Source organism: Pinus tabuliformis, chromosome Q (assembly GCF_031772625.1).
Source record: "Pinus tabuliformis cultivar Carrire ecotype Pingquan chromosome Q, CPIR1, whole genome shotgun sequence".
Classification (NCBI taxonomy): Eukaryota; Viridiplantae; Streptophyta; class Pinopsida; order Pinales; family Pinaceae; genus Pinus; species Pinus tabuliformis.
The window spans coordinates 654,758,564-654,830,652 of record NC_142296.1 but is presented as its reverse complement, the minus strand read 5'-3'; the positions used below and the strand labels follow the sequence as shown (position 1 = coordinate 654,830,652).

The 72,089-nt window shown below is 36.9% G+C and overlaps 1 protein-coding gene and 1 pseudogene across 9 annotated transcripts; both read right to left on the bottom strand.

Annotated features, from left to right (window-relative positions):
* Positions 1-42,469: 42,469 nt before the first annotated feature.
* LOC149221213 (putative WD repeat-containing protein C2A9.03) lies at positions 42,470-65,314 on the bottom strand. Of its 9 annotated transcripts, none has more exons than XM_089385045.1 (8): positions 64,885-65,313; positions 47,794-47,925; positions 44,367-44,483; positions 44,136-44,188; positions 43,845-43,936; positions 43,620-43,725; positions 43,421-43,507; positions 42,470-42,959 (listed from the first exon to the last, which is right to left on the bottom strand). In XM_089385045.1, the coding sequence occupies exons 4-8, from the start codon at positions 44,142-44,144 to the stop codon at positions 42,852-42,854; spliced, it is 402 nt and encodes a 133-aa protein (XP_089241171.1). In that variant the 5' UTR covers positions 44,145-44,188; positions 44,367-44,483; positions 47,794-47,925; positions 64,885-65,313; the 3' UTR covers positions 42,470-42,851. The 9 variants fall into 9 exon arrangements, with proteins under 9 accessions (XP_089241171.1, XP_089241170.1, XP_089241173.1 ...); XM_089385044.1 differs by having other exon boundaries at positions 47,809-47,925; XM_089385047.1 differs by lacking the exon at positions 47,794-47,925 and adding an exon at positions 47,325-47,440.
* On the bottom strand, positions 56,020-56,864 carry LOC149221214 (UDP-sulfoquinovose synthase, chloroplastic pseudogene; annotated as a pseudogene).
* Positions 65,315-72,089: the final 6,775 nt, after the last annotated feature.

Here is a 72,089-nt window from a genome sequence, read left to right as displayed (position 1 = left end):
GGTGCATCCACATCCAACAGCCACTCTGGAGGCTCCATTCCTTTTAAGGCATAAGTAAACTTTGACATTCCCATATTTGAGGGCCAAATAGATGCAAATGATGTAGATAAATGGTTAAATCTACTAGAAGGTTATTTTTATGTTCATGATTTTTCCAGCTGAGAAAATATTACTTTTTCTCTTCTCAAAGCGGCCCCCCATGTCAAGGAATGGTGGGAAACCTACTGTGAGCAGAAGGATGAAAGTACGACCTCACTTTTTTTAGCCGCAAACACTTGGAATTTGTTTTGGGATGCCATCAATGAGAAGTACTACCTTGTTGGGAGCTATGAGGATAAATACATAAAGTGGACAATGCTGCAGCAGGGAAGGGACCAAGATGTGTCGGAGGTTACCAATGTTTTTCATACCCTTCGCACGAAGTTGGGTATTAAGGATTCTGAGTAACATTTGGTACTCAAGTACCGTGGCTGCCTACACAGGTACATCTAGGATGAGATGGAGTTCCTGGACATCTCCTCGCTCAGAATGACATACCAATACATCGTCAAGATCGAGCAAAAGTTTAAACAGAAGAATCGAAACTTTGGATCTGCGAATCCGAAGCAAGGGAAAGGTGCCCCCAAACCACAGAACAAAGGACAAAGCCAAGGCAGGGTGGCCTAGGACAAATCACTAAAGTCGTAAGAAAGGAACAACACTGTGAAGCCAAAGAAGGACACGAGAAAGTGGTGTGAGTTCCATAAGAGCTCCACTCACAACATAAGTGAGTGTCGGGCCAAGCAATCACTGGTGTCCGAGCTGAAGGCTTCAGAATCAGATGCATGTTCCGGCTTTGAGTTAGAACCTGATAAGGGGAATGACAAAGGGAAGCATATTATCGATGCGGAGCCCAACACTACCTTTGCCACCATGAAGATCCAGAAGGAGGAACTTGAAGATCCAAAGGAGGAGTGCCTCTTCCACTCCCAGATGTGGGTAAAGGGTTCCCCGCTACAGTTCATTGTCAACAACGGGAGCCAAAAGAACCTCAGTTCGGTAAAAGTCATGAAGCAGCTGGGCTTACCGACCATAACACACCCACAACCGTACACCATATGGTGGCTTCACCAAGGACAAGATCTTCGCGTGAGCAAACAATGTTGCTTTCCATACAGCATCAAGCCCTTCACGGAAGAGGTATTATGTGATGTTGCCCCCCTTGATGTTTGTGATGTATTATAAGGCTAACCATACTTGTGGAAGTGACATGATGTGTATCCGTCAAGGCCTCACGCTTTTATTGTTACTTTGGGAAATAAGTTGTACAACATATCGGAGGTAGCACTGCCTACTGCCATCTCTTTGTTTACTACAAAAAAATACAGTAAGCTTACTTCCAAAATCGGGAAATTTGTTTTCCTGATGATACGCCCTAATGGAAAGAGGAATACGGAAGCCAAGACCTCCAGACAGGGCCCCTCCGCATGACAACAATAGATGGACAAGGTCGTCGAGGAGTACGAGGACATCTTCAGCTCCCCTGAACGGGTGCCTATGCATTGTCAGGTCAAGAACTCCATCGATCTGACCCTAGGTGCGTCGTTGCCCAATGGACCAATCTATCGACGCTTTGTTCTATTAGAACAACGATATCAAGAGGCAAATTCAGGAGCTGATGTAGAAAGGTCACATTTGGCTGATTTCATCACCTCGTGGGAGCTCGATCATGTTGCTACAGAAGAAGGATGGGAGTTGGAGACTCCGCATTGACTATCGGGCGTTGAACAAGATCAATGTCCGGAATAGGTACCTGATCCCATGGATTGATGATCTTATGGACCAACTCAAGGGGGGAAATATTTCAGCAAGATCGACTTGAAGTCCGGATATCACCAGGTACCAATTGAACCCTCCGATATGTGGAAGACTGCCTTCAAAGCCAAGGAGGGCCTTTTCGAATGGTTTGTTATGCCTTTCGCATTGACAAATGCTTCTGCAACCTTCATGAGGTTGATGGATGACATATTGGGGCCATTCACCAACTCATTTGTAGTGGTATAGTTGGATGACATCCTGATCTTCATCCAGAGTTGGGAAGAGCACCTCCACCATATTCGACAGGTTCTCCAAACACTGTGGCGACACAAGTTGTGTGCCAATTTGGAGAAATGCACTTTTCGCAATGACCCAGGTTCAATATCTGGGATACATTATTGATGAACGGGGGTGCATGTGGATCCAGCCAAGATCTAAGTCATTCGGGATTGGCTAGCCCCGACCACTCTGATAGAGCTCTGCAACTTTCTAGGTCTTGCGAATTTCTACTGTAGGTTCATGTTGGGATTATCTCATATCACTTGGCCCTTAAGTCAAGTCACCAAGGGAGGAGCGAAAGCAAAATTATTTTGGTTTGAATCTCAACAAAAGGCATTCGCAGAGTTGAAACATCGCCTCTACTCTGCACCAATACTCACTTTACCAAACTTGCAACAACCATTTGAGATCGAGATAGATGCCTCTAACTATGCTATTGGGGCAGTCCCTACTCAACATGGGCATCCAATGGCATATCACAATGAGACACTTTCAGACACAGTCCAAAAGTATCCGACTTATGACAAAGAAATGTATTCCATTGTGCAGGCCTATCAAGAATGGAAGCATTACATTTTGGGGAAGGAAATGGTCATCCACATAGACCACCAACCCCTGCAGTTCATATAGATGCATGGGAAGTTACAGAATGATCTCCAAAAGAAGTTTTCCACATACTTGCAACAGTTCCATTTGAATATCAAGTATAAGAAGGGCAGCACCAATAATGTTGCAGACTGCCTCAGTCAACAACTGATCATGGAGTTAATCACCGTGCTCAACTCTTGTGGACACGAGACTTCTGATTGACCACTTCTCTACAAAAAGTGACCTAGAATTTGGCCACACATACCAGACACTCTTGGAGGGTCAACAAGTTCCAGATTTTCACCTTCAGGATGCCTTGTTGTGCCACCTAGGACACCTTTGTGTTCCTTCAAGTGAGCATTCCAATATTATTTGGGAAGCGTACTATAGTCGGGCCGCTGGGCATTTTGGGGTTGAGAAAACGGTGGTAGTACTGTAGAAGTATTTTTATTAGATGAATCTTTGACAAGATGTCAGGAAGTACATCAGATCCTGCGTTACATTCGCCATTTCCAAATTGACTATCAAGAAGCAAGGCCTCTATGCTCTGTTGCCTACCCCTAGTCGACCTTGGGAATCCATCTCCATGGATTACATGTTGGGCCTTCCTTCTACTAAGCATGGAAATGATTGTGTTTTTGTGGTTGTCGACAGATTCTCGAAGATGGCCATTATGGCAGCCTACAAGAATAATATCAAGGTAGAAGCTAATGCTAAACTATTTTTTGAACGAGTGTGGGTACAGTTTAGGATCCCACAGCCTATCTTAGATCAGGACAACAGGTTCCTTAGTACATTTTGGTCCAGTCTCTAGTCGATGCTAGACACCAATCTCACTAAGTCCACAACTTTCCATCCCCAAACTAATGGCCAAACAAAGGTCGCCAACAGGATAATCGTACACATTATGCACATGTACAACTCGAAGCATCCATGCACATGGGATGAGACCCTCCCCTTTGTCCAAAACAACTATAACTGGGCTCTCCACAACTCAAATTGCCACAACCCTTTACAGGTGGGCTTGGGATTCCATCCACTATGTCTCATTGATGTGGCCATACCATTTGCCGCTACTCAGGAAGATTCGGCTCATGTCCAGTTGGATGCCGAAAAGGAAAAAAATTCATTGCGCACATCCTACGTATCCGCCAATAAGCCCATGACATTTTGGAGAAATCAAATGCCAAGTACAAGCAACGACATGATCAACATCGGGTGCCACACAAGTTTTAGGTGGCCGACAAAGTCTGGTTGCATTTGCAGAAGGAACGCCTTACCGGAGCCTATTGAAAATTTAGACTACTTTGATATGGTCCTTTCACCATTACCAAGGCTGTGGGAGACAACGCATTTGAGCTCAAAATTCCCCCATTCCTTGGCCTACACCTAGTGTTGAATGTGGACCACCTTCGACCATACTTCCCACCATTGTTGGACACATCATACATTGTAGAACAACTCACACCTACAGAGTTAAATCCAAAATGCATGGAACAAAAAATAATTGATCGAATCATGGATCCGTAGATCAAGAACACCCAACAGCAAAGGATCCAACTATATCAAGTTGTCAAAGCATGCCAACTCCTTCACCAGGGCAAGTGGCTTAGCAGGGACCAAGTTCAACAAAAGTTTCGTCATCTCATGGAGGAAGTCAACGCAATGGGGACCATTGCTTCTAAGGGGGGAGGAATGATCCAAGTGGATATTGGTGGCCACTCGCCTATTCCACTTGGACCCCCATCATTGTTTCTTTCAGTTTTTCAGTTTCGTTTGTAGAATAATTTACTATTTTTGGTAGTTTTTCGGGTCCTGAAATTTCAGAGTTGTTTTGAGTCCCTAAATGACGTTTTTTTGGGAAAATTGGGACCAACATAGGTCCTAGACCAATTTTTTTCATTCAAAAGTTGTATTCCTTGGATAAATCTTTCTAATGAGGTATTGTGCATGTCAAACGAAGATCGTATGCCAAAATTACCACCCCGGGAAGTTGATGTACCAATTTACCCAAACAGGGCCCATAGTTTGGCGCTTCATATCCTAAGGTTAGGATTTTGGATGTTTAGGATTTTCCATTGTTTCTTAATAATAAATATGCCTTTGAGACTCATTGTAACACAGTTCAGAGGCATGTAGCCGCCACATCTCTTCTCAGAGATAAGCTACCAACGCTTGAGCTAGTCTTATTTCCATTCTATTTGTAAGCATATTTCAGTATTTGATATTAATGAAATGAAGTGTTATTCCTACTATATCTTTGTATTTATGGTTATATCTGTAATTTGTTGCGTTCCTGTTTAAATCCGGATCAGGAAGACCCCTTCTTGCTTGCATTGAATCAATTGAGAAATCAAATCTATTACAAATAATCCGCTTCAAGTTTGAAGCTCCCTGTAATACTGGTCAATTCTCTCTCAAGGCTTGCCCCAAACTTAGGAAAATAAGGCCTGCTAGGAAGCTCCTATTTCCTAGCGCAAATTATTAAAAATGTAGCAAGAAAGTCTCAATTTTGGTTTTTGCCTTAATAAAATTGAGGAAATTCGAAATTCCACATCAACATACAACTTGGAGGAGTTAACTGAGGTGATATGGCTCTTGTCACTCAATTAAGAACACTCAATTCGAGTTAATGAGTTGAAGTTCAATTTGCTTGTGTTGATTTCTAAAAAATAGGAGTCTAGCACACTTAATTCGAGTTAAGGGCATGAAGTTCAGTTGTATGTAGTGATTTATAAATTTTAGGAGCATGGGTTGAGTTAATTTCATTTGTAATCAGTTACACTAGTTCTAACTGTTAAAAGAACTAGTTGGTGGCCAATTAAGTAATTTGACATCAGTCTAACTGAGAGATCATCTAGTTAACTGATCAATCGACTAATAATTAGCTCATGCATGCAAAGAATACTATTTTCCCAGTTGTGGTGGAGTTTCCAAGGTAGTTAACCAACAATTGTAAATTGGTTGAGTGTACAGGTGTTGCATGAGGTCAGGTGATCAACCCTGAGGAATTGCACAAGAATTTTGGAGGAAATTCCTTATTAATGGGGTCCCATTGCCTCAAGAATTGCGCAAGGAAATAGGTTCAAGTTGGGATGAATTGGTTAAGTACTAGCCAGATCAATCATCCATTAGGCGATAATATAATTTATTTTGTAGGTTGAGCTTTGGCATTGAGCTGATAATTGTAATAAATTCTCTTACTCACTTGATTAATCAACACAGGCTGAAGGGGTTTTGAGCAGTTGGTGTCCCTTAGATAAATCTTTGTTCATTTGTGTTAATTATTCTTTCATGTTTATGATTTGTGTTCTCTATTTTGAATTGAATTCCACAGAGCAATAGAGTAGGTTTGAGTCTTGTGATTTAGTAAATTTCATGAGAAATTTCAAATCTACACAATAACTTCTACACAAATCCTCCCTAAAGAAAGAGAACTTGCGCAAATCCCAAGAGAAATTGCTCTACCTTGATCCTCAACCCTGTAAACCAAAACCCGTGTTGTACAATATTGAATTACAATTGTGCCTTCGTCCAATCTCAATAGGCAATTCAAATTGCATGACCTATTAGGGCTAAATTTAGTAGTTGCAACTAGTTAATTGAGAGTTAGTTGAGTTAACAACTTAACAAAAGTCAAACTACTCAACTAAAGTCAAGAAATCACGTCTATCTCTATTCTAGAACTAGAGATCAGTTAACTGACACACACTAGAGTTTAACTCCATTAGATAGCTAAATTTTAGCTATCAACTAGTACACAACTCACTAAAAGCCATCTAACTCGAATTAACTGACAACTTATTGATAGGCCATATCACACATGTTAACTAAAAGATAACTCAAGTAACTATGATGTTGAATTTAAATTTGCATCTTTGACTAAGGCACAAGTCAAAGAATCCATTCCTTGCTACAATTTCAACACTCCCTCTTGGTGAGGAAGAGCTTCTTAGAAGAACCTCATCCACCTAGATCTGTCTTCAACTCCACCAAGTTCTCTGTTGTTGCAACTTCTCCCTCTGAACTAGAAAGAGCCTTGTACCCTGTGTATCTAGATGTTTGCCTCTTTGTGCTAGGATACCAACTCTCTTTTGAGCTCCCTTAACCAAATCCTCTGCTCACTTGGCTCAAACTTTCCCTATAATGGAATTCTTTGGCTGAGTGGCTTCCTCTACTCTCCTTAGTCAATGATCCTCCTCATCGTCATCCTATTTGTCAGCCCAACTGCCAACTAGCTTAGACTAAAACTAATATATTGATTGAGGCTCCTTCTTGAGAGATCTATCTTTCTCTCACTCAACCACCACTTCTCTACTCTGATAACTCTTTACCTTGTTTCTCAAGGATGCACATGAATTAACCTCCACTTTGTAGAGGCTCTCGATCTTGACCCCAATCTGCTTAACTTGTCATGAAGCAGAATGCTTGAGGTAGGCCTTCCCTTTGTTGAATACAACATCATACCCTTTGTCTTCAATGGATGCTACTAAGACAAGGTTTTTCTTTAATCCTAAAACATACATCAAATTCTTAAGGTGGAGAAGGGAACCATAATCCCTCTTAAATCTCACTATACCAACTCCTTTGGTCAAGCATCTATCATCATCTCCAAACTCAATATGGAATTACATGTATTTCTCCTCCAAATTTCTAAAGAACTCTTTATCCCCTATCGTGCAAAATGAAGACCCTAAGTCAATGTACCACACAGTACCTCAAATTGAGCTTGTCATGCAAGATATCAAAGAGAAATCCAATTCGAACTGAGAAGAAAGTGCTTCTCCTCCTATTGATGTTGTATCATGCTTGCTAGATTTCTTGTCTGGACATTTTGTAGCATAATGTCAAAACTCATGACAATAAAAACACTTGATCTTGCTAAGATCATTCTTTTCCTTTCCACCATTCTGACTAGACTCAATTTTGCCATGGGACTTCTTGCCCTTGGCTTTCTTCCCTTTGCCAGCTAAAGAAAATTCCTCCTCATCTTCTGTCCCAGATGACACTCCACCCCTTGTGTTCATCCTTATCTCTTCCTGCACAAGATCTGACCACAATATCTCCTAATTAGGAAGCTTATCTCTACCATTCATTGCATCCTGGAAACTATGCCAATATTTGTGAAGCCCAAGAAGAGTAAGGCTCACAAGATCTGTTGGTGGAACTATCTCTCCAACACCTCCAAGTTCATCCCTCACTTGAGCAAACCTGGATAGATATGTAACAATGGACTCATTCTTGCCCATTCGAATGTTCCTCAATTTGTCCTTCAAAGCAAGTTTTCTGGCATCATTACTACTTTCAATTATATAAGTAAGGACCTTCCACATCTAGAATTCTATATCCTCCCCATGCAAATTTGTAACAATATGGTCTCTAACTCCTTCTAGGATCATCCTCCTAGCCTTGGCAATGTCATTCTCCCATTAAGTCAGTTGTTGTGCATCTGATGCACGATGTTTAGGAACATTAGTCTTGATGTATTCCAAAGCACCATTATCATCTAACACAACCTCCATTATGTCCTTCCATGCACAAAAGTTCAAAGTCCCTTCTAGGTCATTCTCTGTCCTCAAACCATAGGATGGCATGATTCCTGCACTTGTAGAATTCCTGCACTAACTGATCTTCTCTCGTATGCGCTTTGAATCTAATCAAGGCACTCAGTCTCTATCTTGTTTTTAGCTCTAATACCATGTAGAAAGTCCTTGAAACCTTGCAATTTCTAATGAGAGTAAATTGATCACAAAAGACACAAGATTTCTCTACCAAAAATTTGCAAAAAGAAAACAATGAATAGAAACACAATCACACATAGAGCACATAATATATCTGGGGGACCCAACTTGGAAAAACCCCTGCTTGCTTATATTGAATCAACTAAGCAATCTAATCTATTACAAAGAATCTTCTTCAAGACTGAAGCTCCCTGCAATACTGATAAACTCCCTCTCAATGCTTTCCCAACATTTAGGAAAATAAGTCCCACTAGGAAGTTCTTATTTCCTAGCACAAATTCTCCCTAAGAAGTAGGAGGATTCCCTATTTCCTTGCGCAAATCTCAAGAGAAATTGATCTGCCTTGATCCTCAAGCTTGTACACCAAAATCTGTGTTATATAATAATGAATTACAATTGTGCCTTCATCCAATATTAATAGGAAATTCAAATTGCATGACCTACTAGGGCTAAATTTAGTAGTTGCAACTAGTTAACTGAGAGTCAGTTGAGTTAACAAAAGTCAAACTACTCAACTAAACTCATGAACTCAATTGTATCTCTATTCTAGAACTGGAGATCAGTTAACTGATAGACACTAGAGTTTAACTCCACTAGATAGGTAAATTTTAATTATCAACTAGTACACAACTCATTGAAAGCCATCTAACTCAAATTACCTGACAATAACTCAATGATAGGCCACATCACACATGTTAATTGTAAGCTAACTCAAGTAAATATGAGATTGAATTCGAATTGGCATCTTTGACTAAGGCACAAGTCAAAGAAGCCATTTCTTGCTACAATTTCAACAACTTTCCCCTTTAAAAATTCTTTGTCCTTAAAGCATAGGAAGGAAAGCAACTTTTGAAAACATGAACCATCTTCTTGTAACCTCATCTACTTGATAAGTTTTGATGATGTGAAGTGATGGGGCCTTCGAAGCTTTGAATAATATTGTCACATAGAAAAAGTATCAATCCATCCAACATGCATTCCTTTTGGTATTTTTTGATGATAATATTTTGAATTTTGCTCTTCATTGTAGTTGAATTCAAGGCACATATATCCTCAAATGCATCAATATATAATTACACCATCAATTCTAGTTAGGTACTTTGGGTATTGGTATGTTGATTCTTTAACACCACAAATTCAATTATTTAAGTGTTAATAGACTACTCTGACAAGTTTATTTTTATTAATTTTTGAATTAGTCTTGTCATGATTGATAAGAATCATCGTGATGACATCTGATATTTTTTCATTTATTGGTGTGTTAATATCCTTTGATTGAAATATGACTTTATTAGTGGTGATCAATGGTATATTAACCATTATTAAGTTCATATATGTCACTTTATCACATTTGTTTCTTATTGTTAAATTTTGGAACTTCTTCCACTGATAAGGCTTCATTAGTAATGCCACTCTAATTTCTAGTTTTGATCCTTTCCATTGAAGTCTCTCTTCATTTTCAATTTTGGAGGATTTTCTATTGATAAAACTTCATTGATGTCAACCTTATGTTTTTCCGTGTCAATCAAGTTGACGCCAATACAATTATCCATGGTTGGAGTTTCTTGTTGTGCCTTCCTCTTAGTATTCAATTTTTTCATTTCTAGAAGTAGAGTTTTATTATGATTTCTCAAATTACAAAATTTCTTCATCTTTGGATGATAATTTTTAATTGATATTTTGAGACTCCTTTTTATGAATGTTTTTTATATCATTATTTGTTGTTGACAAAAATTATAAATTTCTATATCTTGCATCTCCAATTTTGTAGGATTTCTTCATCTTTGTTAATAAGAATTATATTTAAATTTATTTTTTTTCTATTAATTGTATGTGATTTTGTTATTCGTTCTAATTTGAGTTCAATGATAGAACAAAATACTTTAAATTAACATGCAACAATATTATTTTATTAGTAAAATACTCAAATACTTTGAACTTATTATCAACATTCATGGTAAATGAACTAATACATTTCAACTAAGTATTCCCATGCCTATGACTTAAAGCATATCTAACAGCATACCTGAAATAAACATGGATTTCATACCACTTGAAGTAGACTAGGAAAACATTATCTTTCTTGGTTTGTAATACAAGAAAATTGCATTTTGGGGACCTACTAGTCTTCCCATGCCTATGACTTAAAGCATATATAACAGCATATGTAGTGTCCTATCTAGGGTGCTAGATTAAGCTATATTTATTATCGACCAGGATGCGTAGACTTAGAGGCATGCGTCTACAATATATAGACATAAAGGATTATTAACTAAGTGGTTATGATGGTAGGTTACAGGACTTCTTTACGGAAGATTGAGGTGTGTTACCTATCACCCAAACACTTAGGTCACTCAGTTCATCTACCTAATTAAAACACTGTCATTCAATTCATCTACCAAATTAAAACACTGTGTATCACTTTAAACCAAGATTTCAATCTCCTTACGGAGACACTGTGCATAAAACCCCTGTTCAGCAAATACTCAGCGTTCATCTAATATTCATGAAAGATAAAGACATACTGAAATCATAAGCATACTTTAAAATGATAACAGAGTTCATGACATTGCTTTAAAAGACAACAAAGGATCGAATCCCTTACAGGATACGATTCACGATCTCAGTGATGAACTGTTCAAGCACTATCATAAACATCACTCATACGCATTCTAGTGAAATCAAAAACCAATTCTAATTGCTGTGCATATCATTTAATACCCTAAGTTGCGAATAAAAAGAAATGATAGTATACCAGTTCAACGCAGGGCCCGTCCGCGTTTTCAAAGGTATACTGGACTGTGATCAACCAATTATAGAATCAATATGAAATCGTGACTGCAACTGAGTTTTTCGTATTACGTTTCAACCAAAGCTCTGTTTCGATAACGATACATTTCCCCCGAAAAACAATAACCACTGTGTTTACATATGTCTTGCTAAAAACTAACACCGCATACATTTGGAATGTACATTCATTAAGCGGCTATTGCCGCTTTTATCATGTCATGACTTTTTAAAATGTTTCTATTCTGAACTAATTTCAAAAAGGAACAAAACTAAATCAGTTTAGAATGCTATGTTGTTGCTGCCTTGGTCGCCAACATGCTTGCTTTGACCATCGTTGACCGCGCATGCAGGAGGGTCGGTTCTGCTGTGGGATAGGTATTCATCCATGCTTGCACATTCTACTTTTCATCCCTACCCTTCGCTCTAGCCTAGCTGTCATGCCATATGTCAAACAATAAACCAATTACAGGATGTTGTAACTTCCTGTAGTCATTTTATCAAAAATTCCTAATTCTTTAACATAAAACTCCTAAATCAATTTTAATGCATTTTAATAACTATAGTACTATTAACTAATCAATTTCAAGGGATCTAAGAGATGTATGACAGAAAGAGGTAAGCAAATGATATGTTTTAGGAGGAAAAAGGAGGTCATGGGATGGTACCAACATCTCTCCCCGACTTAATGAATTAGCATGACCTCATGCTAACCCCGAAGTGCTTCCCTTGAACTCTGTCCCTGCCTGTACCTCTGCTGCCTTCAGCAATGTATCCACATTCTTTTTCACCTGGGCATCTTTCTGACCATGGAGCTCCTGCTTTAATCTTTTGTATTTTTCTTTGAGGGTCTTCTTCTAGTTGTACCACTTAGTGGCCCATTTACAGATATCTGTTTGCTCAGCCTCAAGTTCATTGATTCGCTCCCTTAACTTTTCATTCTTCTGTTGAGTCTCTTTACTCTGTGCTCGGAGCATTTCATTTTCTTTCTTGATAACTTTTTCCAGCATATTGGCCTCCATGAGTTCTTCCTTTAATTTCTCAATTTGTTTCTCCAGTTTCTTCTGTTTCTTAATGGGAGGTGGTGAACCTTTTTCTTGCCTGTTATTGCTTTCAACCTCTATATCAGCTCCTGGTCCTGGTTGTGAGTGGGCACTACTCTCAATATCCATCGGTATAGGTGCATTGGATTCAAGCTGGTCTTCTTGTAACTGGGCTTTTGATGCTCTCCTCGTTCTTCTTGAATAGGTGGTGAAAATTTTATCTTGCTCTGCTTTCTGAGCATCCTCTTTTCTCATTTTCCTAGTCCTTATGCTGCTCACAGGTGGAGGTACCTTGCTTGCTTTGGGTACTGGGATCTCTTCATCGATATCCTTCATGAATCCTGAGTTCTCCTGCAGTTCTTCTTTGTCTTCTTCATCTTTAATTTGGTTGGCGGCCAAGAATTCCTTCCACGTTTTCCCTCTTCTCTGTAACTCATGCTCAACAAGAATTTTAACTAGCCCAAAGTGATATAAGCTCTTGTCTTCATTTCCCTTCTGCTTTTGGATGGTCTTCGACATCTTGGTTAGGCTTTGCAATAGGAAGTATGGTAGACTGATAACACACTGCCTTTTCAAGTGTAGCAGTAGTTTAATATGGTACAGATAAACAATACTGTAACGGCCTTCACAAGTTACGAATTTTTGGAGGATATAGACCATCTCGTCCCAGGGATGCACCAGCCAACTCCTTGGGATGCCTTTCTTCCAATTAACTGATGAGACTCTGGATCTGGACATAAATTGAGTCCATGACTTCTCTTTAAATTGCTTTGTCTTGAAGTACTTCTCCCCTTCTGGGCTGACCCCTATTGACTGGGCTATGGTGTCTTCCGAAACCCTGAATGAAAAATTACCTATCAGGGCTTTCTCTCCGTTGAATGTGAAAGCGAATTGTTTGGTAACCTCTTCATTACTTCCACAAAATTTCTCTAAAAAGGGCAGCCACTGTATCTCTTTGAGAATTGAAATGCAATCTTCGTGATACTGGGAACTGTCGAACATGCTCGGCTCGACCCTATTGGTCATTTTGGCAGAGAGTTCTCTGTTTATGTTTTTCAATTTCAACAAAGAAGTTTCAATTTGTTACCTTTTTGTCTTCCGCCCCAACACTGATGACCTGGTGGTGTCGCTCCCTTAGTAACCCATATGATGCTCGGTTGACTGTCTTGTGATTATGGTGGAAGTCGAACCCGAATGGCTATATTTCCCTTTTGTGGCGCTCACTGCTTTCAATCCTTACTGTGGAAGTCACTGGAGTCGAATGCCAACGTGAAATAACTGAGAATGATGGTGAAATAACCAACTACACTTACTTCATAGCGTATTCATCTTTTGGAACAGAGGAATGGTTGTACTGCTTGTATGGATGCCATCATAGAAGCGCTGGAAGCGTATATGCAGTACTGGGGTATGATTTCAGGGAGTCCTCTGTATCATTTGGCTACGTCGGGTGGTGGAATCATAATTCGGCCGTGTGGGATACAATGAATAAGCCCGCTTAACATTTGTTTCTTTCTTTTTTAAAGAACAATTCACCACGTGTCCTGCTTCTATTGGTACTCGGCCAAATGGAAGATGTTGGTATGGCTGTAAGATCCGATTGACATAACAAAGTTGATATGAAAAGGGGGTAACGAATTTAGAGGTATGAAATAGGTTGGAGTATGAAAGATGATAAGAATTAACAGTAAGATAAGGGATGATGGAAAATGTAGTGTCTTTGAAATTGATCATAACAGTCACAGTTATTAAATTCAACATTAAAAATTAATCTAAGAAATTAAATGTTAAGAATAAGGAATACATTACACTTTTGTTGGTTGTTCAAGCGTTGCATTGGCATGCTGAGTAGGACTAGTCTCTTTTGACTATTCTTTGTTGTTCATAACAGGTCCCCTGAGATAGATTCGAATGCAACAGGTCCCTCTGAGATCTTGAAGATGTTCATGCAGCTCCTTTGAAATCCGGAGAAAGAATTATATGTATACAGGTTCCTTGATCTTTGGTATTTGATGAAGTCTTGGTGCCCAGCAACCTGTGGATCCTTGTAGAAACTTGATGAAGCTTTGTTGAAGTAATCCTGAAGTAACAGTCTCTTAACAGGTCCCTTTTATGTGTCTTAAACAGGTCCCATTACTGTTGGTGTTGGTAACATGGTCTTCTGGACAGAACAGGTCCCCCTGCATAATGTTTATAACCAGGTCCCTCTGAGATAAAACAATGACAAAACAACTTCTTTATTGAAATCTGGAATGCTGAAACAAACTGCTTTGGAAATTTACAGTGAGGAGATGAGATAAGAAATCTTTAATAATTTACAATGGAGAGATAAAAGAACAAAATGTTGATGCTTCTCTCCCCCACTAACGTTTTGACTTGTCCTCAAGTCATTATTCAGTTGATAAATCAAACAGGGAACAAAAGAAAATGAATTCTTACCCGCCAACGAATTGGTTTTCAAGTAAGAATTCGGGGTTAGAGTGTGCCAGAGTCTGGTTTTCACATCTAACCCATTGTTATTATTATTATTATTATTTTTTTTGTGTTTGTTTTTTTGTTTTTTAGATTTTGTTTTGTTTTGTTTTGTTTTTTTTTTTCCTTTTGAATTTCTAAATTGAAATGAAATGAACTAAGGTAGGGATACTGCAGCTGAAGGCTGCAGTATCTCAACCTCTCTTTGTTGAGATACTGTTTGGAGAAAATTTTGCTTGCTGACGGGCTTAGTGTAAAGTTTCAGGCGATGACCGTTGACAGTAAAGGAATGACCTTCTCCATCAATAGTTTTGAGCTTGACTGAACCATTGTCGTAAGCCTGAATAATTTGGTATGGGCCCATCCAATGGGTGGTAAACTTGGCTTTATGATCTCTGAATTTAGAGTCAAAAAGTAAAGCACAGTCGCCTTCCTTGAACTGCTTCTTCTTGATATGTGCATCATGCCACTGCTTCCTTTGTTTTTGCATGAGGATTGTGGTTTCCTCTGCTTGCTGCCTCATTTCATCCAGCTGGTTCAACTGCTGAATTCTTTCTTGTTGTGCTTGGTCCAGGTCAATTTGCAAATCTGCAGCCAGTTTAAAAGTATGTATTTGAAACTCAATAGGAAGCATTACCTCTTTGCCATACACCAACTGATATGGTGTAAATCCTGTAGTATTCTTCCACGTAATTCTGTAAGCCCAGAGTGCATCTTTGAGCTTCTCTCCCCAATTCTTCCTGTTCATTGCCACAGTTTTAGCAATGATCCCTTCCAAAGTTTTGTTTGTGGATTCCACCTGCCCATTAGCCTGTGGATGGTAAGGTGTACTTCTTCTGTGCTTGATTTGGTATTTGTTTGTGATGTCCTTCACTAACTTTGAAGTGAATTGAGTACCTTGATCAGTCACTATCTCCCTTGGTACTCCATACCTTACAAAAATCTCTTCAAAAAGGAAATTTACCACTGTTTGTTCGGTGGCTCTAACCAGTGCTTTTGCTTCAGCCCATTTTGTTACGTAATCAGTACATACTAAGATGTACTTCTTACCATTGGAGGTTGGGTTAATGGGTCCTATGAAGTCAAGAGCCCATTTTTCAAATGGCTCTAAGTGTACTTGGGGCTGAAGTGGCATCTCATTTGTGGCTGTTGGCCTGCCCATTCGTTGGCAGCTGTCACAACTCTTCACATACTTCTTGGAATCCTTGAAAATGGATGGCCAGTAGTATCCAAGACTAAGAATTTTGAATGCTGTTCTCTTAGCTGCAAAATGCCCACCACACGGTTCATCATGGCAAGATTTTAAAATATCAATTATCTCATCATTTCTTACACATCTTCTAATAATCATATCATAACCAGTGTAAAATAAATCGCCATTAATCCATGAGTATCGAGCACTTTGTTTGACTAGTCTCTTCTTTTCCTTTGGAGTAAAGTATGGAGGTGTCCTTCCTGTAGACAAATAATTGGCCAAGTCAACATACCAAGGATTCACTATGGAAATTGCAAATAAATTTTCATCTGGGAAAGAATCTTCAACCGGAACAACCTCACCTGGATTTTGCAGTCTAGAAAGAAAATCTGCCACCTGATTCTCTTTACCTGGTCTATCTAACACTGTGATGTTAAATTCCTGTAACAATAATAACCATTTGGTAACTCTGCCACTAGTTATTGGTTTATTCATTAAATGTCTAATGGTAGAATGATCAGTATGTACAAAGACTTCATAACTAGTTATATAATGTCGGAATTTATTCACAGCATATATGATGGCAAGTGTTTCCTTTTCTGTGACTGTGTAGTTTGACTCTGCAGGTGTCAGATTTTTGCTAATGAAATAAATGGCATAATTACAAGATTCCTCTTTTTGGCCTAATGAGGCACCCACTGCAGTGTCAGATGCATCTGTAAAGATATGAAATGGTAGGCTCCAATTAGGCCCTCTTAAGACTGGTGCGGTTGATAACTTCTTTTTGAGTGCTTCAAATGCTTGCTGGCAGTTCTCATTCCAGTTGAAAAGTACATCTTTTGTTAGAAGTTTAAACAAAGGTAAAGCTATTTTACTAAAATGTTCAATAAATCTTCTGTAATAGCTTGCAAACCCAAGGAAACTTCTTACCTCTCTTTGATTCTTTGGAATTGGCAAATCAACAATGATCTGGATTTTTGCTGGGTCAACTTTGATGCCTTGAAAAGAAATATAGTGGCCTAATACTATCCCTTCGTTTAACATCATAAAGCACTTTTCATTGCTCAGGGACAGATTAGCTTCAATACATCTTTTCAAAACTCTTTCAAGGTTCTCTAATGCATGTTCAAATGAATTTCCGTACACTGAAAAATCATCCATGTAAACTTCAACACAATCATGAACTAAATCAGCGAAAATAGCTAATACAGCTCTCTGAAATGTAGCTGGAGCATTGCAAAGTCCAAATGGAAAAACATTATAAGCATAAGTGCCCCAAGGACAGGTGAATGTGGTTTTGTCCTGGTCTTCTGAGGCTATCCTGATCTGGTTGTAGCCACTGAAACCATCAAGAAAAGAAAATGATGATTTCCCAGCTAAGGTGTCTAACACTTGGTCAATAAATGGTAGTGGAAAATAATCTTTGAGCGTTGCTTTGTTCAATTGTTTGTAATCAACACAAATGCGCCACTTACCATTTTTCTTGGGCACTATAACCAATGGGGATACCCACTGACTGTCAGAAATAGGATATATAAAATTAACTCTCAACAGTTTTTGCAATTCTTCTCTGACAATATCCTGGAGCATGGGGTTCATTCTTCTCTGCGGTTGCCTCACTGATTTGATAGTACTATCTGTATAAATATGGTGAGTGCATGTGTCGGGGTGAATCCCATGCATATCGGTGTAGTCCCAAGCAAATGCTTTCTGGTATTTTCTCAATAGTCGAATCAATTTCTCTTGCTGAGATGAGTCCAGGTGATTGCCTATGTTCAGAGTTTTCCCTGGACTAATCTCTATGATCTGACTCTATGTGTTTGTGATGGATTGAATTGGAAAAATATCGTGAAATGTGGTTTGCAAAGATTGAATGGTGCATGTTTCTTGAAAATTTTGGGCTAAAAGTACATCTGCAGCATGATATTGGTCGTTTCTCAAATTTTTGGAAATATCAGGTTGAGAAAGGAACAATTCTACCAAATCATTATTATTTTGTTCTTGGAAATCATAGATTTGGTCAATGCTAAAAACATATTGTACTTCTTCTTTATCATTGTATTTATCATCAAGCCACAAATTGTGTGTTACTGCTGGTGATTGTGCCGATGGATAAAGAGTGAGTTGTTTTCTTTCGGTCCCTCTTGAAATGATCATGTTGCCCGATCGACATCCTATGAATGCATCAGCAGTCGCTAACCATGGTCTACCAAGGATGATAGGGTGCCCTCCTAAATTGGATTTGGGTTGAAGAACTAAGAAGTCCACTGGGTACTCCCAAGAGTCTAGTGAAACAATTATGTCCTCCAAAATCCCTTCAGGAATCACTTTAGACCTATCAGCTAGTTCTAGAACAATCGTTGTGTGTTGCAAATTTATGAGCTGGAGTGTTCTCATGGTTTCAAGAGTCATGACATTTATTGCGGCCCCAAGATCTATTAAAGTGTTTGGAATCTGTATGTTGTTAATGATTGTAGTAACTCTGTGGATACCAGGATCAACATACTTTTCCATCGAGATGGTATTTGTCATAAGGCCAGCTAAATGTCCTATAACATGAATGGTTTGTGGATCAATCCTTTTCCTAGTGGGCTTCTTAAGACACATTTCTTTGATTGCTTTAGTGTATATGGGAATGTCTTTTATGGCTTGTAGTAGCGGAATTTTTATATAGACATTCTTGAGCTCATCTAAAACATCAAATTGTGGTATAGACATTAGAAGTTTCATTTGGACCAATCGGTCTGGAAAAGGTGGATGCAATGGTTGCATCTGCTTATCTTTGGTATCATCATTTAGTTTTCTTTGATTTGTCATTTCATTTTCATTTTCTGTGTTTTCTTCTTGTTTATCTGTTATTGGAGAATCTTTGTGGAGTACCCTACCAGACCTCAAGTTGATATTTTGCAAGGGTAGTGTGGGATATGAGGTTCCCTCTTCTACATTGTAGGCTGGCCTCTCTGCTCTGTTATTTGGATTTGGGACAGTTTGAGCAGGAATTTGAGTAGGTCTGGGAGGTTGTGAGTTAGATGGAAATTGCAGTTGTGGTGGATTTATTGGTGGAGGAGCAGGCAGTGCTTGTTGAGTAGGTTGAGGTTGGTAAACAACTTGCTGCTGAGGATACTGCTGATATGGTTGAGAATGTGATGAATACGGCTGATGATATTGTTGATATGGTTGTGAATATGGTTGGTATGATTGAGGATATGTATGATAGGATTGAGAGTATTGTTGAGATGGTCTCCATTGTTGCTGTGGGTGATTTTGGTGCTGCCATGGCATGGGTACATTCCATGAATTTTGAGCATACATTTGATCATTTACAGGAAATTGCAAATTTTGATTTGGAAACATACCTTGAGGTGCTGGCCTTGGCTGCCATGGTCTCTTTGTGCCCATGTAATACACGTTTTCCATCTCTGCATTAGCTGCCATATTACAGTTCTACAAAACCTTAACTTTAGGACAATTAAATATATCATGATGTTCAGTACAGAAATCACAAACTTGGATGTTTTCTAATGGGCAGTCTTTTAAGGCATGTTTCTTCCGGCATTTTGGGCAGAAGATAGCCATTATCTGATCTTCATCTTCTTGTTTCTTCTTAGCTTTTAGAGTGTCAATTTGGTTCCCTAGGGTGCTTAACAGATTTGTTTTAAATTCTTCTAACAGATTCCCTATTTCAGCCCTTGTGACACTTGCTGAAGCAGATTTTGTGACTTTGGATGACAGGGTTCTTTTTCCAATTTTAGCTTTGCTCCTTGAATACTTTTCGCATAATTCAGCGATTTCTTCAAAAGGTAAGGTAGAAATGTCACCTTTGCCCATCAAATTAAGATCATCCATGTATTCCTCTCGGATGCCTTTCAAGAATATTGTGCGGATCAAATCAAGAGGCATAGTTCGGTGTTTGGATTTTTGTAAATTGTAGACAAACCATTCTAAGTATTCCTCCAAGGTTTCATCCTCTTGTTGGCTCATTCTAAAGATATCGTCTTTGGAATATTTGGATCTACAATAAGGTTGATATTTCCTTAGAAATATTCTTCTCATGCCATCCCAATCAATTATCGCATGCTCACCAAGCCTCATGAACCATCTTAAGGCTGATGCCTTTAATGTCGCTAGGAAAAGTCTAAGCCTATGGGCATCATCTGTGTAACCATATGTTCGACATACAATGTCAAACTCGAACAAGAATGAGTCTGGATCTTCCGAAGCCATACCATAAAAGTTTGGTAGCACGGATGGAGGTATGTTTTTCATTTTGATCTCATCATCTTCTTGTGGTTCATGTATAGGAAACTTAAAAGTTGACTCTTCTTCGTCTCTCTGTCCTTGATTTGGTACTGATCCATCTCCTTCCTCAGCCATTCTAATAGGTTTCTCTGTGTCAGTGTCACTTGTCTTAAAGAGGAGATTAAAGAAAGATTGTTCGGTCACTGTGCTACTTTCTCCTTGTGTGGAGGATCTAGGAAAGTGCTTCTTCTGTGATTTATGTGCTAATAAAGTTTGCCTTTCGATGAGAGTAAGCCTTTGTCCTGACTTTTGTTTATCCTCTAATGCTTGTATGGTGACTTCCTCAGCTGGTGTTGTATTTCCTAAAGAGTCTGCTCCTGATGATAGGTTAGTTTTTGGATGGGGGGTTCTTATGAATCTACCTTGATTGTCTCTAAATCTAGGCATAAATGAACATGATTTCTAAATCTATGTTTTTGCTCGTTTTTGTTTATTGATTTTTTTTTATTTTTTTTTTAAATCCTTTAAGTACGCCTCCCCGGCAACGGCGCCAAAATGTAGTGTCCTATCTAGGGTGCTAGATTAAGCTATATTTATTATCGACCAGGATGCGTAGACTTAGAGGCATGCATCTACAATATATAGACATAAAGGATTATTAGCTAAGTGGTTATGATGGTAGGTTACAAGACTTCTTTACGGAAGATTGAGGTGTGTTACCTATCACCAAAACACTTAGGTCACTCAATTCATCTACCTAATTAAAACACTGTCATTCAATTCATCTACCAAATTAAAACACTATGTATCACTTTAAACCAAGATTTCAATCTCCTTACGGAGACACTGTGCATAAAACCCCTGTTCAGCAAATACTCAGCATTCAACTAATATTCATGAAAGATAAAGACATACTGAAATCATAAGCATACTTTAAAATGATAACAGAGTTCATGACATTGCTTTAAAAGACAACAAATGATCGAATCCCTTACAGGATACGATTCACGATCTCAGTGATGAACTGTTCAAGCATTATCATAAACATCACTCATACGCATTCTAGTGAAATCAAAAACCAATTCTAATTGCTGTGCATATCATTTAATACCCTAAGTTGCGAATAAAAAGAAATGACAGTATACCAGTTCAACGCAGGGCCCGTCCGCGTTTTCAAAGGTATACTGGACTGTGATCAACCAATTATAGAATCAATATGAAATCGTGACTGCAACTGAGTTTTTCGTATTACGTTTCAACCAAAGCTCTGTTTCGATAACGATACATTTCCCCCGAAAAACAATAACCACTGTGTTTACATATGTCTTGCTAAAAACTAACACCGCATACATTTGGAATGTACATTCATTAAGCGGTTGTTGCCGCTTTTATCATGTCATGACTTTTTAAAATGTTTCTATTCTGAACTGATTTCAAAAAGGAACAAAACTAAATCAGTTTAGAATGCTATGCTGTTGTTGCCTTTGTCGCCAACATGCTTGCTTTGACCATCGTTGACCGCGCATGCAGGAGGGTCGGTTCTGCTGTGGGATAGGTATTCGTCCATGCTTGCACATTCTACTTTTCATCCCTACCCTTCGCTCTAGCCTAGCTGTCATGCCATATGTCAAACAATAAACCAATTACAAGATGTTGTAACTTCCTGTAGTCATTTTATCAAAAATTCCTAATTCTTTAACATAAAACTCCTAAATCAATTTTAATGCATTTTAATAACTATAGTACTATTAACTAATCAATTTCAAGGGATCTAAGAGATGTATGACGGAAAGAGGTAAGCAAATGATATGTTTTAGGAGGAAAAAGGAGGTCAAGGGATGGTACCAACAGCATACCTGAAATAAACATGGATTTCATACCACTTGAAGTAGACTAGGAAAACATTATCTTTCTTGGTTTGTAATACAAGAAAATTGCATTTTGGGGACCTACTAGTCTTCCCATGCCTATGACTTAAAGCATATCTAACAGCATCCCTGAAATAAACATGGATTTCATACCACTTGAAGTAGACTAGGAAAACATTATCTTTCTTGGTTTGTAATACAAGAAAATTGCATTTTGGGGACCTACTAGTCTACTTGCCTATGACTTAAAGCATATCTAACAGCATACCTGAAATAAACATGGATTTCATACCACTTGAAGTAGACTAGGAAAACATTATCTTTCTTGGTTTGTAATACAAGAAAATTGCATTTTGGGGACCTACTAGTCTACTTCAAGAAAACATAATCTTTCTTGGTTTGTAATACAAGAAAATTGCATTTTAAGGAGTAATTATTTATGTTCGATTCTAAATTATAATATCATCACCATCCTTTTATATCTTAACTTTATCTCTGAACAATGCTTATGTTCTCATTTTGGATCCAAAACATGATTTTAACATGGACATGAAATTCAATGGTTACAAAACATTATCAGAAGTGATTTTTGGGTGAACGTACGAACAAATGATATTATTTCTCGTTTGGTATCATTTTATAATCCCTTTATAATTATAAATCCACTTACTATTTTGGCATTTACATTAGTACATTATATATGGTTTAGCTTAAAAAATAGTTTGGCGTGTAGATTTATTTCATGTATAAATAATTTAATAAGTTTTTAACATTTTCAATTTTTATTTTTTATTTACCATTTATTTTATTTAAAAATTACTTTATGTAAAAAGATAAAACATATCTCTATATAAATAGATATTTATATTCATATCTCTATATAAATATATATTTATATTCTTTTAATTCCACTTAACTTATAATAGGGATAGTATCATGGGTTACAAAAACCATAAGCTCATAAACAACCAATAATAAAATCAATTAATAATAAATCAAATTATATTATATACTCTTCATTTTCTTTATTTGCACTTCTAAATGTACTTGAAAAAAAATCCGCTTTCTACTTTTTCACATGCACTTTTAAATACATTTGAAAACCGTTTTATATATACCAATGAATTTTGGCTATGTATTAGGAATTATTTGAATTATTTTTATTTTTTCTTCTTACAGTTAAAAAAAATTGGAATACACATACTAGTACTATTATTTAAATTAAATGATTGGTATAAACATTAAAACACTTATTCCATTAAACATCTCACATAATTCTGATAAAAAAATTCATAAAAAATAACTAAATTATAATTTTATTTTAAATTATAATTATTATTATTAATAATTAAAAAATAATATATATATATATATATATATATTAAAAGACATGTAACAATATTCTTATCATGGAGATTCAACCCCACTTTATTATGGAAATTCTTAACTTGTAAATAACTCTTCTTGCAATACCATGAGCCAATACCACATGCCCAATATGACATGTGTTGAAATGGCATTTTCTTTAATTAATTAATTTGAGATACATTAATTAAAAGAGAATAATAATTTGGAGATAATATCAACCCTTTATCTGTAAATACTATTATGAATATTCGAACATATTCCATGTCGTTAAATCTCTACCATCCACCTAATAATTATTGATAATTAAATTAAAATTGTCTGGTGGATTGGAGGTTGAATTAATTAATTCATGACGTTGATGAATCCATTGCATCTTTCATGAGAAATATGATTGCACTACATTTATTTTATGTGTCAGTATTATTATATCTTGGTACGTGAACGATTTGATAGTTGCCATGATCATGATAATTTGGTTTCAACTATTACTTGAATTATTTATCATCGGATATATACTATCTGAGGTTTTATTACCAATGATGTATGTGTTTTTTACTTTGTTTTTGTCTTTTATTTTTGTTTTAATTCCATTCTATTAATTTTTCCTTTTGTTATTTTATGTGGAATATTATTTATATTAATTGCATTCATTGAGTTTACATTAGATTCATGGATCGTATATTTTACTTAAATTGTATTCACTTTAAAGTTTGACCACGTATTCTTTCTAAGATTCTTTTATACATATAATCTGGACATATTTATTTGTGAGTATAGAAAATCTATTTAAATAATATCAAATATAGGGAATACCCTATGTGGTTGGAGAAGGCCACTCTCCAACCTAAAGTAGGAGAATTTTTAGATCCACACTAGATGCCTTTAGGGTTGTTTCTTGTCATTAGGAATATAATCTGAGAGACAACACCATCATGAGCCAATTCCTCAACCATGTAGTCTTTCTCTCAACTAATTTTTTTGGCCCAATCGGCTACTTCAACTATGATATCGATTTCAATATTTTTAGAGTCTGCTTCTCAACCATTGAACATCTTAAATTTTGTTTTCAACAACATTTCTCTTTCGTTTAGAATTTCCTGAAGGAGGGTATGATTTTTCAAGTGGATTTCTAATAGGATATTTGTCATCTCCATCATCTTGATTTCCATTCATAGATTTCCTTTGTTCACTAATGTTTCCATGACTTTTACTTCGAGTGACTGAGGAATTTATTTGGGAAAGATGTGGAGAACCAACAACATTGCTAGTTATGATTTGTACTCTTTGTATGTGTTTCTCAATCGTACTTATCAAACTATTAACATCATCTTAAAGAGAGAACTTCTAACGTTTAACAAACTTTCTCTTGTCTCCTCCACCTAATAATAATTGTTCTGATTTATTAAATAATGAACCATAAGCAATAGAAAACATATGAATCTAGAAAACACACTTTGGGTTGAAACCCTCGTACACTTGGATTTCCTTCATCTTGAAATAATCAAAATAAGAAGCAAATTCATTGTATTGAAACATATTACTTTTTCTTTTTAACAATGTAAACTTTGAAACGGGAACTATAAACTCAAAACGGGAACTCTGGCCAAAAAACCCAAAAAAAAACATCAAAAACAGTGCTAAAAACGAAAAGTGTGTATACTGGAACGATGTTTTTATTTTTTAGGCGTTAATTTTGAACATGTTTTAAAAATGGCAGTGACTACGAAATTTACTATGAAATTTTCGTGCAAAATATAGCTTCAAAATGAAAGTGATGATACTGGAATAATGATTTTTTTTTAGGGTCAATTTTCAAAATTTTAAAAAAATGCTAATAAAACCAAATTTTTATGTGTCAAACAAAGTTATTTATGAGGAAAAAAACACATTAATGTTTTTGGTAGAATATCATTTTTCTTTCCTAAGTATAAATTTAACATGTTTTCAACCATAACATGCTAGATACAAAAGAAATTGAAATTTTTTCAACTATAAAATTAAAAAACCATGACATTATGAACAAATTACATCACTAAATGAATTCAAAAGTCATTATTTGTATATTGAATAAAACATACATTAAATCTCTAATTTAATATTGCATTGTAGATATTTTAAAAAATAAAATTTATCATAATTAAGACATATAATCCAACAACATAAAAATGCCTCAAAACTTCTCATTTAACACCATATGGAAAAAGATACGATGCATACATCAGTGATATAAACTGTCGTAAACAATTATTCAAAATCACTCATATTTTATTTCACACCATTAGAATTCACATCTTCAGATGACTGACTGGATGCTGACGAAGATGTTCCATATTCTTCTCTTTCATCAACTAGTGCCCCATCTGAGTCCACATGCATGCCCAACATTTCAGGTTTCAAAATTCTTCTAGATCTACGACTAGTTTCAGCAGACTCCCATGTCAACATTGTTCCTTCTGGTAACAACCTTTTTAGAATCTCTATCGTCTTGAAGCGAAGAGTTCCTCTCTTTGTTAAATTGAAGCCATAAACAAGTATGTCAACATCTTCCAATTTTAATATGTCTGTGCGGCGGCGATTTATATTTGTACCCTTTCTTTTTCTTTTTCCGCCATTTATTTTTTCAACTACCATCTCTGGCTTATACACACCATTGAATGGGTGTGTATTTGTGGCATACCAATGTACTTCAACACTTGTAACATCCTCATTTTCTGTAAAGACCTTTATAACTTTAGCAACCCAAAATGGATAGCCATTGGGATCTCCATCTGCTAGCATTGCAATCATGCAACCCTCCTTAATATCCTGTACTGAACCCCTATAAAGGTCTTCCATGGCTTCACATTGTGCACGAGATCTTCTAAAACCAATATACATCTCTCTTTCCGCTGCCTGTGAAGAATTAATAATACCTTGAGATTGTTGCTGTTCAACAATGTTTACTTCCTCATGTTCATTCGACACATTTTGTGGCCAAATAAATGGATTTTTCAAAGGTATATCTTCATTTGTTGTTGTTGAAATGAGATCACTTTGATTATTGAAAAATGACTCCCACCAAACTGAATCAGCAATGTCAAAGTACTCATATGTATATCTAATACATTTTTTAATTTCTTCCAGGCAATCAAAATAATTTATATCTCTATTATGTCTGTGTGCATTCTGAACCTCACCAACTGATTGTAATAACAATATTTTTGATGCAAATATTGGATGATTTGGAATGAACTTAAAAAATTGCAAACCTGATGACGGTGCCCATTCTACAGTAGTTGAATACTTCTTGCCCCATATTAGTGTTTTCCCATCAATTTTTTTGATACAAAATTGATGTTGGAAGCTAATGTCATTAATTTGTTCAATGCATTTCCCCTCACCATATGATCCCAGAATAAACCTTCACATGTCAACAGTTTCTTCCAACACATCAAAAGTAGGCTCTGGCATGTATGATTTCTTAATACATTCAATTAGTGATGGCAAGCTCCCAACTTCCTTCCTCCTCAATGTGACTGAAAAACGACTAAACATCTGATCAATATGGTCATGAGTGTGCCCAACAAGAAGGAAACCAACCTTTACCTTTTGAAAAATTCTCAATTCAACAAGCATGTTTAGATATCCAAAAACAACCTGATTTTTGTTTTCACGGCAAGTGTTGTCCAATTGTAGATACAAAACTTCAGGAAGATTACCAGACCAATGAGAAATCACATCATGAATTATGGTTATGGTCAGATTTGCATCATTATGAATATTTGGAGCTGTGAAGTACACCCTTGGCAACATTTTCCCATTGAAGACCATACAACCAACAAAGTGAAACTGAATAAAATTTTCCTTAATAACCTAATATTATTTTATATATATATATATATATATATAAATTTAAATTTAAATTAATAAATAAATTCCCTTTTAAAACCAACCATTTTACCTAATTTAACTTATTTCCATAAGAAAAACATTAATAATTATAATAATAATATTAAATTAATAAAGAAGAATTTGACCTGGGTCCTAAGGTCAAAATTAGCCGTTAGTCAATTTAGCCGTTGGAGACTCTGCTCGGACTATTTATCATGCTAAGTTGGATCTGCTTCTTCAACTTGTCCTGACGATGAACCACACTAGTTGGTTCGAAACGCGTCGACAAATGTCTCTCTTTATGTGATTTACGCCGAAGCTCTACTTATAAATATTATGGATCACAGAAGCCTCAATTCAACAAAATTTTCCTCCTGTAAATTTTTGGGTGTGTGAACAAAATGTGGTAAAAGTGTTTTCTTCTGGTCCATACCATCAATTATCAAACCCAAATATTTATTCGGATTATCATAACACTTCTTTCGATGCTTGTACAACTTCTTCCTTTCGTTTGTTTGTTGTTCGCAATGCTCCTGAAGTTCTTTGACAATTAAATCTACACAACATAAAAGAAATTCATTAAGAAATATGTTTTCATAGTTGATGACTATACAATTTTAAAAGTTAAAGTTATGAACGCTTACCTCTTTCTGAGCCTTCACATTTGTCCCTTTTTTATTTAAGAGAAGCACATGTACTGCAAATCCCCATCCTTGTCTTCTTAGGAATACGGACATTGTTGAATTCTTTCTTCCATACCTTCACAAAATATTGATATGTAATAAACTGGCCATGTCCCTCGGCACCTTCTGCATATTCTTTGTATAAGTTGTAGATTTCTCGTCTTGGAAAATTATCTGGAATATGGATTGTCTCTCTATTTGGCATACACTCTCCATGCTTTGAAAAGAAATCTTTCATCCATGACATTGCAATATTTGATAATGGCCCAAACTTTCTTTTATGACGTACTTCTGAATAAAATGTGGGATCCTTTTCCAAATTTTCTTGAATTCTCGAGAGACGAAAATTCCCAATGGAATGAAACATTTTGAAACCTTTTCTACAGATAAATAAAGTCCCAATATGATAATCATAACCTGACAATGTAGATTGCATGCACCCAACTAAATATGAATTTTGCATGCTTTTATTCATTGACAAATATCTCTTCCTTCCTTCTAATGCAAATTTGAAATCCATATGTTTCAAGCAATATTTTTGGCAACATTCACTTGAAATGAGAGCACTGATAGAACTTCTTCTCGTCAGATATTCTGCTCTACCCCTTGTATAACTAGAACAACTTGCATTGATACGAAAAGGTTTGCTCCTACTCCTCGATACAATATTTCTTGGCAACATCTCCATCATTGGATCATCATTTGTATAAGGCTTTTCATCATCATTAAGAGGAATGTTATCCACACTATGATCAGCTCTGCTTTTCAAATATTGACTTGGAGGATATTCTTCATCTTCTGCTTCTTCAGTGCTACTGTCGTAGTCCTTAGAATTAGGACTAAATGGAAAATCTGACTTGATGTTTAATGGATATTCTTCCTCATGTGCATTGTCAGTGCTACTCTCATAGTCCATAGAATTAGGACTACGTCGAAAATGTGACTGTTTACTTATTGAAGATGCTACATCCTGTCCTTTGTCACTGCTACCTTTATACTCATTACAATTAGGACTAAGTGCATCATCATGTCCTTCATCACTGCTGCTCTCATAGTCCTTAGAATTAGGACTAAGAGGACACAGTGACACTCCATTCTTTTGAAATTCATCATCACGCTCTTCATAACTATTGCTCTCATAGTCCAGAGAATTAGGACTAAGTGGACACTGTGACACTCCAATCTTTTGAAATTCATCATCCGACTCTTCATCACTGCTGCTCTCATAGTCCTTAGAATTAGGACTAACTGGACACCGTGACACTCCATACTTTTGAAATTCAACATCATGCTTTTCATCACTACTGCTCTCATAGTCCTTAGAATTAGGACTAAGTGGACACTTTGACACTCCATTCTTTTGAAAATCGTTATCACGCTCTTCATCACTACTGCTCTCATAGTCCTTAGAATTAGGACTAAGTGGACACTGTGACACTCCATTCTTTTGAAATTTGCCATCATGCTCTTCAAAACTGCTGCTCTCATAGTCCTCAAAATTAGGACTAAGTGGACACTGTGACAATCCGTTCTTTTGAACTTCACCATCATGCTCTTCAAAACTGCTGCTCTCATAGTCCTCAGAATTAGGACTAAGTGGACACTGTGACACTCCGTTCTTTTGAACTTCACCATCATGCTCTTCAAAACTGCTGCTCTCATAGTCCTCAGAATTAGGAAAAAGTGGACACCGTGACACTCCGTTCTTTTGAACTTCACCATCATGCTCTTCAAAACTGCTGCTCTCATAGTCCTCAGAATTAGGACTAAGTGGACACCGTGACACTCCGTTCTTTTGAACTTCACCATCATGCTCTTCAAAACTGCTGCTCTCATAGTCCTCAGAATTAGGACTAAGTGGACACCATGACACTCCGTTCTTTTGAACTTCACCATCATGCTCTTCATCACTGTGGCTTTCATAGTCCTCAGAATTAGGACTAAGTGGAATATGTGACTCTTTATTTATTTGAAATTCTTCATCCCCTCTTTCATCAGTGTTGCTCTCATAGTCCTTAGAATCAGGACTAAGTGGAAGAATTGACTTTCTATTCATAGTGGAAGAATTCCCGCTATATTCATCGATATGAATAGAGTTGTTACGCAATGAAGATGTTGATGGTGTATAAATCGAAACTTCACTATCAGAACAATCCATCCCTTTCAAATAGAAGATGTTGAATGATACAAATGGAGAGTCCCCTAAAGATATTATATAGCTTAAAGAATGAAATTTTCCCTCCAAAAAGTTTCGCGAAAATATTTCCCTCCAAAAAATTTCACGAAAATATTTCCCTCCAAAAAGTTTGTTAGATTTATTTACCTTCATTATTTTGTTCTACAACTTATTGAAAAATGTAATTTTTTTATGAAATAAATCATTAAAATTAAAATTGTATACTACAACTTCTACATTAATTAATTTAAATAGTTAAAGTATATAATATTTACCAAACAATTGAATTTTTATTTTTTAGATTTTTATAATATATTCTAAAACAAATTATCCCACATTCAACCCGTTGTAAAACAATTTTACAATATTCACTTTATAATATTTTAAAACACTTATATATTAAAATTTCATTATCACTATTACTCACATCACATCTAAGCTTTCTGAAAAACGTTGAAAGACTCGTGAATTTGTGGAGCAGCTACATCGCTATCAACAACATATTCAATGAAGAATTCTCGCAATTTAAAGGTAAGTTAAATTTTTTTCCTCAAAGATTTTTTTTTTAAATTAATAATTTTTCTGAGCCAAAATAACAATTACATCCGTCGTAAGCATGGTGGGCCCGATCAAACTCAATCGCCCAATACTCGTGGGTGGACCGTCGTGGTGTCATGGGGGCGGGGAGGTCAGGCGAGCGGGCGGAGTGTGAGGGCGTGGGGGGGGATAGGGGGTGTGGGGGCGGCCCAGCAGCTCGCACGCCTCTCGTGGGGTAATCCCCGCGGCTGGCAAGTGAGCTGCTAGGGTGGGCACCACAGCCCGACTCGTCCCCTACCTCCAACCCCCTTCCTGACACCCTCACTACCTTCACCCACACCCCGCGCCCCTGCCCCCTTAATCCCTACCAACCCAACCCACTGCCCGCCCGAGCACCCTCACCCTTCCCCTTGCCCAGCCCGGGTGCCCTCACAACCCCCCGCGCCCCAACCCTCCCTACACCCCTTGCTGGCCCGGGCGCCCTGCTAACCCCCCCGCCCGGGCGCCCACACAACCCCCCGTGCCCCAACCCTCTCAACCACCCCACCCCCTGGCCCGGGCACCCTCACCCGCCCCCCGGCACGGGCGCCCTCACCCATCCTCACCCGGCCCGGGCGCCCTCACCCGCTCCCCCCGTCTGGGTGCCCTCACCCACCGTCAACCGCGCCCCCACCCGGCCCGGGCGCCCTCACCCGCCTCACTCGCTCGGGCGCCCTCACCCACCCACCCGCCTACCTCAACCACGCCCCCACCCAGCCCAGGCGCCCTCACCCACCCGCACGCCTGCCTCAACCGCGCCCCCACCCGGCCCGGGCGCCCTCACCCGCCTCACCCGCCCGCCCGCCCGGGTGCCCTCACCCACCCGCCCACCCAGGTGCCCTCACCCGCCCGCTTGCCCGGCGTCCTCGCTCGCCTCACCCGCCTGGCACCCTCACCCCCACCCGCTCGGCGCCCTCACCCTCACCCGCCCGGCGCCCTCGCCCGGCACCCTCGCCTGCCTGCCCAGCACCCTCGCCGGCCCGCCCGCCTGGCGCCCTCTCCTGCCCAGCACCCTCACCCGCCTCGCCCGCCCGGCGCCCTCACCCGCCTGCCTCCCCCCCTGGGCGCCCTCACCTACCCGCCCTCCCTAGCGGCCTGACCCACCCTCCCTCGGCGGCGCCACATGGGCGGGCGATTCCCAGAATTGCCCTGCTGCCTGCCAAGCGGGGGTGAGGGTCGCGTAGGCCTTGGCCGCGCCACCCGGGCGGCCCTCGCCCCCGCCCGGCATGCGGCAGGGCGATTCCCGGAATCGCCCTGTCGCCTGCCGGGAGGGGGCGAGGGCCGCCCAGGTGGCGCCTCCCTCGGCCGCGCCACCCAGGCGGCCCTCGCCCCGGCCTGGCATCGCCTTGCCGCCTGCCGGGCGGCCCTAGCCCCGGCCCGGCAGACAGCCCTCGCCCCCGCCGGGCAGGTGAGGCGGGTGAGCGGGCGAGGGCGCTGGGCGGGGGGGGCGGGTGAGGGCGTTGGGCGCCGGGCGGGCCGGGTGGGCGAGGGCGCCGGGCGGGGCGAGCAGGCGAGGCGGGCGAGGGCGCCGGGAGGGGTGGGAGAGGCGGGCGAGGGCGCCTGGGCGGGGCTGGCGGGCGAGGGCGCCGGCCGGGTAAGGCGCGTGAGGCGGGCGAGGGCACCGGGCAGGTCAGGCGTGCGAGGGCGCCGGGTGGGTCGGGCGGGCGAGGCCGCCTGGGCAGGGGAGCATGTGAGGGGAGTGAAGGCAGGCGAGGGCGGGGGAGCGAGGCTGCCCGGGCGAGGCGGGCGGGCGAGGGCGTCAGGCAGGTGAGGCGGGTGAGGGCGTCGGGCGGGTCCGGCAGGCGAGCGAGTGAGGGCGCCCGGGGGAGGGAGCGGGTGAAGGCGCCGGGCGGGCAGGCTGGTGAGGGCGCCAGAGCCGAGGGTTGGGGGGGAGGATTGGGCGGGTTGGGGAGGGCGTTGGGGGGGGCGTTGTGGGTGAGGGCGCCTGGGCTGAGGGGGGGGTGGGTGTGGGCGCCCGCGCCGGGCGGGGGGGGGGGTTGGCTGGGGGCGCCTGGGCCGCCGGGGGGGTTGGGAGGGTTGGGGTGATTTGGTGGGTAAGACTGCCCGCGCTGGGCGGGGGGGGTTGCGAGGGCGTCCGGGCGGGGTGCCTGGTGAGGGCGCCCGGGCGGGGTGGCGGGTGAGGGCGCTCGGGCCGGGCGGGGGGGGTTTGGGAGGGTTGGGGTGCATGGGGTTGTGAGGGCGCCCAGGCGGGGGGGTGGGTGAGGGCACCCGAGGGTGTGGTGGGAGGGTTGGGCCACAGGGGCACCGGCGGGGGGCGGCTGCGTGGGCGCCTATAGGGAGGCCTAGTGGACGCACCTGGGGCGCTGAGGGGTTGGGGTGAGGTGCCATTACATATTTTTTTTGTACTTATTAAAAAAATTGACATTTCATATATATAATATATATATATATATATATATATATATATAGTTAATTTTGAAATGTTTTATTCATAATTTACCTTTTTTACACTAGAATGTTAATGCATGCCCTTTTGGAATGTGAGGGGCGGTCGGTGGGGCGATTGTTGATCATACAAATAAAAAATTTATGATATATTTTCGTTGTTAATTTAAGTTAATATGTTTTTATTATTTACTGATTTATATGTTTCTATTTTTCAGGAAAATGGCATCAAAGAGAATTTCAGTGAATCTTTCTGGACCAAAGACTCTTAAAGGTGCATCTTCAAGAAACATTGGTGAATGAACTCCACTTGAGCTCATGACTACAAATCTTTCAAGTGATAAGAAGATGATTTCAAACTGGAAGAATTCGAAAGAAGTGAAATTTCCGTCAAGAGTCTGGTATGTGAAAGAAAAGGAAATGACAAATGTGAATATATATCTATATATTGATATACAGAATGATAATGGAAATTTTGAGGTGATGGGAAGAGTCATAGATATGTGTTCGGTACCGGACACTGAAGTTGTTTACATACTTACAAAGGCTCCCAAGTCACATGAAAGGATTAAATACCGACTATCATATTCATTATATGGCACGAGAGAGGTATCTACAAAGTTGTGTAAACAAATCGTAAATGAGATGACACAAAACATCGTAAGTATTGTTATTTATATTTGTATTTTGCATTCTTGAAAGTGTCTCGCTATATTTTTTAGCTTTGTTTTTTATTGACATATGATATTTTGTTTGGCAGAATTTTGTTGAAAGTTGTTCAATTAGGTTGGGAGGCATTCATTTCATAGAGCATGATATCATGAAAGTTGTCAGCAGTTTTTACTCAGTGTCAGAAGAAGATATGGAAAATAGGCAAAATGTAGTAATTGATGATGCTACAAAACTACATCCAAAGAATCAGAAAAAAAGGCCTATGGTGGATAAATCTAGCAAGGGTAAACAAGTTACTTTTGAGAACGATGAAGTTGAAATTGACAGTGAAGCATATGTTGTCATTACTGAAGATGACATTGGAACTGAGAAGAGCCATAAAAAACCAAAAGTAACAATGCCCAAGAATAAATCTGTTGGGAATGTTATGACCAAGAAAAGTAACGCTGAAAATTTTGAAGCAGTCATTACCAGCAGTCAAGAACCTAGTGAAACTTCAAAAGAAAGCAGAGAAATCATTACACCAGGAGCTGATTTAGGGGATGGCATTATCAAAACAAAACAAAATGTCATTCGAGAGAATTTGACAAAAAGAAACTTAATTGATGGTGGTCGCACATTTCAGCTTAATGGCAGGCAAACCTATAAAGCAAGTGAAGGACAATGTCAATATCAAGTTAGAAAGCCACATCATCTGCATGTTCACAACTTGAAGACATTGATGAGGTACAATCCATATGCTCATGTGGTTAGTTATGTGCTTCTTGTTGATCCACTTCAAGTTCTCAACAAAGAAGCATTTGATAAGTCAAAATGTTTTGAATACAATTATTATGTGCTTGGGGGGAACCATTCTGTAGAAGCTCAAAGACAATTGATGGATGAATATCCTAATAACCCATGTTTTGAAACAATGAAATGTATCATTTACGCTAGTTTATCAGATACAGAAGCAAAGTTAGTGGCATGGGATCATAATTCAAATAATGAATATAGGATGTCTATGACTTTCATCCAAAGGGTTAGATTTATTCATAGTGAATTTGAAGAAAAATGTGGTGGGGATAGGATGAATGTTACTGTAGATTTTCGAAAGGAATGTTGTATGGAAATAGGATATCAAATTGAAGAGAAAACAAATTCAAAAGGTGGAAAAGGAAACAAACATAGTGATTTATTCAGAGGTGTTGATAACATTTTCCAATTGGCATTTAGAATTGGAGATGTTTGGAAGTTGATTGATGAGATTTTTACCATGTGGGAAGACATTGCCATTAAAAACCAGAAAGTCAAAAAGTCTAAGCCATTGATATGTGGCAATAGTAAATTAGCTCCTGAAATGAAGCAGCTTCTAGACGATATGACTATCACACCTTGGAGGGCGATGCAAGGAGTGAAAGATGATAAAATTGTCAAAACAATATTATCTCGTGTGAGGTCAAGGGAATTATCATTGGAGGAAATGTCTGAAAAATTTCAAAAGTAAGTTTGTTGAATTATTTTTATTTATTTCTAGATTATAATTATATTTTAAATAAAACATGTTGTTCTTCGTAGTACTTGTTATACATATCATTATATTAACTTTTTGTTACTTTATCTATGCAGTCACAAAGTTTATATGAAAATTCAAGAACAAATGGTTAGATTGTTGAATGAAGATAGTTGGGATGATGTTGTACGCAACTATCCAGATTCAAGTTCTACATCAACATTAAAAGCTTTTTATCTTGCATTTAAAAAGGTATCTTGATTTATACATTCATTTTTATTCACCTGTGTACTATTTTTAATTTATAACTTACACATATATTTGTTTATTTTATAAAAGATGAGGAAGGATGATAATGGAGCGCCAGATAGTTTCAAAACCTTTATTGAAAAAATAAAGATCGAAAGAATCTAAAAGCAACGTATTAAGAATGTTCAACTTGATCCAAGTCTTAATCATTTCATTTGGAATGGGCTAAACACTATTCAATATCAAGTAATACAAGGCGACTGCGGAGACATTGCTAAACTCATACCTAAAAGGGATTATGCCCTAGTCATTGCAGATATTCCCCATGGTTTCAATATTCCAAACATTGACTATGATAGTGACCCTTATACTTATCAAGCTTTTAGTAAAGTGGTTGCGGGATTTGTAGAAGTCATGTCATCACCATTATGGAGATTTGTGACATTTCATTCAGACACATAATTGGCATTGATATTGTCAAGCTTCAAGGGGAAAACAAATTCAAGGATGCAGCTTACATGGTAAGATGTTTAAAATGTATATTTGATTAATGTTGAAAATTTATTTATGTACAAGTTAATTCAATTTTTACTATTTCATGTTACAGAAAAAAGCCAAATCTTCTTAACGATGAAGATCAACAATTTATAAATGATTGTGAGTTCATTCATATTGATAGTTGGGCAAAAGATGATAGCCATATGTCTATGATTTTTAATCGGGTAGATGGAAAGAGTCATAGCCAAATACTGACTTATGATGCTGTTGTGAGAAAACTAACGTATGAAGACAAAGAAGCAAAAGGAGAGATAGTTAACATTTATCAAAAACCACAATTATTGATTAACTGTCTTATAGACATTTGTTCGGATGAAGGAGATTGGGTTCTGGATTTATTTTCTGGCTCAGGTAAGTTTTATTATATGGAATTGAATTTCAATATGTTATTTTTTATTTAATATGTCATTGTACTAATTTAGTTCATTATTTCTTTTGTGCTTGATAATTAGGTACAACACTAACATGTTGCCTTCAAAAAGGAAGAAATTGCATTGCAATTGAAAAAGATCCAGTACAGTGCAATTTCATTCAGCAAAGAATTAATGCTCTTCAATTTCTTCCAGATGCAATGCAAGAAATTGGGTTGAAGAAAGGGGACTTTAGTGAATCACGTGTAGCAAAAAAGGCAAAGGAACCCCAACCACCATTACATGGAATGTTTGGAAAGACATACATTGGGAGATTAGCACACATCAAAGACCCATTAGAAGAGGAATATGAGCAAAATGAAACAGAAAATATTGTGGAAGAAGACAATGATGAAACTCTAGAGGACGAAGAGTTTGGATTACATGACATTGTTGATTAAATTTAAGTTATGCTTGTAAATCAAGCTTTGCAATGTTTTGACTTTGACATTTTATGAGAAGAATAAACACTCAATTAGGGTTGTTATACGTTCAATATTTGTAATATGTGATTTTCGCATTGATTTTTAAATTAATCATTATTTTTTGAAAAAAAAAAAGTGATTATTATTATTTTTTTGACATGAAATTCATAAAAAAAACTATTATTTTACCATTTTTAGTTAAAATTATCATATAAAAATTGTGATTTTGACATGTCAATTCTAGCAAAAAATTATCAAAATGTGTAGTTTTTTAGTTATATTTATGTTAAAAATGGTTATTTTTATGTCCATTGTTAAAAAATATTGTTTTTTCGAAACAATTATTTCATGTGGATTGAAAAATTAATTAAGGATGTATAAATATGTAGAATATCGAAAATTCTAAATATTGACCTCCTAATTTAAAAATGCAAAACAATAAAAACCTCACTAGAAAAATAGTTAAAATTAAAATAAAAAACAAGAAAATGTGAAGAAAACGACCACTTCAAAAATGATCAAATTTACAAAATAATTATGTACATTTTATATATTAGAAAATTTAAAGCCAAAAAACAGGTTTTTAAAAAAAGGGGGTGATGCAGAATACTCACTTTTTTAAATCAGCATGAAAATCACTACCATTTTAAAACGATTCTAAAACGTAATGTACATAAAAAAATTGAAGTGCCAAAAACTATGCTCTAAAAAAAACACGTTCGTTCTGCATCACCCCTTTTCAAAATCAGGTCACTTTTTTGCTATCTCTACGAAACAGGTAACAGTATCAGTTCCCTTTTCAAAGTTTACATTGTTTTTTTTTCCATTGAAGAAATGAGTCCAAATTTGTATTGTATACAAAGATCCACTATGAAAAACTTATCATAAACATAATTAGGGAGAAGAAGAGGATTTCCTTGAAATCCAAACAATGTAATGTATTATAGTTCATTTTCATACTCAAAAACTCCTTTTCCAAGAAGAAAAACCTAAGCTTTTTGTGAGAACCTATCTATAATAGAGCTATTAATCGTTTTTCTAGAAACAATAAGATAAGTATTTTGGACTTAATAAAAATGGAATGGAGCTTTATGCCTCCATAGTGATTGATATCAAAATTGTGTAGGGTCCTTGTTGAAATTGACATTCCATGATTTGGGTAAGTCATTGAATGCATTACAATACACTAGAGCATAAACCAAATAAGAGGTCATGCAAAACCACTTGTTTGTTGAAAGTTTCCCCATTGATAGGAAATCTCATTCTAGATGATATGAATCCAATCAAAGACAATACCTCAAAAGTAATTTGTGCAATTATTTTCAAGAATTGTACAAGGTCCTTATTGAAATTGACATTAAATGACAATGAGTCCTCAAATACATTATAATACACTAGAGCATAAACCAAATAAGAGGTCATGTAGAACCTCTTTGTCTATTAAAATTTTCCCAAGTGATAAGAAATCTCATTCTAGATGATATGAGTCCAATTCAAACATAATACCTTAATGTACATAAGTGTATAACGTAAAGGATGTGTTTTGGGATAAAAACATTGGAATCCCCATTGACAATTCTTGAAAATGATTGCACAAATTATTTTGATCGCTTTGCAAGCGAGCATACCTCAATCTAAGTGGAACATGTTCAATCATTAGGTAGCTTATCGAGAAAATCTCTTAAAAGGTCGTCTCTTCCACCTTGAGCATTGAAAAAAGCACCTGCTTCAGAGAACTTGACAGTTCTACTCAGATTTGGGAGTCGAAGATAAAGAGTAGCATTCTGCACAACTCACAAATAAAAAAAATTACTAAATACCCACAAATAACAAAAATGACTAAATACCAAAATATGTTGAAGGCTTAAGAAATGAATTCTCTTACATTAGAAACATCTAGGTGTTTAGAGTATCGTAATAACATATACAAATTGAAAAATAACTAAGAACTAACACCAAAAGGAACTCCCCAAATCTAATAACTTGTAATTAGCCTATGCCTCAACAAAACCAAAAGACGTGGGAGATTTGTAGGTTTTAGTTGAGCAATCTTAGAGACCCTGAGTTCTTTGCGTGATCATGCTACTTGAATTTTACCAAACAAAACACTAATGCCAACACAGACACTTAGGGAGTTTTATGACATGTGGATGTAAAAGCTTGGTTAAGGGGTTTTATCACTTGTGAATGTAAAAGCACAATGAGTTGTTGTCGTAACGCAAAATAAATTCTCGCATAAATTCTAAACTCATAATAATGCTTATATCTTTAAATTTGATTTAACCTATTCAAGAATAAAGTATATACCCTTGCCAGCGATATTTTTTTCTTTTTTTTTTCAAAAGGTGGAAAAACCTATCAAACTCAGTTTGTCAAACCAACAGTGAGGACAACCATCTCTGGCTGCTATCCGCAAATGTCAGTTGACACATCACTGTTATCAAGGAAAACCACGCCACCTGAAATAACCCGCTGGTGGTCCGTAAGGGAGCAGGCTTTCAGTCCTGCCAGATGCCTCTGGGTCTTGGGCCGTTAACCTGTTTCCTTACGTCCGAGGAAGACGAGCTCTTAGCCAAGCAGAAGCAGTTTTAGGGCATACTCCAGGCCCACCCTTGCCAGCGATATACCCAATTATATAAATTTAATTTTCTAATATTTTAATTATTAAATTTAAGATTTAAATTATAAATTTAAGAAATAATTTTTGACTAAGAAAATTTATAATTGATATATATTGATGGACAACCTCATGATTGAATGTAAAACTTTTCACTCATATATATTTTACATTTTCACAAAATTAACAAATAAACAAAAAACAAAAAGCAAAAAAAACATATTTATATATATATATAACCACAATGATAAAATATAATATTAACTCAATTAAACATTAATAAAAATAATTCAATATATTATATTATAATTTTGTTTTTATTAATAAATTTAAAATATTTATAATATACATATCATTTTAAAATAGTTTAAATAATAATAATTTAAATTAAAACTTAAAAAAAAATTAATTAATAAATTTATAGGTTATAATTAAAAATTAATATAATATATATATATATATATATATATATATATATATATTAAATTAAAAAAAATAAAATATATAACATGTAATTATAAAGCACAAGTTTATGATGATGATAGTTAACTTCCACTGAGACCAAACTTTGGTCTATCCGACCTAAAGAAACGAATTATTTAGTTTGATTTAAGATTTTATTCCTATGCTCAAAAAGCTTGGAGAGAAGCCTCCCAAGCTCACTATAAGGCTAGGAAGGTTAGCATTGCAACAAAGATTATGACACTAAAATCTAATGTGGTTGTACATGTGGCACTATATGTATTAAGAGAGTTTTAATAAAATTAAAAGTATGATTTAAATTTTTTTTTTTTTTTTTATATAGAGATTTAAATTTAAATAAATATTAAATAATATTGTTAAGAATGGGTATCAATATATACAATGTTACCAATCCATTAATGCTTGGGCAGTGTATGCTACCCATTGGATTTAAGCAAGGACAAAATCTAGTCGATGGCATATATTGCCCCACTCATTACCCATTGGATTTAAGCAAGGACAAAATCTAGCCGATGGCATATATTGCCCCGCTCATTAATGGATTGATAACATAGTATATATTGATTGTCGTTAAAAACTAGCATAAATTCATCTAAAACGAAAGATTTGATCCCCTTCTCTATACATAATCAAATTTGAATATATATATATATATATATATATAACTCAAAATTTATATTATAATTTTGCTTTATGTTTTATTTATTTATTAATTTTTATACCTGTTGAAAGCAGAGTATATTGTAATTAGTTTGTCAAACTAATTTTTGACTTTCAATTAATTGTTTTGAATAAAAGCATTTTTTCTAAAATTTTATAATAGTTATCAAATATTCAAATATTAAACCAAATATTTGTTAATTATAAGAAGAAGAAAAAAAAAAAATATATATATATATATATATATATTCTAGTTTTAGGCTCATTTGATTTTATGTTTGCACAAATGTCAAGATTTCATAGCTCGATGTCTTGAATAATTTTGAAAAGTTTAGATCTATTGGCATTTAATGAGTTACTATTGTGGCAATAATTAATTCCACTTAATGTTTGCTTATGGGTGCTCTTTTTCTTTCTGCACTCCACTAACTCCTTATCATTGAACTCTTTAACTCCGGTTAATACTCCTTATCATTTAACTCTGGTTAATAGCATAGTCAAAAGAGCCCACAAATCAGCCCAGAAAATAATGGAAATTCCGGCAAGATTATAATAAAATCAGACGTAAATTTTTTAAAATCTCGGTTACGTTGTCAAACTTCATGATTCATGATTTTGGGTGCCCCAGGGATTTTTGATGGTGTTGAATCCATTTCCACCACTATAACATAAAGGGGGGTTTGAGACAATATTTGAGACATTTTTGGGTAAATTGTCTTAACTTAGACAAAACAAAACTTGTGTATTGTCTTAAATATTGTTTTTAAGCGGGTGTCTCAAAATTATTGTCCTAAAAAAATGTCTCTATAAAAACAATATATATCAAAAGCATTATTGTCTCTTAGGAGACAATTTCATTTGTCTCTCCAAAGACAATAGTTGGAATTAAAGACATATTGTCTTCATAGAGACAATATCTTTAATTCTAGCTATTATCTCTCAAGACAACAAAAAATTATATTTAGAAACAATACAATATCACTTTTGTCTCTTTAAAGACAATATAAAACAATGAATCCAGGAAAAATATATCATCATTGAAATAAATTTGTATTAAAAGCATTTAATTAATTCATATCAGGGTACAGTGGAATCGAACCACCAACCTCCCGCTTATAAGATAGGTGCTCTTCCATTGAGCTAGCACCCTTTAAAAAAATATGTGAGTAATGTTAGTCTTTGAAATTGAGTATATAGGCATTTATTTTTTAAAAATGCTCTACACATAATGGCATAATCGTTTTAAAATATATAATATATGAACTCGCTAAAAATTCATGTCACTATAATGGTCAGTGCTTAAAATTTAAATGGGATTTTAATTTGTAAATTAACTAGTTATTTTTAGTTTAAAGTTATTTTTACTTTTTTTTTCAAATTTTTAATTAACCAACTCTTTCACTAATGGAAATTAAACCGGGTTAGAAGATGTATGGAGTCTTCTATGAAGAAGGAAAAAAAAAACACAACTACTCTTAGTCCTTACGACAGATATGTCAAACACAAACATGTGGTCTATAAAGATAAAATATAGACAATATTTGAGTGCTGAATATACCATGTACATGTAAGTACTACTGCATTTTCTCATTGTAATGAAAGAGGATGTTTATAACTCCTTTAGACTACGAAATTTACAACATAATCAGAAACAAGACTGATTATCATAGCAGGTTCATCACAACTAAATAATTCCCAAAAAATTTCAGTGGTTGAGATTTAGATAAACAACAACGATTGTGGGAATATCCCATCCCCCCAAAAAATGCAATCCATAACTAGCAGCCAGTAGCTCACATTTCTGTTTGGGTGCTATTGACCAAAATCTTAGTTGGAATACCATGCTGCAAAAGTTTAAATTACAAGCGCAGTCAACTCATAACAACAGGCAATATCCCACATTTTTAGGTGAGACATTCCATATAGCTTAATTTACAGTGAAATGGAAATAAGTAAGACAATTATAAAGAACCAATTCACACAATCTACACTGCAAGACTGGAAGGGGATCACTCCTAAGATATTATGTAAGACCAAATGTGCAGATTTCCAACAATAAATAAAGTTGGAGGTGAACAACACCTACTTCTGAGATGCCCTGTCTAAGACAAGATAAAATGAGCATATGTGTGAATTTTGTCCATATATGCAGCCAACCTTTCTAGACTGCTACAAATGAGCTTAAGTTTTGAATGTCCTAGATTCTGCAAGTAGTATCCTGATTTCCTGTAGCAAAATATCTACCATATGGATTCCATGTAGATGCAAATGAATAGTCCAAATGCCCTCTCCGACTAGAAACAACCTGGAAAAAGATGCACGCTTGTTAATAAATACTAGTACAATTATCATTATCTTGATAAACAAAAAATGTAAATGTCATGCCAATAGGAAAACATAATAAGCTCAATTTCACAAACATGCCTAAAGCAAGTCATTAGTAATTACATATTATTATTGACATCGACCCTTTAGTATAATGGCCTAATTAGATGTGTGGGAGTGTCATGGGACTTTAAGAGCCAATGGGTAGTCGCCACCAGCCATTAAATCTTCTGCTTCAAACTTCAGTGAGGTTATAAAATGATATCTATAGACTATCCTTTGAAATAATAATGGCCCCGCAAAGAATATTGTCCTACAAAGAATATAATTTCACTACTCCACCTAGAAAGTTTAAATGAATAAAAAATATAGAAAATAAAAAGATAAAAGCAACTTATGTAATCAAAACCCCAACCAACAAGATGAGAAACTATTTCGTACCTTCCCTGTCTGGTGATCCACAAGTAGTCCTTCAGCATGATCTCCAACCACTACCACAATTGTTCTATATGGGCTAATAGAAGTATGCTATGAAGCAGACAAAAACAAACTGAATTTTATCACTATTAAATGTCATTTTCAAACTAATACTGATGTCTAAATCCTTATTATTGACTCTTGAAAAGAGATCTTAGCCTACATTTACAACCCATGGAAAAGTGTTACTCCGGAGGATAACGAAGGTCTCAACATCAAACATGTGTACAACTGAGTCATTATTTGAGGCCATCAAGTGTTTTGCACCACTGCCAACATGATCAATGCATTTTTCAAATTGTATCAGAACCCAACACATTACCAAATAAACAATTCTCAAGCAATACTGATATGATAAGCCAATTTACCTTCACCCAATATGTTTTACCTTGCATTCTCATAGATCTCATTGGAATTAGTGATAGCATTCTCATCATTACTGATCTTTGCACAATATAAAACTCCATGGTGATTCAAATTCTGGAGGCAGTATCATCCTAAATGTTAGGTTCTCTCTTATTACAGAACACACATACACACACACATATGATTTGAACAAAAGTAGTACGATTATTTTTATGGAATTCAAAAAACCCTCTTCACAAGGGTGGCACACAAATGTAATGCAATGTTTAATCTATTCAAAATTCAATTTTCTAGCACATCATAGAAAAAATACCTTAGACATGCTTTGGGCACAACACTCCAAAATAATTCTTCAAGTGCAGCTATCTAAAAACGCATGTACAGTCTAAACATGAGGAATGCACAAGACAAAAAATTGGACAAGAATGAAGCAAAGGCTGAAAGGTAAATCAATCCAAACATCATGCCACTTCCAGAGACTAATAAACCAAATTTCACATGGTATTATTCAGAAGATAATATTCTAACTACAAACTTAATATACCTTGGCTATCAGTTATCCATGAAATCCACCAGCAACCAGAAGATTTCCCTCAACACACATTGTACTGATACGTATCCGTCCCAGACCTTGTTGTACAACCCATGGGTTTTTTCATACCTGCAATAAGTCATGATACAATTCCCCTTTTTAAAATTAAAATTGTTTGAAATTTAGATTATAATACAAGTCAAGGAAACTAAAGAACATTATTTTGTCAGTATTACACGGGACAAATGATATAAAATCAACCTCTAGAGCTGGAACCAATGGTTCAACAACATTGAGAACTTTTGTTCTTCTTCGGTTCAATGAACACCGATGCATAATAGTATAATTACTTATCAAGTATACATCATGCTTGGCAGTAGCCCAACCAGATTCCTCAATTGCAGCCAATATAAAAACAACGAAGTACAAATTTTTTATAAAATAGTATTTCATAAAGTTAAAGGCCCACAAAAAATAGTAACACAAATACATGTTTCAAATTTAGTAATTAACTCCATAAGAAGCACATTAAAAATAAAGTAAAACAACAGTAGATAAAAGACATGACATCTAAATGAAAGAGTTTGAAAAACATATGATGAACATAACTCAGAGAATCATATGCCCATCTACAAGTCACCTACAAGGACTGATGTTTCGAGTCTCGACACATCATACTCCACCAAATTGTTTATGTTCCTAGTATATAAATAACAATGTATAAGCTTGGTCAGTTAGCTCAACTGGTTCAAACAGACTGTTTCAAGGCAAGGTTTTCTTTGGAAAAAGAAAAGATTAATAACCATGGCCTCCTCACTTTAGCGCATGGGCTAAATGATGATCAAGTGAATCCTCCATGTGAAAGAAATCATAAAAATAGGTCAAAGTGTGCAATCAAACACAAATTTGATGTGCCAATTGATCCATAAACCTCTCATGTGGGGACACATCATCCAAGTGGATAACAAAATATGTAAGAAACGCCCCGTCAACCACACGTGTGAGATAGAGATATGACAAGTGGATGTAATTACACCAAAGTGCCTCCAAATATTTGTTAATGAAGATTGGTGATGATGTGTCATCATGAGAAAAATGCCAAGTGTACAATGTACCTAAGAAACCACATGTGGGGTGTGAATGAACATCAGAATGCCATGTGTACAACTGCCTCCAAATATGTAGAAACTGTGAATCCAAAGTAGAGAAATCAATAGTAAATCATGCATCTATCCATAAAGAAAACTCCCACACGTGTGCCACCAAAAGTACCCTCAAACCATCAACAAGAAACGTCTTGGTGACCAAAATTAGCTGAAAAATAGGCCTAAAAGAAGTGCAGATATCTCTAATGCCATTGGGAATATGGTGGAGTGCTCTGCACTACTAGAAATCTCTCCGAGTCATCTTTCCAGCCATATATTATAATCTACAATCTAAGCTAGGGCATTAGAGAATGACTCCTCTAAAATCAGGGTACCAAAATTGTTGAAATAGCTTGCTGGACGGGATCAGATGCTGAGAAAGCCTGATGTACGACACTACTAAAAAATAAATTGAATCATATTTCCATCCATATATTGCACATTTCAAACTATGCAAGGATGTTGGAGAAATATGGATTTCAAGTTAGGGTCTTGTTTTGATAGATCAACCTAGAATAACAAGAAATCAGTGAGAAGACGGTGAAATCATGCAAAGTAAAATCTAGAGTGCAACCAACCTTCTGAATCTACAGACAATGATGTATCTTCTTGTAGTATTATGTAGAGATTCAAAAGCCGATCAGATTAAATTTTGACCTTTTATAAACGAAACTCTTGTGAAAAAATATTGATGGCTCGCATGAAATCCTTCTACGTTATCCAGAACACTGAAGACGCCACTTTCCTAGGAAAGCCCTAAAGGATCTAATGTAGGATTTACAACGGAAAATAGTTAAATTATATGTCAATTCAGGTTAAAGGCATAACGTAGTAGTGGATTTAATTTTACTGATGGAGTTCAGAAAGTCTCTGCATAATTGTAACTATTTTCTGCTCATAAAAATCTTGAAGGATGCTAGTAAAATTCATATCATCCCTTAAATTCTTTAAATGTATCATAATGTGTTCTTACTTATCATAACTATAGGGCCCAGGAAACATAATTCACCTCTTCTATTGGGGGGCAAGGGGTTCCCTGTTACAATATCAACCACCTTAGCCTCCACATTGGGGACTAGTATGCCTACTGAACCATAATGCTTTATGTTGTTTCCTTCACTCTTGATGATTGAACCACTCATCTCAATCATTCCATACATGATTAGTAGAATAATGAGGTAAAAACCAGTTATAAATTGAAAGGGAAACATTTCAGCGACAGAAACATTCACTAGATTCAGGTAAAATCCAGTTTATGACTGAAAGAGGGAAGGGAAGGGGAGGGGGGTGATTCATCCATCAAATCTTTGTATTTGTAAGTATGTATTGAAAATACCACTAGTGTAGATCCATATTAACCCCAGATCTAACAATGCTGAGAGGGATCAAATCTCTGAAGGTGCAAACCTCTTTTTTTTTAGTGCAAAACTTGAGGAAATGTTTGCACCTCGGGTGATCCCTCTCGGTGCTTGATAGATCGAGGTTAAGATGGATCTACGCTGGTAAATTACTCATTCTAAGGTTGAAAATTTGATAAATTTGGTAAAATTAAATTTTTATCAAATTTATCTTTTACTTCCTAATAATAATTTTAAACATAAACAAAATTTCAATCATAATTCAAGTTTGTCCTATTTTTAATCCATTTATATTTCTGAAATATAATCAAAATTCTAAAAATTATAATTTTTTACTAACAAAATTAGTCAAGGTCTTGTTTAAATAAATAAACAATATGAAGGTCTTGTTTAAAGAAGTAAAGGATCTGAAGGACTGCATTTATCCATAGTGATAATCAAGTAAAGGGTGACTCAAAGGTGATCACGTTTGTACGACACTTCTAGGTGGGCAATGGAAATTCCCCACGCTCAACATTTTTCCCCTCAGATAGTTCATATGTAGCTAAAGCCCTGGAACCTATATTCCATCATGTAGATAGACCTGCATTCATTTGCACATAAAAATAAATGTATTAAAAACACACACACACAAAGAAAGAAACATCAAGTGACTAAATTGAAAAATGAAAACGTAAGTAAAAATATTTACCGTTCATATGAGAAAATGAATGTTGCAGCTTAAGGACCAGCCAAAACCAAGCCATGGTTGCTCACATTCTCCCTAGAATGCAAAAACCTTCCTAAAACCCTTGGTTCAGAACCCTGGTAGATTCTCTCTTTCACTAAAAAAGAAACAGGTGTTTATAGCTTGTCTACCCACAATTTTATTTAATTTAATTTAGGGTTATTTTTTTGTTTTTTATTAAATATAATTGATTCAGTCAGAATGTTTACAAGATGGGACATTACAACATCTCTTGCAGACTGGGTTGGAGAGTGCCTCTGGGCGCAAACATTAGCATATGCTCTTCTCAGGTCTAAAGCTGAAGGATGCAGATCTTGAGTTAACACATAAATGAAGGATTCCTGGGAAAACAACCAGAGTTCAGAAACTGTTTCCAAAATCCCATAGAAAATGGGCAGCATGCTAATTCAACTGTAGATAATGTAAAAATAATGAATCAAAGATCGCATGTCTTATGTGAAAAGTTAAAAGGTATTGTACAACATATCAGCTTGAATGTGATGAAGGATGAGCTTCCTCCAAAATGTGTATATGTGATATCTGTGAAGCATTCTCCATTACAACAACAATTATACATCATATTCTTAAAAGTACATGCGTTTACGAAGAATACAAAGAATATATGTGTAAAAGAGGCACATATGAAATGCTTCTTCAACACATATCATTCTCTAACCAAGATTTGGAATCATCAAGGGTTAATGCAAACAGCCAAAGAGGAAAAATACTCTCAACAAGACGATGACACAGTTGAGAATTTCATTTTGGATGGTAGCTTCAATGATGATGATATGAAACATGACTTCTTGAATGGAGATAAGATGAAAGGTAGAGTGGATTGGACAAGAAAAAACAAAGACAATGATTTGGAAGAGGTTCCCCTACGAGTTGATAAATGGTGGGAGGACATTATTCCAGATATATCTTATGAAAAAAAAATATTATAGCGGTAAGATGGTCTTGTTGCTATATCTCCTGGCCATTAGCTCTGAGCGAGGTGCTAAGGCATTGGTTTTCATCCAAAGTTTGAGTACATTAGATCTCATTGAGTCATTCTTGAAAAATTACCCCGGCATGGAAAGAAAGATGGATACTGGAGGCATGGTAATGAATGGTACAGGCTTGATGGACACACTAGTGGTACCCAAAGGAAAAAACTAGTAAGGAAATTTAATAATCCTTTAAATAAATAGGTCCAGTGTGTTTTAATATCAACTAGCGCTAGATCATTGGGTATAAATCTTCCAACAACCAATTGTGTGATAATTGTTGATGGTTCCTATAATCCAACACATGATCTTTCAGGCTCCTTTTAGCATGTGGAGATTTGGACAGACAAACCATGTTTAAGCCTATCACTTGGTTGCTCAAGGAACAATGGAGGAAAAAATCTATAAGCAGCAGGTAGCAAAGGAGGGTCTTGCAGCAAGAGTTGGTGATAGGCAACAGATTCACAGGTCCATGACTAAGAGGAAGTTTTATTTCTATTCAATCTTGAAGATAATGACAATGTTTCCAATAATTCTGATGAAGTGAAAGAGAGACTCACCCAAATAGCGAATACAACTGAAGTTCCAGTTAATTCTAATGAAAATCCATCAGTTGATATGCTCAATTCTTCACCAACAAATTCTCCTTTTATGAAGAGATTACTCAAACATCATTGCTCAAGTTGTATTGCCAATTTTCATGAACATGAGACTCTTCTCCAAGAGAATGAAGATGAAAGACTTTCAAAAGAAAATAAGGATATGGCATGGAAAAATTGAAAAAATTTCATGGGATCTTATAATATCAAGCATTCCATGGAAATCTCTCATGTTGAGTTGGTCCAAGTAACAAATCAGCATGTTGAACAAAACACTGGAAATTATGACTTGAATTTGGGACAAGCCACAATGTCAAAGTTGAGTAACAGGAATCATGCTAATGACCAAAATTTCAACAGTGGTGACAAAGTTATAGTAAAAATCATAAATAAAAAATATAATGACAGGGTCCATCCTATGGAGCAGAGCAGTGACATTGTCCAAGTACAAAATATGACTTAGAAATATAATAACAAGAGTCATGCAAATATCCTGCTTTGAAGTAAAGTGAAGCTCCCAGGTAAATTTACATGTGGTGACTATCCTAATTTAGGGTTTATTCTCAAGCGAGTTAATCAGAATAACTAGATTTTCACAGTTCAGGAGACAAGCTTCTTGCATTAATTCAATTGTAATGAGTTTCATGGAATACAAAACATAACAAAACTAACACAGAAAATATTGAAAACCTGGAATTTCTAGCTTTTGTTGTGGTAGCATAAATTATTACATAATATATGCCAAAAGTTATGGTTTCCCGACAAGTGTTATATAATATTTGCAATGCAATATTAATTATATCAAGTGATAAATTGTAGACAAGAAATCAAATTTAAGTTACAGAGAGATCCACGACCCTGCACCTACCAGAGACCATTACAAACTTGCTACTTTGGACACCCTTGAAACTCTTGGTTACTCCTATGGTCCACAATTCATACAACAACTCATAGGAAAAATGTAACAATCATACACTGCATCTCTAGTGTAAATTGATGTAGAGATTCTCATGCATTGGACTTTACTTCTTACTGGAACCACACCATCTAGGCCTGATTCTAGCTAAGGTTGTGTGAAGTCCACAATCTTCCAACGATTTATCAAAAGTGCAATATCTCCTATGACTGCATCAAAGTTCTGCAGGACTTCAGCTTTGAGTAGCTGCACTAATGTGGTATGCATATACTTATTTTCATACTACATGATAAATTATCCAAGGCAGTGAAATCACAGTTGTAAGGTCATCAAATTAATCAAGCTAGGAAATAGACTATATTACATGAAATACCATGAAAAAACCCATTGGTAAAAGAAACCTTGACATGAATTTATCACAGAGCCAAAATTAATCTAACAATAGGCACAAAAATGAGCAACAATAATTATATTGGACCTTATTGGAGTGATAGGCATGATCAAATTAAATATTCCCAACTCTACTTGTCACAAACCTCATCTTCAATGAAAGCATCATTCATTTTCTGACCAATTCCACAGAATATCAAAACAAAACATCCAATTTTCTGACACAAACATTGAAGGTTCATGTGTTTCAGGTAGTCATAGAAACTTAGAGAAGATGAAAACACCAATATAGTTCCTTTCATGTTGTATTAGGCATATTATGCTCAGAAATTAATGTTGGAAAATACATATTCTAATGAGAAACTAAGTTGAGCAAAATGAAAGCCACGGTAAGCACATTGACCACTCGATTAAACCAATTTGAGGTTAGAAATTGACTATTGTTATTTCCGAATTATATTTATGTTTCCATGTGCTTATTTGAAATCATTTTAATTGGGACAACCAACATGATTAACAGGTGAAGGATTCAAACCCAAGATTACCATACCTGTGTTAGAAGCTCTAGGATCATGTTGAGGATCTCAATTTACCAACTTTAGGGTATGGTTGTCACAAGTGGAGAATCTCACCTATCAAAGCAACAAACACAAAAATCCAATCCTTGTGATTTACAAGGTAAACACAACATCAGGTACTAAACTTGCAAAATGAGGCAGAGTATCATCCTTGGATGTCACTAATAAACTACTCGTGAAGCACAAGTGATTTATGCACGTTGTACTATGCATTTGAGTTGCTGCAAGTTATGAATTTTCATATAGCTTGCAAGGTTAAGGAAGCACAATAAGTGAAGAGAATTGTATGATAAGTTACAAGTTACAAACCTTCTTCTATCACACAATTAACCCCTTTGCAATGGCCTTATTGGTCTCCCAATGAGTAGTCTCATACACAGGAAGCTCGTTTTGGTAGATATTCATATCGATATCTGCCAAATTCTCCAGTTCAAATAGGTAAAAACTTGAATAGATGGAAACATCCTTTTCCTCCTATTTGTCTTGTTTCTCAATGCTCCTTGTTACATCTTCCATAATTCCATTTGCTTTGTGATTCTTCGTGATTATGTCCAACCTAATCCTGTAAAAAATAGTAATCTACCTATATACAATGGACTCTTGCTAAATTGATTTATGTGCTTGTAATTTGGATTTTTCATACAGGCAGTAAGATAGAAAGTGACTCTTGCAACGTTAAAATTATGAAGTCATCCACCTGTATCACAGAGTCTTAATGTACTATATAAAAACTGTTGATGGATAAATGCTGGAATGAGAATTTCACATGGGATGCTACTATTTCACCTATATTACACAGTCTTAATGTATACAAGCCATCTGTTGCTATATATGAATTGTTGATGGACGAATGTTGTTATTTTTTTTTAATGCTATATCTGGAACTACCACTAAGGGTTGTGTGCAATTCCCGTAGCAGTTGCATAACAGTTCACTGTGGTTTGGATGCACATTTTCCTAGGCTTTTCCTGTATAGTGGCTATTGTTTAATGGGTAATGCTATCATTAAATGCAGAGCTTAGGTGGATGCCATTTTGTACTGATTAATGGCCTCTAGTGTCACTTTGGTGATGAGATTTGGTCTGCATGGAATGCCTTATAATATGCCATAATTGTATGAATGTTCTATATATTAATGGGTTTCTTAATAGTTAGTCTATTTCCTTAGCCTCCTTGGACATACGAAACACATATCTTGTAGTTGGATGCCAAATTTTGTCCACTTGGAGGGTGATTATTTCTTATTAAATTAGTGTAGCAATTGCCTTATTTATGTATTTCTTGTGTCTCCATGAGACGATTTATCATTTCAGTGCACAGAATCATGCATACATGTATAATTTATCTTCACCATACATAACACCAACCTGTTTTAGTAAGATATCACAAAATCATGGAGTTGACAAGAACGCTAGAGGTATGAATAACCATTAGGATGACATCCTGATCTACTTCAGGAACATCACTAGAGAGCCATTAAATCTCGTGAAGCTCACATCTGGTTTCTCTAATTCTAGTTCATAAGGACAAGACCCTGTAAATGGGCAAGTTAATTTGCTTAATGATGATAGCAGAGCTTCAGAAATTGTATTGTAAATGTATTAATGTTGCTAGACAATGTTCTTAACATATCAGCTAAAGCTTCCTCAAGTATTAAATCCTAATTAACAAGATATAACCAGCGAGACCCAATGTTGACTAGAAGAGTGTACAGTGGTCTTACAGTCTACTACTCACTGAGGTCAATGAAAAATTGATAAAATGTTTAAATCTCCTTATGCATAACTACACATAATGTGTTGTCAAATTGTGGATGTATAAAAAGATGAAATGAGATACAACATATGTTATCCTTTGTGCAAATTATCCTAGTACATGTCAAGAGGATTATGGATTCTGTCTAATAATAAATTAATGATCCATGCACCCACGGATGTGCATACTAATGATGTGTAATTACTGTCACAACATTCTTTTTGTACACATTGGATTACATAAATCTTGACTAGCCTAGTTAATATTAAAACATGGTAACAAGTAATATGTATGACAGGTCTTATGGAATATCTACTGATTCTTTACAGACTAGAATTTTAGACAGTACCCCAATCCATAGACCTTATAGGTTATTGTTTCAAGGCTTGCATGGTGTAATAAGGCTATTAACCCTTGTGTTAAGGTCTATCCCTGTTAGGAAAAACCAAGAGCGGATGGTCACAAGCTATGAAACCGGATTCGTCCTATAGGCCCCACGAATCCCGAATCCATCGTGTCCGACACGATTCTCTCGAGATTCGTGTCCAAAAACCATGACACATCGTGTCCTATTTTGACACGTCAAATCCGACTGCGTGTCACGATTTTGGCAGCGTGTCCTGTTTTCTAGGACTTGTTAGGCGGCAAAAGTGACCTGCGCGGGTATGAAAAGGCTGCATTTGGTCATTACAGCCACGCATATTTTCATTTGGCAAGCGTTTTGGCAGCTTAATGATCAAGTCTAGGCCCTAGTATTGATATGCTATTCATGGTAATGTTAAATTCTTAAAGTAAAAGGATGTCATCCTTTTACTTAAATTTTTAACATTACCATGAAATGACTCGGGATGTTTGAGAGTGGTTCCGGCCTCATTGGATTTCATATGGAGAAAGTAGAATTTTAGATTTCATTCAAAATCCAACAGACTTATCAGTTTTCAGGATTTTAGGATTGGGGGATTGCAATGTTTCCATTGAATTTTGTCATGTATTAGGGTATGGAACTCGTATTTAATCAAGAGCACCAATCCCTCTATGTACCTTGATGTTAGTGACATTGGTTGTCGAACTCCTGTATCATGACCCTCCTAAAAATGTATGCATCACTCAAACAAAATCTTGACTTGACATGTTATGCTTGTTCTATCTTATGTTAATGCTTAAAGGGTGATATTAATGACAAAGATCCCTATACAAATACAGAGGTAATGACAAAGATACCTCTGGATATTAATGCTTAGAGGGTGATATTAATGACAAAGATCCTGAATTTCCAACAAGACTAAAAAATTAGACATTTCTCGTGGTGGCAAGAGGGCCAAGCATAAGAAATAGATAATAGATTGACATGTATTTGAATTTTGTATGTACTATGCATGCTAATAGCTATAGATGAAGATCTATATTTGAAATTAATAAATTTGTATCATTAATTAAAATTTGTGTAAGAAATATCTAATTTTTAATATATATATATTAATAAAATAATATATAATGAGTCCTACGTGTCCTGTTCCGAGGGGTCTACGTGTCCGAATCTGACACCACGAATCTCGAATCCCGAATCCCCGTGTCAGGTGACTTAGGTCACAAGTGTTTATTTACAGAATTTCCAAATTTTATATTGACTATCCATTCTTGTAAACATACTTCACTCTTTTTTAAAGTGAAGTCTTTTACTTGTGAACTAAGTCTAACATAAAATGCAATAATAAATTCAATCTCATCCCATCAAACTTTCTCAGTTGATCTGTATGCTAAGTAGGTGAGCTATGTTACAACATGGTTGTCCTTCTCAAGGAGCAAGAGCTTGTAGGCACCTTTAGATGGATGTATGTGGATAAATATGAGGATTTGGAATTGGGGTTGGATTTTCCGTTATGTGGAGAAACTTCTCCCCATATGGGTGAAAATCCCAATCCACGTTTGCACTTGTTGGCCAGAATGTGACAGACTTTTTACCCATCCCACTTCTTTTTTTCAAGTAACCTTTGGATGTTTTACTCAAACATAGCCTGGATTGGATTGAAGAATCATATGAATAAACATAGGAGGGTTTATCGCAAAAGAACCATATGAATTTGAGTCACCTATAGAAGGAGGTGATGAACACTTTTCTTTCTTGGTACCACTAGCCATAAAGAGAGAACTTAGAAATTTTGTGAGCTTTTTGCATGGAGAGTTTGGCTGCTTGGGCTTCTTGGAATCCTTACCAGTTTTGGACTTTGACTTAATCTTAGCATGATGATCTGTAGGGTTGAAGGGCTATATGTAGAATGAAAAGTGTCAAACCTAACTGATGATTTTCCATGTGAATCACGAAATAATTCTCCACCAACAACCCATTTTCATGATATGTCTTCGCTACAGGCCGTGTGATGAGAATTTTCCTTTGTTTTAGCAATAGGAGTGGAATAAATATTTCGGTACAAGGACTCCTAAGCCAAGGTAAGGTGAACAAATGGAGTCAAGTTTAAGCCTTAACCTATGATAGCTAAATCAGAAAATGTGGTATCTACCCATGTATAGGCAGATATCAGGGTACCATTTTGGGAGGCTAAGTTGCTCCCAAGGAAATATAATGAAACCTTGTTTTAGGTCCTTGTTCAATGTACATCGATAAAATTCTTTTTATGATCCAAGAACTAGGGCGAAACCATGAAAGTTAAAATTCAACAATGATATTCAGCTTGTGGCAGTTGTTTTCCTAATTGAAGTAATCCAACAAATATTAATTTTGCAAAGGATGTGTTCAAACTTTAGTCTCTCATTATTCCCATACAAGTACTTATTTGTTTCTGAACCCAATATACATGAATTTCATACGAATAAGATGCTTATAGCTAAGAATTAATACAAATAGAGAATAAATAGAACTTACAAGCTCCATCCACATTCTTTGTTCTGGTGAAGTAGCGGTTGCCTGACTTGTTAATCCCAACCAGTGTGCTGAGGCATAACCAGCCCACGATCCTTGATACCAACTTCGCCATGACTTCTTTCTACTCTCTACATCATACTATTTGTCAAGGGTGCCCTAGAGCTCCACCTCCCAAGGAAGACACATCCAATACATGTCTGCAGCCCAAGAGTTGTAAAAATCAATACCCTAAATTTTTTATTTAAAAAACTAAGGATTCCAACATGGGCATGTGTCACTTATTTGTGAATCTAGCTTTTGAAATACTTTTCATAAGTTCTAACCCAACTATCTACCAAAATGAGTATGGAGTTTTACGTGACATGAAGGTACCTGACCACCCTTGTTATAAACTATGAGAGGATGTCCAATAGCTTCTTGCACATACAAACGGTTCAATGTAATCCCAAATACACCATCATAGTCCAACCTATTAATGAGTTCTTTGTGTTCTGCATTTTCTGGAGTTATGACTCCATAAACCACCCCTTGATTGAGGTTTGTGACCTTAGTCCCCAAGCCTTGCAAGCAAAATCTATGTTTTTAGAATCGTGCACTTTGCTAAGATGATAAAAGGAACTTGCTTTCTTTAGGTATGGCAGCGTGTCTATCCTACCATTATGAGTAATGGTAATGTACCCTTCCTCAATATCAATGTTAGGAGTTCCATATTCTCCCATGGTACCCAGTTTAACCAAATGGAATTCTAGGCTGAATTCTTTGATAGCAAAAAGCACATTCATGGTTCCAATCACATTGTTATTCTGAGTATACACTGCTCTTCCTCTGTCTATCATGGAATAAGGAGCAGAACTCTGTTCTCCAAAGTGTATGACTGCCTCGGGTTCAAAGGACTTGAAAGCCTCTGCAAGGAAATCAAAATCACAAACATATCCCACAAAGAGGTCAAGTTGTTTTCCAAAGACTTGCTTCCATCTCTTTATTCTCTTATGAATTGAGACAATGGGAGTTAGAGATTTGATCCCAAGTTGTTGGTCAAACAACCTGCAAACAAGGCTATCAACAATGGCAACTTGGTATCCTTTATTTGAGAGATGCAAAGCTCTCGCCCATCCACAGTAACCATCCCCTCCTACAACCATTACTTTCTTCCCTTTACCTCCCTCTTCCATGGCAGGGGATGTTGTTTTCACTTATTTCTCCTTCACAACAACAACCCTCAGGGAAAATCTGGCAACATTTCTTCTACTGCATTGTCTTTTAAACAAAGATAAAGATACAAACCTACCACATCCAAACAAGGCCTCTTGATTCCAAAATGAAATAGAACTCTGACCTCATCTAAAAATAGCAAGTATTAGGATAGTACTAGTAGCATCCAGATGAGGTTTAATGCAAGCCATTGAATCAAAACAAGAAGCAGTCGACAACGTCTGTGACATGGATTCACAGTTGAAAGCTAGTGTGTACCTAACCTAATATAGAAATGGTATGTTAGCCCCGAACTCGACCACATGTGAGAATTAGTACATATAGAAAAGATAATCACAGTAGTTCTACACATAAGATCTACATGACAGAGGTGCGTATGATTATTTGGAGCCATACTGGTCCTCCATATATGGTTATTTTAAGTAATCTGGAACAAACCAAAAGTTTTTCCCTTGAATTGATAGAGAAGCTTCGAAAGAAAATTGAGAACTAATGTTTACCAAATGAACAAAAAAATGATAAATGCTATGGTTTGGCCCTAGAGAAGCTAAACATCGGTTACTCATAACTGCAATTTCTAGCCTAAATATTAGCCAGAGCCTTCACTCTGGAAAGTATTGAATTAATATTTTAAATATTGCAAGCCAAGTAAAAACATTTTTATAACCTATGCCTGTACAAAGTAACAAAATACCAACTAAGAATCTTACCAATGAATGAAACCTAAAGAAGATTTCGTTGTATTGAAGGAAAATGAGGTCCGCCCACAATCACCTACGAGTAGGAATCCATGTTAATAGAGGAATATGTTTTTCTCTCAAAATTTGATAAGAGTTAGAAACCATATAGAGCATTGTAATACTCCAGTAACAACAGGAATAGAAGAAATAGACATTCAGTGGTAGGAAATAGATAAAACTGATGCAATGCAAGATGAGATGCCAAGAGTAGCAATTCAACGTTGCTTCGACACTAACAATATTACAAATTTTGGGGTGGCAGGAGAGGGAGGGATTCTCATTAATCCTGAAGGAACCATCGAAGACAAATATGCTTGGGGCTTGGGAAGGAAGATAAAAAATCAAGCTAAGGCTTATGGTTTATTCCTCGGAGACTCAATGCTGATAATAAAACATATGAAATACAATTCATCAGCAAACAACATGAATCTAAACCAAATCATTAAGAGATCCCAAGGTATGATTCCTCTCTTTGATCTGGTGACATTCTTTCACATTCTAAGAGGGCATAACTTGGAAGCAAATAAGCAAGCAAATTTGGCTTGTCGGTTGAATGCATAAAGAAGTACATTGGAAGAAATAGAGGAAAAACTATGCATTCCCTAAACATGGTAAAGGTTTTCAAACATTGGACTAGAGAAAAAACTCTTGGCTGGATCAAGAGGTTAGGAAATAAAATAAACAAGGTTAATTTTGGGTTAACAACTATATACCCCTTTCTCCCCCCTCTCTCCCTTCATCCTCTTCATTCCCCCCCCACCCCTTCCTTCCTCTCCCCTCTTCTTCCATGTCATTTCTCCTCCCTAGCCCTCATCACCCTTCTTCATTTCAATTTGGGATGCCTCCTTTCGAACCAAACCATCCCCTGCTACCCGGTCCCTATCTCATCGGCTTGAACTCGGCTCGACTCATCCTCACGCCTTGTGGCATAGGTCAGCTCGACTTGCTGCCGCAGTGAGGTTACGCCCATCACATATGTCCTACAATTGGTACTGGAAGGTATCATTGCATGAGATCCCAATCCTCACAACATAGAAACAGTTGCAGTGGCCAACGTTCCAGCACAGGAGCAAGTAAGAAAATGGGAGAGGGTGAGAAGCACTTAATCCCTTTGATCTGAATTGCTCAGATCGCATGTGGAGGAAAGCATGGGTAAGGATGACAGACAAAGTGAGAATATGGGAAATAATGGTGGAGAATTGGGATCTCAACATCATGAGTACCAATTTCCAATCCTGCATCAGAGTTCGTACCTGCATCTTCTATAAATTGAGTAATGGTTTGACCTTCTGTCATTTTTTTGGTCAGTGTATGCTCGGGTGGTCTCAGCAAAGGCCCAGTTGTCGGGGCTAAGGTCACTGAGTAATTTCTGTAGGATTCTTGTCAGGGCATTGGCCACAAGGGTGGTAACCAGTGGTGTGTGCAGTCATCGAAGGAAGTTGAGCGCTGGTAAGGGTCGAATTTTCGTTGTGCAGCAAGATGGTGGCATTGGGTTGATTTCCTGGAACAATCCTGAGTGGGGGGTTCATGACACCTTGGAGATTGGTCACTCTGGTAGCTCCCCGGTGGTGAAAATGAGTGTGCAAAGAAACTCAGTGGAGGAGGGCTCGTTGTCTGGTTCCTGGGGTCGCCATCGGCCGGGGGGGTTGAGGGAGGGCAAGGCTCAGGAGGGTGTCAGAAACAAGAATATTTGTAATGGTTGTGTGCAAGAGCATATGGAATGTAGAGGTGCAACCATCAACAATAGAAGGAGGTGCTAGAAATGCAGGAGCAACAGATCGAGAAGAAGGAGCGCATCCAATAACTAGAGGATGAGGTGGACACGCTGAGACAACAAATTGAGCAACCGAAGCTCAAAATGGCAGAGAACAACCAAAGGAATGATGAATAATATACTGGACTCGATATTAACAATCCAACACTGATGGAGGAGTAATTTTTTTCTCTCTTAGTTTAAAGCTGCTTTTTAATGGCAAACTTCACTTATAAATATTTATTACATCAATATTGTAGAATGTATAGCCACATGCTACTAGTTATGGGAAAAAAAAATTGGCTTTTTGGGGAAAAATTCTTTGGGAAGGGATGGGGAACAAATGAATTTTTAGAAGGCCATAGTAGGCTCAAAACTTTGCTGTAAAATCCTGATTTTGAACATGAACGGGCACGATTTATATATAAATATACTACCCTTTCTGGTTAAAAAAAAACAAGCTTACAAATTCCTAGAGAAAGCACAGTTATGGCATTTGAAAACGTCACCAGTAAATCATTAAATGAACAAAAAACCAGAGACTTGTTCTTTAACCTACAAAGTCGTATAGGGTTCAGCCCTACCTTTTCAAGGTGTAGACAACATCCATGGAGGTTACATTCTTTTTCCTAGCATGCTCTATATAAGTAACGGCGTCCCTGATGAAATTATCAAGAAAAATCTTCAACACACCTCTCGTTTCTTCATATATGAGGTCATTGATACACTTGACACCACCTCTCCTGGCAAGATGCCTAATGGCAGGCTTCGTAATTCCCTAAATTTTATCACGCAGTACCTTCCTGTGCCTATTTGCACCTCCGTTTCCCAAACCCTTGCCTCCCTTTCTATGTCTGGACATCTTTTCCCCTTCAAATCTCCACAACCAAAAGGCCTCGGGATCAAATCTCAATTGCCAATCGCTCTACTGAGGGGGAAACTTTCGTTAGCCCCACAAAGAGAAATGAAACTTTCCTTAGCCGCGCAAAGCAAAAGCAAAATGAGGGAGGGAAGTTTTCTGAAAATAAATAAATTAAGTTAATATTAAAAATATTAAATAAATTAAAATAATATTAAAAATTATAAAATATAATTGGTAAGGTTAAAGTATGTACAATTTGTAAAAAAAAATGGTCAAACGTGAATAATAGCTAGTCAAATAAAAAATTGAATGCGGGGATAATAAAAGTATTATTATTAATTAATCAACTTAGATCTATTTTAACTCTAGATTTATCAAGTTTTGAGAGTGATCAAATCTCTTTTCACTCTAAAAAGGTTTGCACCTCAAGATATTTGATCCCTCTAGGATCTTGATAGATTTGGAATTAAGAAGAATCATGGCTGGTGTAAGTATTAATTATAATTATAAATATTAATTTTATTTGTTTTATTTTTATTTTTATTTTTATGTAATTTGACCTAATCAAAATGTTTACATAGCATAAAAGGGCAGGACATTACAATATCTCTTTCCTACTGGGCTAGAGAGGTTTATGTATCTTTCCATTTGAGCAAAAGGAGGTCACTTGACATAGAGGCTATATCTAATGATCAAGGCCTAGAGAGTGATAATGTTGGCCTAAGGGCATCAATAAAAACTATAGAAGACCTCTCTAATGCAATCAAGTATGCTGGTATAAGGAGGGAAAGGGGACATGAGGTCTACACATAAGGGAAATATCCACTAACCCTTAAGGAGGTGATAAATATCCTCAAATCTGTGAATAATGTTATCAATAAACTCAAGTAGTTGTAGGTAGCCCATTATTTTCGAAGAACTTCACTTAGAGCTCAAAATACCCTATTAGAAGCTAGTCATAGTTTAGAAGGCCTCCACATGTGTTGTTAAGAGACACAAAGCAAGAAGAGGTAGATATACCACATTCCTCTAGGGTATAAGATAATATGATTGCCCCTTAACATTGTCATGAAGAATATTATGATATAAGAGTAGAAGAGCTAGATAACCATCTCATGGACTTAGATCAAGTAAAATGAACAAGTATTTTTTGCTTGGAGCATCCACTTGAGGTAGAAAAATGAAAAGATGATGTCAAATGTAGAATTTCCTTGAAATTATGCAACTACTATAGTGAACAATTTGAAAAGTGAAAACTACTTTTCACTAAAACACGAAATTTATGTACTTCAAATTTGCAATGGAATAGAAACAGAAATAACAACAATCACACAATTCAAAACATAATTTTTTTTCTAGGGAACCCAATTGGGAAAACCCTTTGCTTGCTTGAGAATTTTATTGAAGAAAAAATATTGAGCATAGATCTCTTACAAAATAATTGTTTCAATGAGAAAACACACATGTTTTCCCTGCTTGTTCTAAGCATGAAACACTTGTAAGATTGTTGATCTTTGTTTCCCTCTACCAATTTCTGCGCAAGATTTTCTTGCACATTTTGCCCATAAATTTGCACTTTTGTACAGTTACTAGAGGCTAGAAATGACCAACTTCAGGGTTGGCATATACATAGAATCTTTACGCAATAAAACCATTATTCCCTGTCTATATATATGCTTCTTAGGGTCCCTCTCCTCTCTCTTATGTACATAAAATATGAGAAAATTTATCAATCTTTTGAAAAATATTTTAGTGGCATCATACTTTAGAGGGAAGCCCTAACTAGGGTATACCAAACTCTATTGTTCACACCTTGAACAACTAATTTAAAAACTCTTGAATTTTTCCTCTTCTCAACACTTGATGACAGCCCTACTACCATTCATGATGCACCCCTCTTATGTACACTAGCATGCACTATTGGAACAGACTTAAGGGTTGATCCACGATGACTATACATGCATTGAGAATACCTTAACTAGGACTTCAAGATCTATTGTTGTAAATACTTTAAAACCAACTCTCCATCTCCTTACAACAACCAACATGAAGTAGCAAATCCATGTACCTTAACCTAATTTTACCTTCATCTTATAAGGTCACTGTTCTGTGCATATGACCTGAGATTTTTTTGGCCCTCTTTAGGGCTCCTACAACTGCCTCAGAGGTGCCCTAAACTCATTCTCCAATACTCGTTTAGCTCTGTGTTAGAAACTTCTTCCATATCTATTTTCCTACGTTGATCTAGGGATCATATATTTCCCGAGGTCAAATCACATAAGTATCTGACATGCACAGAACGTCATAAAATACTCGGCCCATAACTCTCCCTATCTCGGCCCTATCATATCCCAAGAGATTGGAACATAACTTGTCCTCTCTTCACGTTAGATCAACTCCTTAAGGTTTGTGGCCAGATATTGTTTCTCCTTAGCCTATGATCAAAGCCCTTGATAAGGACGTGTCAACCTATGTTGACTTATTTTTGTAAGCACTCTCATACCATGTAGAGTTTCCTTGAAATTCTGAAACTATTATAGTGAACAATCTGAAAATTCAAAAACTAGTTTCTTTTCACTAAAACATAAAATTTCTCTACTTCAAATTTGCAGTGAAATTTGCGAGAGAGGATGCATGTGCTTCACCCCAATGTTCTTCTTGATAAAACTAGACAATCCATTCATTATTTGGAGCCAACTAAGAACAAACCATTAGACATATAATAGCAGTAAAAAAAATATTTGAAATGCCAATGTCATCCATGGAACAATGCCTCCCTCAAGATAACATCAAAAAACTTTGAAAAACCTACTAAGTAGAAGAATACTTTTGAAGAGCAATGTCTCCCCTCCTCCATGATGGCACGAAGTTTGTGGATATGGTTGATGGTTGGATATTAAATTCAAAATCCTTCCTTAACCCTTGAGCCAAAGAGGTCTCTCCTCAAGTATCTCTAATAATATCCTATGAAGAGCCATAGCTCTTCATAGAATTTAGGTTAGAAATTATGACCCACCATGATCATCTAATAATTAATTTAAATAGCACTAGACTCCAATTTATGGATTGTGTGGATCATATGGTGGGACTATGATAGTGGGAACCCTAAATAAATGACTTGAAAACCCCTTGATTTGCTACCTTGTTGGCATTCATCTCCCAAATTTATTTTTGGATACACAAATACTAGAAAACATGACAAGGAATATGAGAGGGAGTTGACAAGGACATTAGGTTGTCCTCGAACATCACAAATGGTGTCCACATGGATGAACATGGAATGGGAATTAAGCTCATAAAGCAGACTATAGTGTCCGAGAAATAGGGTGTGTCAAAATATTTTTGGAGTGTCCCAAAGGGAAATATACAATTCTTCTCTCCTATAAAATATAATATACACTTCTTGTGGTGATAGTAGCCAAAAGATTCTTAGAACCAATGGTACAATGTTTGGTCATGAAGGAAGATGTGGCAAAGCAATATAAAGCTTTCCACTCACCGGCATAAAATTATATCATGGGGCTGAATCAAAATTTCAAGGGACATGTCAAGGGTCTCTAGTAAAATGGGGTTAGCAACCAAAGGATGCCTTCCAAATAATTTAAGGAGAGTAGGGCATATTTAGAGGAGGTCAAATCAAGAGGCTAGAAGCAAGAAAAGGGGGCAAGTATCTAACAAATATGGTTATAGAAAACATCAAAATCCCCATCCTTGAATGAAATGGTGGTTTACATGGGGCTCATGAGAGAATATGGGATGGAAGGTAGATTGGCATAGTGAGAAAATGAGAGAAGGGTTTTGTCTACTAAAGGAATATGGGATACCATGAACTAGTAAATATATGAAAGAAGACCCTCAATGGCCAACAAGGAATGCAAAGAGAAATAGGAGGGGAAGGAATGTAAAGAAGGGGGTAATGGATAGAGAGAAAGATAAGGAGTTACAAAGAGGAGGGTGAGTAGGTGAGAAAAGTTCCATCAAATGTATAGGAAAACATAGGAAAACATAGGTGGTGAGGTTATGTAGAAGTGGGGAGCATTGGAGCGAAGGGGATAGAAGTGAATGAGAGTTGGGCTAAAGAGGAAAGAGCTCGCCCATTGGGTCGTTGGATGTTGGTTCATGGAGTCACATGGTCATGAGCATCAAGGGTCTTTGTGGTTTTAGGATGACAAGCTACAACTTTGTCATGGAAATGCATAGGAGCTCAAGGAGAGGGGATGCAAGATCTCTTCATAACACTATGGGGAAAACTAGTGGCCAAAAAGGCATGGGAAATATGTGTATGGGTAGCATTCTAATTCTTCATACCACTGTGCAGCCAGGAAATATAAACAAGATATAAAAGTGAGATTGAAATTAAGCAAAAAAACATATCTTGTAACTTGTAAGACATTATATTCAATGGAAAAACTTGGAAGACATTATAGGCTGAAATAGAAAAAATACACATATAGGTTAATCGTCAGACTAAGAAACAATTTTCAAAGTAAACTCAATGATGTCCTTTCGACTCTCAAAATGATTTGTTGTCAAACATTGAACTACGTTCCATCCACCTAACAATTAAGTGAACTTAACTAAATCAAAGACACAATACAGTAACGAAAGGAATTCATTTCAATTACCAAATGTGAATTCTTCAGGTATCTCAACCTTTCCTTCATCGATCTCAACCTGGACATCCTAAGGATCCTTTCCATTCATCATGCAGTCGACCGAGAAGCATGTACCCAGAATCTCATTCGTCATCCCAGATAATTCCTTTGCCATGGACCTCAGCCTCATAACCCTACTGATCTCAATGAAATTATTGAGGGATATATTTCCATTGTGGTTGACGTTCTCGAGGGCAAGGTCTGGTCACATAAGAAACTGAAGATTCCATGTTGAAGAAATCGAATCCCATTTGATGAATATCCTATTTGTTGAGGTGTTTCTGGTCGATCCCAAAAAGCTTCGCCGCATTTTATGAATCAAAGGAACAAAGTGTATGGGGGTTTCGTAACGGGTTCCTCTGGAGTGAATAACTCATTTTTGCAAGTAGGTAACTCAATTAAAATAAACCCTTTACCCTTTTTTAACTAGCACCTTGTATCCACATTGTAATAATTTAAGACAAAATTGGCTTAAAATAAATCTTTTACCCTTTTTTTCACCAGGAAAAAAACAACAATATTATATTAGATATAATAGATTGTTTACATATATCATAAGTCACATGTCCATCCATGTTAAGTTGGAATATTCTATTTCAAAAAAAGTTTTACATCATAATAGCTCCACAGTTTAAGAAAGTATCCCAATACTTAAATCTTAACCAAAAGGAAACCCAAAATAGAAAAGGTAGTTATCATCAGTGTTCCTCATATTCCTCTTATCAAAAAACATATCGTAACTCGACAGGAGTTGCAAAAACATGAAACAATGCTTTGTGAATGGAAAAATTTCCACTGTGCTGATAGATGGAATTTACATAGAATTTGTATTGTAACATACCAAAAGGAAGCAAAATACCATCCTTGGGTAACCTATCTGCAACTGAGTTGAATTCCATGTGTGTGTGTAATTTTTAGATCAGTTAAATGTTCCATGACTTTCCAAATTCTGCCAAACCAGTTGAAAAGGAGTGGTGGGTAGAAAGTAAATATATTATAAATCCACTCCACAACCACTTGTGAATCTCTGAAGACTTCCAACTGTACCAACCTAAATCTGCATGCACAGAAAAGAAGGCCCCAAAGTTCTAGAACTTTAGCTCATGTATTTGTCCCATTACCCCCATTCCAACATATATGGTACATAGTGCCTGACCAAATGATGATCTAGGTGCCGCAACCACAAATCCCATCCTTAGTTGCACCATCAAAGTAACCCCGCAGAAAGGGTGTTAAAGTTAGTGGAGGAGAAATCAATCTCACAATAGGTGTACCCCCGCCAAAATCTACTTCCCTATAATATGCCACGATGTAAACACACCTCTACCATATATTAGGAAAATTGTTCTCAAAGATGAGTGAATTTCGAATTTTCCAAATTCCCCACATAATGTATATAGGAAGTGGTCTAAATGTTTTATATTCAATAATCCAGTCCCAAATACAATCAGCCATAGAAGAGCAGTTCCAATCTGCTTGTAAATGCTTCATCTTAAATACACCATTCCAAATTGATTTTTCCAAGGAGCATCAAAGAAATAGATGAGTCGGGTCTTTCATCGCCTCCATACAGAGTAAACAACACCCAGGCCCACTTTGTCCTTTACGACACAGATTGTCCCATGTCAAGATTCTCTTTTGTCAAATGAGCCAAGCAAATACCTGCAGCTTTGTTGGAATCTTCCACTTCCACATTTTCATAAACTATGTGCTGGAGGAAGCAATAATAGGTGAAAAATGTACCAGTATGCCTCTCTTACCTTTATTTAACCCATCACCAAATTGTCGTTCCATACATATTTATCCTCCTTTTCAATGAGAAATATGCTCGCATGTGAAAGGTCTCGAACATAGATATTCCATCTATCTTCAAGGTTCCCATATAATCCCATTTTGGAAGCCATGAGCCAATAGGGATTGGAAAATACATTCTATATAAATATTTAACTTACATAGTGTATGCCCAAATTGTGGATTTTCCGTAGAAGGTTTGGCGGAAAGATGTGATCACCTGTAAATCCACAAATTGGATCCAAGCCAATTTAAATGTTTGTGACTTTTCCAATTTTCCGTTGAATATTGCTCATAAGCCATGGGAGAACCTTCATAAATATCCTCCAAATATAGGATATGTCGCGTGGGATGTGTGCGCCAACCTTTATCCACAATATCATCAATTTATTTTGGAGGTATTTATATTTGATGATGTTATGCCAAAGACCATCTCCATTTAGAGCCTACCAATAAATTTTCATAAGTAATTCCCAACTCATACGCTCGAGATCAAGGATGCCCCATCCTCCTTCCTCTTTCCTCCGAGTCAGAATCACCATGTTGGCCAAATGATATTTTTTCTTATCAGAGTTACCATCCCAAATAAAGTTTGAGATGATGGAGCATATCATTTTAATGATATTCATAGGCAGAGAAAAAAAATGAATCCAATATACAAAGATTCTCTGAAGGACTACTCGAGCTAGAGTAAGCCTGCCTTCCAGGGAGTGCCACTTGTGTGCCCATGATAAACGTTTACAGTGGAATTTCTCTATAAGCCATATCTAGTCCTTAATTCCATAACAATTAGGTTTGAACATAAATATAATATATTTAAAACCCACATCCAATGCAGTGTAGATAACACCAAAAATATAAGAAATCTCCAGTATCAGTGCATCATCTGGGTAAGAATAAATGATATGAGATTTAGTATTATTCATAAGGAATCCATAGATAGTTCCAAATATGTCAATAATACCATAAATGTATCTCCATTCCAGAACAAATAATCTACCAAATAGTAACACATCATCGACAAAAATAAGATGAGTAACCCTAACTTGTCCAGTAATAAAGATACCTGTCAGTGACCCGTCCATATGTGCCTACAAGAGAAATATGCTAAGTCCCTCAATAAAAAGAATGAAAAGAAGGGTTGATAATGCACATCCTTTTCGGAGACTCTGAGAGGCAGAAAATAATTTAGTAGGAAGTCCATTAACCAATATGACAAAGTTTGCAGTAGATACACATGCCATGATACATTTTGAAACTTGAAATGAAATGCCAATTTTGTGTAGGACCAACCAAAGAAAGGTCCAATCTACACAATCAAAATATTTTTGTAGGTCCAACTTCATAATAATCACCTCGAGATTCTTATATTTGATAGTATGTACAGTCTCCTGTGCAATAGAAACCGCATCTTGAATTTGTCTTTGACGAAGAAACCCAAATTGTTCCTGGGTGATACCATCTGACGATGTAGGTTTCAACCTATTAGCAATGATTTTGGAAATCATTTTGTATAAGGTGTTGCAAAGAGGGATAGGCCTGTAATCAACAAAATTTGATGCATGTGAAACCTTAGGAATCAATGTAATGAAAGTGGAATTAATATCACCAGGGATATAACCAATCTTTCGAGATTCTTCTGCAACCGCCAATATATCAGTGCCCATAATATCCTGGAAGTGTAAAAATAATTCAATGGGCCAGCCATCAGGCCCAAGGATTTTATCATGAGCAAAGGATTTCATCGTAACCTGTAATTCTTCCATTGTAATGGGCTAAAATAACATAGTATTTGTGTCAGCATCGAACATAGTCAGATATGAATCAATGACCCCCATCTGTTGCACAATATCCACCTCCGCTCTAGCCCTATATTGATTGCAAAAATATCTCAATACCTTAGCTTGGATGTCAGGAAGAGTAGATAAGAAATTACCATTAATATCCTAAATTTCCCAGATGGAGTTCTCCATGCGGTGCTTCGTTGCATAATTATGAAAGAATTTTGTATTCTTGTCTCCTCTCGATACCCAAAGAGCACGAATTTTCAGTCTCCACTTCTCCTCCTGTAATTGAAAAATCTCATTATTCCTCTTTTCTAATTCCACATCTAGTAATTGATGTGCCACCGAGAAATAATGTGCATGCTAAGGATCATCCATGATCCAAAATGGATCCAGTTTTTCCTACAGTTCAAAGTCTTCAAATGCAAATGAAAGTGGGATCAAGTCGAAGTGCTCGTTGATACAATTCCAACGGTGCAAACGATGCATAAATCCAAGCTCGGATGAAGAAGTTAAAGCCAGTCAAAATTTATGAAAGATTAGGGCAAAAAGTCAAAAAAGTCAACAGTCAACGGTCAACTGAATGATGTCAGCAAGACATGTGTCGTCCCAGGAATACACCACTTTTCCTAGATAACATTAGCAGAGGAGGTGACGTGTCACGTTGTGATTGGTTGATATGGGCCAATCCGGTGCTGACACGTGGCAGCCCAGATTTTGCCCAATGTGGCCTTATTTCCAAAATTTTTGGGATCATGGAGGATCGAACCCCTGACCTCCCGAAATGGCTAAGTCTTTGTCAGAACTAGCTCATTGGTTGGGCTACGCAGGTCTTGTTAACGGAAGTGATTAGGTTATATTTATGGTGTGCGGGATTTGGGTCGTCGGAAAAAAGGGTCGACGGCAGGGGTCAACCCCACGACCACCGGAACCCTTAATTTTATTAATGTAATATCCCACATGCAACAGGCGGTGGTAACCATATACCATATATGAACCAAACAAACCATATAACAAGCAATGGCAAGCGAAACCATATAGCCCGAAACCTTATCATATAGTGTGAATATCTATGTATATCCAATGTAAAATGGCGGGGGTTTCGACTCATCGACCTCCAACCTTATATACCAACGACTTCAAACATTCGGGCTAACCAACATGTCAAGGGTGGGACTTGGTTAACCAAGCCACCATAATTTTATTTAAACAGTTGCAGGTGCCGAACCTGCCATACCACCAGCGCACAGGCTGAGGCAGCTTTGAGTAGGCCAAGGTGGTTTTTGTCAGCAGAGAGTGGTTTTGCAGGGACAGAGGCAGTTTTGGATCATTCTAGGGGTCTGGAGGTCACAGTGACCAAATATGGTCAAGTTTATACTTGTTTGACTCAAAATTTTGAGCTGAACACAATGGTGAGTTCCATTGTCTCATTTGAGTCTCTCTTTTTGAGCTCATACCTATAACATCATTTTGAAGACAAAATAAAGAGGTTAGCACTGGAAGCTAAAGGACCAAGAGACATAGCCAGGAAGTCTGGTGAACTCCTTTATTAAATTTTGCTGTGTCGATGCGTTTGAATGTGTTTTCAATTTTCTTGTGTGTTTATGTTATTTGCAACCTTTTCAATCCATTACACTAAGTAACATAAGCAACTTCACATAAGTCTATAATACCTTTTTCATTAACTGATCAAGTGGTATCCGAGCAGTAAGGTTTTTAAGGTTTGACAAGTTTGTGTGAAGATTTGAATGCTTACTAGGTTGAGGCTCAAACGAGGTGAAGGTGAACTTGTTGAGGCGACCCCAGAGATTGGAAGGGTCTTTTCACAAAGAAGGATGGCAGATGAAACTCCAATTGGGTCAGAATCTCAATTCTTGGATAGTTTCATGACGATACGTGCAATGGTGGAAGAGATGTATCACGAGTTTGAGAAGAAAAAAGATGAAAGCACTTCATCCCCTAAAGATCAAGAAGATAAGGGAAAGGGAGGAATGCTTCCTCCACCATCTCCTCCATCGTCACCATCATCGTCATCATCATCCTCTTCTTCTCATAAATCTTGTCCTTCTAAGAAGAAAAAGAAGAAATCCTCTTTGATCAAATTAGATGTAAAATTTGATTTGCCAATTTATGATTTTGAACTTAACGCGAAAAATCTTGATAATTGGATAAGACAAATTGAAGTGTTTTGCAAGGTGCAGAAAGTTGTTTCAGAAAGGAAGAAGATCCAGCTTGCTAGCCTTCGACTTGGAGGAACCGCACTTGTATGGTGGGAAGGCAAGACACAAGCAGATCTCCAAAAGCATGGTAAAATCATTTCAACTTGGAATGAATTTGTTTCTGCTATTAAAAAGCAATTTTATCCTTTGGCTTATATGCAACAAGCAATGATGAGTTGGCAAACACTATGTCAATTAAAAGGTCAAAGTGTTCAAAGTTATACTCAGGAATTCCGTAAGAGAGCTTTAACATTAGGCATATCATTGGACTCACCAGAGACATTGTTGAAATACATAGGTGGTCTTCATAGTTATTTGAGGCATACCATACTTATGTTTAATCCAACTAGCTTAGATGATGTATCGATTCAAGCAACTCATCTAGAAGCTAGAGGTAAAAATGTAACCCAAGATGTTGGGAAATCATCCAAACCTATTGAAAGCAAGAATAAAGGCAAGAAGAAACTTAAATGGAAGGAGAAGAAAACAAACACTATGAAGAAAGATAAACCTTCATGCACTCATTGTAAGAAGGAAGGTCACTATGAGGCACACTGCTGGTCATTGCATCCAGAATTGAAGCCTAATAATTTTGGGAGTAAGGAGCAGAAGAATGTTGCTGCTATTCAAAAGGACTTGGGATCAAATTTAGGTGACGAGACAACAGTTACAGCTACAGGTATAAAAGGTAAAGATTATAAAGCATCTACAAGTACTTCTTCACATTCTGTTGATAATGATAATGATGAGAGGAAAAGGAATGAGCTATTTCACATTAGAGTCATTTCCAAGCATACTAAAATTGATACTTTATTTGATAGTGGGTCACAAGTTAATTTGATTTCTGAAGCAATTGTAAAGAAGTTGGGTCTAGAAACAAAACCTCATAAAAAGCCATATCCATTAGGTTGGGTGTGTGATAAAACTAAGCTACAAGTTACGAAACAATGTAAACTTCGTTTTGCTATTGGGTCAAAGTTTGTAGATGAGGTTGAGTTAGACATAGTCCCATTGGACATATGTGGAATTGTATTAGGAAGTCCATACTTGTATGATAGAAATGCTATCTTCTATCGAACTGAAAATAAGTATCAACTCACTAAGGATGGAATTGAATATATTGTAAGGGCTCATAAACTCAAAGATAATTTCTCTCTCATAAATTCAAGACAGATGAAAAGAATTGTAAATTCAAGTAAACAATTTTTACTTATGATTGTAAAAGCAAAGGATATTGATAAATCTGATGCTTTCCAAGGCTGTAATCCTAAACAGAAATCAGATCTAGTTAAAGTTGTTTCCGATTATGATATTTTGTTTCAAGAGCCTAAAGGGTTTCCACCCAAGCGAGATATAGAACATGAGATTTATTTGCAGCAAG

What these genes read in the sequence shown, in the direction of transcription:
- LOC149221213 (XM_089385042.1), bottom strand. Translation starts at nt 64,959, where the DNA reads ATGGAAAGGATCCTTAGGATGTCCAGGTTGAGATCGATGAAGGAAAGG. An exon ending in ACCTGAAGAATTCACATTTG is followed by an intron (nt 43,937 to 64,884) that starts GTAATTGAAATG and finishes TACTGCCTCCAG; the next exon opens with AATTTGAATCACCATGGAGT. An exon ending in TGGATCACCAGACAGGGAAG is followed by an intron (nt 42,960 to 43,420) that starts GTACGAAATAGT and finishes ATCTTTTTCCAG; the next exon opens with GTTGTTTCTAGTCGGAGAGG.